This window comes from Trichosurus vulpecula, chromosome 9, assembly GCF_011100635.1.
Source record: "Trichosurus vulpecula isolate mTriVul1 chromosome 9, mTriVul1.pri, whole genome shotgun sequence".
NCBI lineage: Eukaryota > Metazoa > Chordata > Mammalia > Diprotodontia > Phalangeridae > Trichosurus > Trichosurus vulpecula.
The window spans coordinates 144,030,094-144,100,984 of record NC_050581.1 but is presented as its reverse complement, the minus strand read 5'-3'; the positions used below and the strand labels follow the sequence as shown (position 1 = coordinate 144,100,984).

Genomic DNA, 70,891 nt, shown 5'->3' with positions numbered 1-70,891 from the left:
GGAATTCCTGGGCTAAAGACAGCCTGTACCTCACCCGTTTTTCCAGGACCCTGCTGTGCTAGCCCTTCATTTTGGGGAGGGGATGCTGCTGCTGGGGACGTCGGTAAAACGGGCGGCCTTCTCTCTTTCCACCTCTCCAAGTGCTCATACGCTGGCCCGGTCCCGTTACAGCTCTCCAAACATGGGGCGGGGCACCAGGCTGACTGCTGCGTTCAGGCGAACTTGTCTTTAAATCTTTGAGACAAATAAAAGCGGTCAGAAATAACGTGTTGTTTAAAATGCATAAAATACACCCTTCCCACCTGCAGGGAATAAAGGAGAACGGTGAAGAAGGGCTGGATATTGCTTGGAGGACCGGGAGTTAAATCCTCGTTCTGGTCTCCCAACTCCAAACCTTTGATCTAAGAATCCCCTCAGGGTGGGTGATACTGGTTGATTTAGTCTAAGTCATGAGGTGCTCTGTCCGGCTAGTCCAACTCATAGTTGAAAAAATCCCCAGCACAACATTCCTGGCAGCGATCATCCGATCTAGACACGGACGGGAAAATTTCCAGCAAGGGGACTCATCTTAAAACAGCCCATTCTACTTCGGGAGGCGCTCTTTGCATTTTCCCTGGTGTTAAACCTAAATTTGCTACTCCCTGTGGCAAAAGAAGACAAGCTGAATCCATTTTCCATCTGAAAGGCTCAGAATACAAAGCCAGCTCTCGTGTTCCCGCTGAATCTTAGCATTCTCCAAGATAACCCCAGGTCCTTGTGAGCCTCGGCTGACATGGACTCCCATAAAAATGCTGCTGTATCATACGCTGACTGAGCTTTCTGGCCTCCAAAATCCCCAGATATTTTTCTGGCACTGCTGTCTTAACATGCTTCCCCTAAATTACCGTGTATTTATGAAGTCCATTTTTTAAAAAAACTTAAGTGTAGAGTTTTTACCATATCCCTACTGGGACTACACTTTCTTAGATTAAAGCTAATATCGGTTCTATCCTGTCAAGACTTTCAGTCCTATCGGTCCTGGTACATTATCTATTTCTGCTGCCCCTCCCCCCTCATCTGTGGATTCAATGAGTGAGGATGCCACACCTTTTATCACAGATAAAACCAAAAAACTGCTAACCAGCAGGGAGCCAAGCCCTTTAGAGGACTTGTTAAACCAGACTACGATGAATCTGGACATTGTCAAGTTCCAAACTTTTTTTCCTACAAGAATAGCATAGGAGATTTTAAAATTAAAAATGCTTAAATTATGTAACATTTCTTTGATAGAAATTTAGGAAGGTTGTCAAAAATAGATTAGTCTGGCATGATGTATTCTTAGAGTCGTGCTTAGCTCTTCTAGAATTCTGCCCACTGACCATCTCTTTGATAATATATTCTAGAATTGAAACAGTAGTTTGTAGACCTCTGTCTTCCCTTTTTTGGAAAGTCCAGATAATGTTCTTGTCCTCCAGGCTCTCCTATTATCCACAGTCTTTCAAATGTTGCTGACATTCTGAATGTCCCTGAACTTAGGACAAGTTTTTTGGAGACAGAGTGACCAAAGAGCAATTCTAAAGTTTTTGCTTTGCCCAAAGGGTGGGGCCCTGGGGTTCTGACCTTCCTGGTTGTCTGGAGAGAAGGCAAAGTGCAGCAATACCACCTAGGCTTTGGCTACTAACTACCCTAGAGGCCTTTTTCTTCTTACAAGTAGTTTTTCAGCTTGATTCCTAGAATCCTCAGCTTTCCTTCCAGTTCTTGAGTTGAGCAGCCCTCATCTCCACCTGGTGACCTATCAGCTTCTCAAACTCAACATGTCTAAAGCTGAATTTTTTTTTCCTTCAACCCATCTCTCCTCCTGACTTTGCTATTTCTGCTAAAGGTAACTTCTTTTTAAAAAAAATTTAAATACTTACCAATTACAGCTTTTAAAATGTTTAACATTCATTTTTTTAATTGTGAGTTCCAAACACTGCTTTCATCCTGTCCCTCCCCAACTCCCAAGATGCCAAGCACTATATTGATTATATGTGTGAAATCATGCAGAACATTTCCATGTTAGTAATGTTGCAAAAAAAAAAGTGAGCAAAGTATATTCTGTGTGCATTCAAGAGTTCCTAAGTTCTTTGGAGGTGGATAGCATTCTTTGGGATGGCCTCTGACCATTGCTGAGCAGCCTCTTAATTTTCAATTCTTTGCCACTACAAAAAGAGCTATTATAAATATTTTTGCATGAATAAGGCCTTTTCCTTTGATCTCTTTGGGATACAGACCTAGTGTTATTGGTATTGTTAGGAAGGTATGTGTACTTTTATAGCCTTTCAAGCATAGAGTAACTACTATTCTTCCATTCACTCAAGTTCAGCAACCCTAGGGTCCTCAGTTCTTCACTTCCACATCCATCCCCTTCTCCATTTACACCACAACCACATCAGACTTCTCTCGATGGACTATGGCAATAGCTTCGTAATTGGTCTTCCTGCATTTAAACCCCTCCAAAGTGATAGCAGAGATGTTACTCCCCTACTCAAGAAACTTCAGTGGCTCCCTATTGTCTTTAAGATCAACAAACGCATCCCTTTAATTCTTAAAGCCCCTTCCTAAAATGGTTCCTGCTTACTCTACCAGTTGTGTATTCTAATTACCTTTAACACACTTTATAATCTAGTTAACATGTCCTCTCTCAATGCAATAGTCCCCCTCCCCCTAGCGTCCCCGTAAGTTTGAAATGTACTCCTTCCTCACCTCTTCAAATGTCTAGAACCCCAAACCTCAATTCTAGGCCAAACTCCAGGGCTATTTCCTTACAGCGATCTTTCCTGATTTCCCCAGTTTTTAGGTGTTCCCCTCCCTATCACTTTTTATTTATCTTGTGTATACTCACATATCTATCTTGTATTTACTTATCTGTGAACATATTTTACCTCATGCTAGTCACAGCTATTCAATAAGCTTTAAGTTTATCGAGGGTAGGGACTATCTTGTTAATATGTCTTTGTATCTAGTGCTTAGCATAGTTCCTGACATAGTAGGTGCTTAATAAATGCTTGTTGATTGGTTGATAGTGTAAATACTCCCCTTTCACAGAGGAAGAAACAGTCTTGCAAAAACAAGCGCTGGGAGCTGAAATTCCCAACCCTTGAGCTGTTCTCCGTCCATTTACAGACACCTCCACGTAGCCTGATCATCAGTTGGGAAGAAAGAATAGATTGAAGTCAGTAATACCGAGGTTCAGATAAACTCCCTCTTAAAACTATTAGTTGTGTGTCATCTGGCAAATCACAGAGCCCCCCCTCCCCCACTATCAGTCTCCTTTCTTCGGCTCTTGCCATTTTGCCATTCCCTCTTCCTAAATACTCTCTCGTCCTGGCCTTCCCCATCTTTTATTGGATTATCATTCTATCTGCCAACAAAGTGTGGACATTTCTCTGGCTCTGACTCTTCTCAGTTTCTCTTTCCTTTTTCCTTCCCATGAATTCAGCTGTCTTCTTCATGGAGAGAACTCTTATGTGGCCCTAAAGTCTTTCTTCAATTCATCCCAAATGATGAAGGTCTGATGAATATCTCCACCTGGATGGTCAATGGGCATTTCAAACTCGGTATGCCCAAAATGGAATTGATGTTTCCCAAACAATGCGTCCGTCCTCCAAATGTACTTACGTTCCCAAGGATGGGCATAACTGTTCTTCCAGGCACTCAGGTTCTCCACCTTAGTGCCATCTCTGATTCTTCCCTCTCATTTACCTTCCATATCCGGTCAGTTGCCAAGGCTTGTTGATTACATTTCATATTTGCCTCCATCTCTCTATCCACCCTGGCTCCACCCTAGTTTAGGGCCTCACTGCCTCACCCTGGTCTAGCTACTTCCCCTTCCCCCCTCTCTAGTCATCCACACAGCTGCTGTGTTGATATTCCTAAAACAGCTCTAACTGTTCAGCTAAAAGAAACTTCAGTAGCCATCTCATTTGCCACTGTGATAAAACAAAGTTCACATTCAGCATTTAAAGCTCTCCACGATCTTGCCCCCATTTAATAATAATAGCTAACATTTGTATGGCACTTAATAATGTGCCAGGTGCTGTATATTAAGCGCTTTGCAATTGTCTCATCTGATCTTCACAACAACCCAAGGAGGTAGGTGCTATTATAGATGAGGCCAACGGGTTAAATGACTTGCCCAGGGCTGCACAGCTAGCTAGTAAGTGACTGTCTAGGGCTGGTGCTAGCTAACCCATGTACCTTCCCACAATCAGTTCAACATTATTTCCTATGCTGTTCCAATACAATTAGCTTTATTTGCTCCTTGGACATGAAATCTTCCCAATTCCCTGTGTTCGCACCCCCATATGTGGAATGTATTCCCTCCTCACCTCAGTCTCTCAGAATTCCTAGCTTCCTTCAAAACGCATCTAAGGGGACTATTTCTACGAGGCTTTTCTTGATCCTACCAGATGTTAGAGGTCTCTCACTTTTGAAATTATCCTGTGGAGGGACAGCTAGGCGATTCAAATCCTGAGTTCAAATCCAGCCTCAGATACTACCTATGTGACCCTGGGCAAGTCACTTAATTCCAGTTACCTCAAAAAAAATTATATTGTATTTGAAATTGTATTACTTTGTGCCTACTTTTTGTTTATTTAGTAGCTCCTTATGGGCAGAGATGGTCTTGTCTTCATATCCCCAGGGCCCACAGGAGGCTCTTAGTAAATAGTTGAGAAGGGGCTGAGAATGAATGTTAAGTACAGTGAACAGCAATCATTGGATTGGATCAAAGCAAAGGGGAGCAGCATGAAGTGAGCTTACAACAGGTGGCAATATGACAAAGAACAGTGTCAAGCATAATCAGAAGAAAGGTTTTAGGATTTTAGAACTGGAAGGGACTTGAGCATTCATTTAACCCAATGCCCTCATTCTCCCCCTTCCCCCCATTAATTTGTGATGAATTTTTTTGTTTTTACATCACAATTCTTTTCAGATGTACACCCTCTCCCCACCTGCTGCCCTGTGCCTCCGGGAGTCTTCCCTTGGAACAAAAGTGAAAAAGAAAAAGAAATTCAGCAAAGCCAACCAACACATTGACTCTGTTGGACAATATGTGCAATATTCCACATATCCCTTACCCTCGAAACCAATCAGTTGGCATTAAGTACCTACAGTGTGCCAACCACAATAGCTGGTGGGGCCACAAAGGCAACAGTGGAATAGTCCTTACCCTCAAGGATCTTATAGTCCTTTGGGGAAAGCACCATGGACACATAAATTCTGGGTAATTTGGGCAGGGGAAGGTACTGACCAAGGGAATTAAGGGCTGAGCTCTGAATGAAGTGAAGGATTCTAAGAAACAGAGGTGTGGAAAAATGTATGACGTACGGAAAGACAAACGTGTAAGGTCCAGCAAGAAGGCCCATTTGGCCATAGTGTGTGTGAAGAAGGGAGTGGGGTGGGAGTAATGCATAATATTCCTGGAGAGGAGGAGAAGGTAGGGACATGTGATTTCTCAACTCCAGGTCCTGAATTGGCCATTGTAATTTACACAGTGTTAAGTTTTAGTCTATCATTATTTATGTGTATGTTGTAGCCATCCTATATATTGCTTTCCTGCTTCTGCTTTTTCATATACATTTTCCCATGTTCCTATAAATTCTTTATTTTTATTGTTTCTTACAATGTAATTCTATTCCATTACAGTCATGTACTGCAATTTGTTTAGCCATTCCTGGATGGATGGATGGATGGATGGATGGATGAAAAATTATTCATTATACTTACTATGGGCAAATTGTTATGCTAAGCAAAGAGTATTCACCTCATATCCCAGAGTTCTACCTCATTTTATTTTTAATATTTTGGGGATATCCATATAACACTCAGAAACTCTTCCTTGGAGGGGTCAGACATGCAGCTGCAGGCCATACTGAAGCAGATGAAAATGTAATTGAGAAATATTCATCAAAATAAAAATACGAGAACATAAATAATGTTAATATGTAGTTTTCTAAGTCAATATGCTGCCCACAGGAATCCTTATGCAAGGCTTGGCAGCCCCTGTCTCTGTTTGAGTTGAACTCTACTGTTCTGTGTGACCAGGTAGTCTCCATTTCTAGGGAAAACTGCTTAATAAAGTTTTACTCCTTGGATATCTGGAATGCTGTGCTGGATGCTTTGAGAGGGATGAAGATGAAAGAGGCCTGTGCACACACTGCCTCTGCCCTCCAGATACTTTCGAGTTAGGGTGAGAAAGAAGACACAGAAATAGCTAAATAAGGCAGGACGGGCTGCATGTCGCCCTACGGATACAAGAGAGCTATTGGGGTTCAGAGGAGAGAGAGAGGACTTTGTGCTGGAGGGACTCGGTAAGGCTCTCTAGAGGAGATGGCATTTGGCTTTAAGGTGGGTAAAATTTTTGTAGTCAAAAACTATGGGATCATAAATGTGGTTTTAGATATATTGAGTTTGTTGTGATGGTAGGACCTCAAATGCCCAACAGGTAAATGTGGATGATATTCATTTTAGGAAAGCCCTTAAAAGTCGTAGACTGCCATGATGAATCATTTCTCAAGGCCTTTGTATGTGGTAGGTATTTAATAATTGCTCAAATTGAGATACTGTGTTAGGATTGTGGGAAAGAAGGAAAAATAAAACACTGTCCCTGCCTTGAAGAAGCTTAAGTTTTGACTAGATGACATAAACACAAGTAAATACAAAGTAGAATGGTGAGAAGGATGTAAGAGGTATGCAAGGCTCACCAAGTTTAGAAGAATAATGGCTATTCTGATTGGAGGTTTCATGACAGGTAACATTGGGCATTAAAAGATGATGAGGATTTCAACAGGCCTGTCCAAGTAGAACCCAGAAGAAGGTAAATAGGACCTCAACAGGCTTTATTATATGGTCAGGTAGGCAACAAAGGTCAAATATTGACCATTATAATGGTTAGTGGAAATGACTTTGAGATTTCATTGAGGCAAACAGGCACCTTGGTCAAAGAAAACATAGGAAGGTCTGCTACCACATACGGAATGCTGGTTTGTCATCTGGTGGGGAATTGGACACTTCTGATATGTCCAGGGTGGTGGAATTCAGCAACTAAGGAATGAGATGAATCAGCAACACCCTAGAAGAGGGATGGAATGGTGAGTCCTTTACTCCTCAGTGATCCTCCAAGTTCAGGTGGAAGCAAAAGTAGGCCCTAGATTGGTTAGGGCCCCACCAGACTGGACACTGGCTGTGTTGGAAACCAACTACTCCTTCTCAGTCTCTTTTGCTGGATCCTCCCCCAGATCACTCCCTGTAACCACAGCTGTCCCTCAGGGTTCTGTCCTGTGTTCTCCTCTCTTCTCCCTCTACACCACTTCACCTGGTGATCTCATCAGTTCCCACGTATCTAATTACCATTTCTAGGCCAACTAGTCTCAAATCTACCTATCCTGCCCCATCTCTCTAATGACTTCCAATATCACATCTCCAACTGCCTTTCAGACATCCCAAAAAGCCCAGTTGGCATCTAAACATGGAACTCATTATCTTCCCCCTAAATCCCTGCCCCCCCCCAAACATACACACATGCTGCTTCCCTTTTACACTGTCATCTCTCTAGTAGTGCAGGCCTTCATCGCCTCCTACCTGGACTATAGCAGTAGGCACTGGTGGGTCCACCTGCCTCCAGTCTCTCCTCCAATCCATCCTCCATTCAGCTACTAAAGGGATTTTCCTAAAGGGCGTTATCTGACCATGTCATCCCCCCTACTCAAGAAACTCCAGTGGCTCCCTCCAAAATCAAATTATAAAATGCTTTGTACCTTTCCTACCTTTCCAGCCTTCTTACACCTTACTCCTCCATATGTACTCTGCTCCAGTGACACCGGCCTCCAGGCTGTTCTACAAACAAGACTCTCCATCTCTCATCTCTGGGTATTTTCTCTGCACATCCCCCGTCCCTACAATGCTCTCCCTCCTCCACTCCCACTACTGACCTCCTTGGCTTCCTCTAAGTCTCAACTAAAATCTCTCTTTCTACAGGAAGCCTAACCCAGCCCCTCTTAATTCCAGTGTCTTCCCTCTGTTAATTATTTCCTATTTATCTTGTATATAGCTTGCTTTGTATATCCCCCACCATTGGCTTGTAGGCTCCTTGAGGGTAAGGACTGTCTTTTGCCTCTTTGTGTATCCCTACCACTTAGCACAGTGCCTGGCACATAATAGGTGCTTAATAAATGTTTACTGATCGATTTAAATTGCCAGATCCTTGAACAGCAGCAAGAAGTCCAAGGCAGGGGTGGGAGAGGGAAATAGCTAGTGTGGGGCTGGGAACACAACATTATCATCCCTCTTTAAGTAGTCTATCTCCCAAGGGGGAACGTTGTGGAACTAGATGAGAGGAGGGAGAAATCTCTTCTGTGTGAGTGGCCTGCCCAGTGGATAGGAGTTGGGATAGCCCAACTCTTGAGTAATAACTCTCCTATGGGAGGGCCTAGGTCTTCAGAGAAATAATAAAGCAAGACTATGCAATGCCAGTGTAGATTGAGTAAGCCAAGCAGAAGCCCCTTAGGATGGGGCAATGGGTACAAACTTCCTTCTGTTGTCATTTCTGCCTCTGTCAAAAGAGAAGGCTGGACTAAACAACGTCAGAGATTCTTAACCCTTTTCGTGCTCTGGAACCCTCAACAGGGGTGAAACCCCCATTGGACACCTATGGAACCATTCTTTGAATAATGTTTCTAAGTACATAAAATAAAATACGTAGGATTACAACAGAAACCAATTACATTGGAATATAATTATCAAAAATATTTTTAAAAGAAATTTACTGACCCCAGAGTAAGAACCCCTGAACTAAATAAGTCTCCAAGGTCTCTTCCAGCTCTAACATTCTATATTTGAACAATTGAGAAGAATCTCACCATAGAAGAGGATTCCCAGAAGAATTCTGGAATAAAACGGTGTCGCCTAGGAGACTAAGAAAAAATGTGTGAGGTAGGAATCCCCTCATAGGAGAAGGAAAAGGTACTGAGTCCTGGTATATATATTGTAGGAATGAAATTAGAAAGACATTGAGGGTGCTTCAGAACTCACAATAGCTCTTTCTTGCAGTGAAAACATGAGCAGCACACAACTATTGCCTTTTTCACCAGGATTGATACAGCATGACCTAAAGCTGGGGATGAGAAAGACTCTTTGGGGCCCAGCCTTCCAAAGGCAGAGAGGATTGGCTTCTCAGAGCCAAAGGAAACCCTATGTCCCCCTGCCTTGTTAGGCTGTGAGTTTTTCAAAGACAGAGGTACTGTGGGGCCATATCATCTTGATGTCCTTGGTGCTTAACACAGTGCCGCACACATGGAAATAAATGTCTCTGGAGCTGACAGGGCGGCAGACATCAGGAGATCCCAGGATCAAAGACCTAGAAGGGGAGGGGAGCTCAGAGGTCATTTAGTCCAACTCCTCAGAGAGATCTTGGGGACTTTTACTCCTACTAGACAAGGTCATATGGTTATTAAGTGGTAGAGCCGGGATTCAAATTTGGGTCTTATGACTTTAACACTAAGACATCTAGGAAGTAGGTTCTGGAAGGGCTTGAAGAAACCAGCAGTCCAGAAAGGGGTGCCAAAAAAGATCCAGAATCATGGAACGATAGCACCTTAGAGCTGAAAGGTCCAACCTCCCTGCCCAGGCACCCTTTCAAATAGCTCTGCTTGTTAGACGGAAGCAGTATAGCAATGCTGATAGTTGGTCCTGGCTTCACTGATTCCTGACTCCGACACTCACCTAGAACCTCTCTGCCTCCCAGGCAACTCTAAGCATCAGTAGAGAAATCCTCACCTGGGAGTTTCCATACTGAGGAAATCACAGGCCTGGTCCCTACCCCCTCTCCTACTTGTTGGTAAGTTTTTCTAGTATCAAGCCTAGATCTGCCTCTCTGCAACTTCTTCCTAGTTCTGACCTCTGAACAATGGCAAAACTGAACACCAGGCAGCTGGGCAGACACCTGAAGACTGTTCTTATGTCACCAGGCTAAGTAGATTTGGTTCTTGATCCTCACAGGCCACGGACCTGAGGTCTTTCACTAGTGACTCTAGCTTGTCAACATCCTTTTGAAAATGTCTTACCTATGATCCATTAAGAGCACAGCAGAGAATGAACACTTCCTCATTCCTGGAAGTTAGGCCTCTCAGTTTGGACCACCATAGGTTCCACTTACTGGCTATATTTTGGGCCCTCTGGGTTCAGAGTGAATATCAATAGTAACTATTTCTCTTTTGACTAGCAACCTTGAGGGTCTTCCCCTCCCAGTTTTGTTTTTTTTTTTTTTAATTAAAGGGGCCATCCCTTGACTCACTTTTAAAGGAGGCCTATTCACTGAATGGGCCTTACCTCACTGAAAGTGAGAACCTGAAAAGGCCTTAGCCTAAAAGGGCCAGGGTCTCCCATTGCATCCTGGGCTATTTCCAGTCCTCCTGAAGAATATCTGGCCACTAGGATGGCTCTGAAGGAGCAAGTCATGTCATCATTTCCGTCACGGTCCTCTTGGAAAACAAAGGACAAACACAACAAGCCTTTCAATAGAATCCAAGAGCTCCAATTAGTCTTTTCGATCGCCTGATCATGCTGTTCACTCATGTTGTATTTATAGTCAATTAAACCCCTACATCTTTTCCTTTTTTGGGTGACTGAGGGAGAGGCAATCAGGGTTAAGTGACTTGCTCACATCTCACAGCCAGTAAGTGTCTGAGGCCAAATTTGAACTCAGGTCCTCCTGACTCCAGGCCTGGGGCTCTATCCACTGCACCACCTAGCAACCCCTAGATTTTTTTCAAATAAACTACTGCTTAAGCCTTGATGTCATCTTGACCTTGTGAAGTTTCTTTTTTCAACCTGTAAAAAATTTTACATATGATGCTATTTGTCCCCCCACAAAATTTCTTTAAATTAGGCTCGGGGGATCTTCTAATTTATCAAAATTTTTTTGGATTCTGTCATCTGGAATGCTAACTATCCTCCCCCATCTCAGTGATTAGAGCGTACCCAGGCCTTTATCACATAAACTGTCATCAAACCAGATCTACTCGATCTTGTATTTGTATAAAGAGAAAGTTATCCTGCTCAGCTGAGAATGACACCATATAGAGACCTTATGAAGTCCCTTTCTACCAAGATGTTGTGACTTCACATTTACTCCTGACCCCCTTCAATTTCTTATTCTTTGTTCCAGCTAATTTTCCTGCTAATTCTGTCACCCAAGGTATCAGCTACTCCTCCCTGTGCTGTGACATTTACAAATCTGGTAAACCTTCCATCTGTGTTTTCATTCATCTAAGTCACTGATAAAACAATCCGAATAAAGCCAGAGACAGAAGCCTGTGAGTACCTCCAGATGGACATCATGATTACATGAATTCATACTCTCCGGGGAGTTATTCAACATCATACCATCCACATTTCTCCATCTCCAAGGATGTCACAAGAAACTGTGTTCAATGCCTGTAGGAAATTAAGACATAACATTTTCCTGATCTACCAGCCCCATAACATTTTCAAGAAAGGAAATGAGGTTAGTTTAGTACGAGTCATTCTTCATGGACCTAGGGTGGCTCGTAACAATCATAATTTGCTTTTTAAAGTACCAAAAAACAATGGCTTTAAAAAATTTCTTTTTAATATTGTGAACTTGACAAGCTTCAACAAACATGTACAACTCATTATACATACACACACAGACTAAAAAAAAGCCACCAGAAAAATAGGACCACATGTGAAACTGAATCTCCACTATTGTACAGTTCAGTCTTTTTTGAATATTCCAGACTTAACATAGTAGTTCTAACAATGCCCTGCTTGTCTCTGTCCCCTTCTGAACCTTCTGTGTATTTTTAAAGATTCATTTACGGTTTTCCTCCTTTTTTAGAATCACAGTCACCCCCTTGCATTATTCAGCTCCAAATCAAAGTTACATACAAGTACAAAAATCAAACCCACATATTGGCAATGTTTGATGATGCAGGTCTTAATCTGTACCTAGAGTTAGTTCACTCCCTGTCTTCCAGGAAGTTAGAAGGCTTTCTCCTCGGGGTTCTGGAATCAAGGTGGGTCATCGCATTCACCAGAGTTATTGGCTGTTTCACCACTGTTGTCCTTGAAGATGTTAAAGTCATTGTAAAAATTGTTCTCCTGGTTCTGAGAAATTATCTTTTCATCAGTTCACACAAGTCCTCCTAAGTTTCTCTGAATCTGTCCCACCTGTTACTTCTTATGGCACAACGATAACCCCATTACATGAATACACACCAATTTGTTCAGCCTTCCCCAGCTGATGGGCGCTCACTTTGTTTCCAGTTAGAACAAAAAGTTGCAGCTTCAAATATTTCCTTTCTCTCTTTCGTTGACCTTTTGGGACATAGAAGCCTAGTAGTGATTTCACTAGGTCAAAGGGTATATACACAGTTCAGTGGCTTTTGGAGTATGGTTCTAAACAGTGCATTAGTCTCAAATCCTTTCTAGGTTCCCCCTCTCTCCCAAGACTGATGTGAAATTAGTATATTTCTAGAATCCAATCCCAGGCTCCCCCTTAAGAAAATTAAATGCAGATATGCAAATCTCGAATTTTTAGCCTCTCTCTTATTCTCCAAGATTCCTGACAGTGATTCTTCAGTTAGGCTGACTTGACTGATCAGGGCTTAGACATCTGCAGCTAGGTGCTTACTTACATTAAAAGAAAAAAAATGTCAGGAGGAGGAGAGTCATAGGAGATTAATGAGCACTCATCCAGGAGTCAGAAGCTGGATCTGAGTTCCTATTTTGGACTTCATTAATTGTTAACCATGTGATCATGGGCAAAATCTCTCCAGTTCTTAGTTTCTTCACATTTATAAGAAAAGCACCTTGTAAATGTAAAGTACTATATCAATGTGAACTAGGATTATTTTCTCATCTCTTTGGGGGGGTCTCCATTCTCTCCCTCTTTAAGAACCCCTATATTTTAGGCACTAGGCTAGGTGCTTGGGGAAATAAACACAAAAATGAAGAGTCTCTGCCCTAAAAGAGGTTACAATTCTACCAGCACAAACCATGTTCTTTACCCTTTTCCGTTGGAAAATCATTCTCTTCTCTGGGGGAGTCAGAAGAAGAATAGAAGTTAAGTAGGTCTATTTTCTCTCTTCCTATGTTCACTTATTCAACAAACATTCTATTATACCATCTGTCCCAAGCAAACGGGCCTGTTCCTCTTCTTGCCTCAACACAGCAAGGACAGCCTAGCTGTTAACATTTTAAAATTTACTTAGTATATATTTTGCACGAATTTATCTGTGTATAGGCTGCCTCCTGTCCCATGCATCCTCTTGCCACATATCCTTGGACCCTCAGCTTTGTGAGGACAATGACTGTTTACTTTGGGTTTCTCCATCCTCGGTGCCTTCCACACAGTAGGCATTTAATGAATATTTGTTCAATCGAATTTTTGGCTTTAGCCTTCTAGATACAACTCTCATATGCCATTTTTAAAAATATCTATCCTTGTTTACATTCTTTTATGTCCTAAACTGAGCTCATTAGAGAGCTCTCTAAGCAGCCAACTGCTTTCTACAGCTGCCTTCCACTTCTCATGAAAATTTCAGATTTTATAGACTTTCATCTTTCCAGTGACATCCAACAAACACTTATTAACAATCTGCTAAGGTGCTCTACTGGGAATAGGGAGCACAAAAGGTGAAAAAACCCACCCACAAGGAACTGATAGTCTAATAAAGGGGTGAGATTTGCATACAAAGAGAACACTGTTAGAATGAAAAAAAAATTTGGCTGAGCACAGAGTTCAAGGAATGGATCAACACATTTATGAAGTGCCTACTATGTGGTCAAGAACAGTGCTAATCAATGAGGATTCAGATACAAAATGAGGAATGGTACCTGCCCTTTACGAGCTTACATTCTACTGGAAGGCTACCACACCTGTAGGTAGGATGTACTGGAGATAAATGTCAAGTGATATGGGGGAAGGGGAGAAATCAGGAAGATCCTCTTGAAGGTGATGCTAAGGATTCTAAGGTGCCAAGGAGAGACACCACCAGGACTATGCAAAGATATGGAAATAGGGTAGGACAAGTCTGGCTGTTGGTCTGGAAATCGAAGGAGTGTCTATACCTGAACTGTGTCCTCATTAGCTAGGTGGGAGGAGGGGTAACAGCTGTCACCCTTCTGGGCTGGTACATTTGGGAATATCCTTGACTGCTTTCAGCTAAGAGAATTCCTAACATCCCATCATACATTTCTTCAGGAGTCTGCATCTTTGAATAACCATTCCCCTTGGCCCCTCCAGTATCTGGTGACATTTCTCTGATAAATTTCTATGGCTGGTGAATATACAATCTGAGTTGGGACTCCAGAGGTCATCTATCCAAAGCTTGCATTGAATTCCAGGTTCTCCACAATCTGGTATCTCGTGTTATCACGCCCTCGACACTAAAGCTGCTCCCTAAACTTGTCACGTCCCCCCTATACTTCACCTGAGTACCTCGTTCTCACTTAACCCAGAGGTTCCTCACCTTTGTGTCATGGACCCCTTCTCAGAATAAAGCCCTTAAATGCATAAAATAAATAAGTAGGATTACAAAGGAAACAAATTATATTTGAGTACTTATTTTAAAAAAAAGACAACAAAAACCAAGTTCCTGGATGCCAAATTAAGAACCCCTGCTTGAAAAGCCCCATTCCAAAGCCATCTCCTCCAGGAAGCCAACCCTGAAGACCTTTCCCCACCTCTACCTCACATAGTCTAGTGTTGTCTTAGCCCCTTTTTCTAAACTTCGTATGGCTCTGGTCCCCAGATCTGCCATACTGCTCTGCATACAGAATGTGTTTAATAAATATTGGATTTCAGCTAAAACAGCATTATTCCCCAGAACCTTCCAGAAGGACCTTCGATAAGCTGTGTTTTGTTTGTTCTTTTTAAAGGGTGGTTAACCCGCCTTAGTTCTGGAGAGGGCTGGAACATGGGCAGGGCAAACCTTGGGGTCCAAGGAGCTAAAAGACAGGAGAGGCATAATCACAGCTAATATTTCTACAGTTTTGCAAAGCGCTTTACAAACCCAAAGAGGGGTCAGAGCTATTGTTACCTCGGAAACTGAGGCCAACAGAGATTAAGAGACTTGCCCAGGATCAAACAGCTGGCAACGTGGCAGGCCACATTTGAACTCGGGTCTTCCTGACTCCAGGTCCACTGCTCTAACCAGTATCCCACACCACTATCCTGACTTCTTGCCTAAATTTGCTTCGGACCACCACAACCTAAACCCTTCTTAACCTAGCTTGCCCCTCCTGGGGAATGATCTTTTTTCCTTTCTTCCTATCTCTGTGAAAACTGGACTGCCCATCCCAATGCCAAGTCCCTTCTTTTCTCTGGGCCTGTTTCTTCCTGCGTAAAATAAAGGGTATGGGCTAGACTAGGGCACAGGGTTCATTCAGGGCAGCAAGTGACAGATTATATCGTCTCTCATTCTTCGGAGGAGGAATTTTTGGTACAGGAGCGAAATGTCCCCGCAGCAGCAGAGCCGGATTCCAAACGCACTCATTAGCCAAGGCTCTTTGTCACGACTTCGCTGACCTAAAGTCCCCTTCCAGCTCTAGAACTCAAAGCTTGGAGCTCTATGGGAGGTACAGGAGCAAGGCTGCTACACAGACCAGCAAGTCATTGGTGCCGACCTGAAAGTATTTCCCAGCCCTTCCAAAGCACTCGGATGCCTGACCTCTCTTAATCTGCATGGTACCCATGACCTGGCCCTGTCTCTATGGCTCCTCACCCCAACCCTGGAGGGGAAACCTCAGTAACCAAATAGGAGGCAGGGAGAGAGAGAGGGAAAGAACAGCAAAGAATGAGACTTGTTTCCTGAGCCCTGGCCCGACCTGCCTCAGCTCTTCCCTCCCCAGTACCCCCAAAGCCCGGGGAGCTGTTCACCCCTCCCCTCCAGGACCTTCCCTGGCCTGACCCACAGCTTCTAGAAAGGAAACACCAAAGCAAACCACCGGGGAAGGCAGGGTAACGGTGACGCACAGTGGAGTTGTTTATTTTAGGAACCAAAAGGACAAAGTCAGAGCACACACCACCGCTACCACCCCCAGCAATTAAAGTGACCCCACCCGTACAAGTTAAATAAATAAACACAGATTTCACCTACTAACAGGAAATAAATATAGGGGGCTTCCAAAGAGCAGGGTTTTGGTTTGGGGGGGGGGGAATGTGTAAGGGAGGGGGCCAGCTCTCCCATCCCGTCCCGTCCCACGGTCCCCTCCCGTGCACATCGTGGGTCAGCTCCGGAACTAGCTCACCCACAGGGGAAGGGGGCATCCACACCCCAGAGGAGGAGAGGTAGACAACTTGGCACCGCAGCCCCTGGCGATGGGTCTGGGGGTGCTCCGGTGAACAGAGTCCGGCGGTTTAGACTAGGGGCCACAACCCCAGCCCACCCCCGCTCCCCCTACGGGAGAGGCGAGCCTCGCCCGCTCCTCCCACCCAGGCCCAAGCGCCAAAAGGACGCAGGCAGCTCTGAGAGCAGGTCCCTGGGGGGCCGGGCTCCCACCCCCCCCAGCTGCGTGTCCCCCCCGAGGGCCGCGCCTCACTTCTTGGAGCTCTGGGTCTTCTTGGGCAGCAGCACGGCCTGGATGTTGGGTAGGACGCCGCCCTGGGCGATCGTCACGCCGCCCAGCAGCTTGTTGAGCTCCTCGTCGTTGCGGATAGCCAGCTGCAGGTGCCTGGGGATGATGCGCGTCTTCTTGTTGTCGCGGGCCGCGTTGCCCGCCAGCTCCAGGATCTCGGCCGACAGGTACTCCAGCACTGCCGCTAGGTACACCGGCGCGCCGGCCCCCACGCGCTCCGCGTAGTTGCCCTTGCGCAGGAGCCGGTGGACGCGGCCCACGGGGAACTGCAGGCCCGCGCGGGACGAACGCGACTTGGCCTTGGCCCGGACTTTGCCTCCCGATTTCCCTCGGCCGGACATCGCGGGAGGAAGGAGAACCTGCGAGGAGGCAAGGCGCTGCGGGCAGCGGTGAGGCCCGGGGTCCGCTAGACAGAACCCCCCCACCCCTATCCTCCCCGGGCGGACTCGCTGCGCCGCCTACCTCGCTCCGCACCCGGGAGCCGCAGAGAGCTGCACGCCGGCGGCGGCGGCGGCGGCGGCGGCGGCAGCAGGAGCAGCAGTTCAGATGAGCTCGCCGAGCCTGGGCTGGGCTGGCAAATATAAATAAAGACCCAGCCGCTGCTCACTTCCCATTGGCCGCCGCGGGATCGGAGCTGTGCTCCGATTGGTGCGCTTTCCGATCCGCGATTTGCATAGGTCTGCAAGCGGAGGCTGGCTTCAGTTCGCGCACGGTGAGCGAATGGACCAGCGGCCAGAGGGGGGCAGGATCTAGAGCTACTGCACGACGAGGGAGTGTCCAGTGGGGCACACCATATTCTGTAAGCAAGCCTTTCCCCACGCTGCGGGGGAGTTTCAAATGGCTGCGGGGCGACGCTTCCCTGGCTGCTTAGAGTCCCCGGTAAACCCCCAAACAGCCTCCCCGCCCGCTCCGCAGGGGCCTCCCTGCTTGGCCCATCCCGCCCCCTCACCTCCGGAGCCCGGGAAGATGTTTCCTCTCCCGCCCCGAGAGGCCAGAGTCCCGCAGCTCAGCATCGCAGTCCCCCGGGGCGCAGCTCGACTCGGCTGCCTCCCGAGCCTGGTCGGGCCCTGGGAGAGCTCTGAGGCTCCACCTCCGCAGGGCACCAGCCTCAGGCCCTGCCCCCTCCCCGGGCTATCGCGGGTGAAAGTTCCAGGCCGTGCTCGGAAGGCCCCGTCCGCTCTCGTTCGCCTCGCCACCGATGTAACAGCGGGGTCGCACAACCGTCCCAGCCCGGGTAGTTTTGTCCCGTAAGAGAAGCGTGAGAAAGGCCAGACCTGGTGGCTTCAACTGGCAGCATCGCCCCCGGCCGGAGCCGCGGGCCCCGTTTTTCTCCGCGGGGGACCTTCTCTGGGGATCAGCGGTCGGCTGTGTGCGGCTGGGGTTTCCCAAAGACCCAGTGGGTTGTCCGCCCTTGAGGAGCCCAGGAGGCCCCCAGAGATGGCCACGCTGCCCGGTTAAACACCAGATAAGGCCCACTTTGCCTTTTCAGCCAAGCATTTACTGAGTACCTACTATATGCAAAGCACAGCGCTGGGGCCAGAAAGGCAAAAGGAATTTCTGCCTTTGAAGAGCTCACAGTCTGATGGAGACAACATGCAAACAAGCTATTTGCAGGATAAATGGGAAATAATCCACAATGGGAACGCACTAGGATTAAGATGGATTGGGAAAGCTTCCTAGAGAAGGCAGGGTTTTGGCTGGGGCTTGTAGGAAGCCGAGAGGCAGAGATGAGGGGTGGGGCGTTCCAGGCCGGAGATGCACGCCATCTAATCCACTAACCACTCACAACAGGTACCCATCAATCGAGTTCTGATGCCTGTGGTATTGCTGCTTTGCAGCTTAAAACACAAATCAAACGCCTCCTCCATCCCTAATTGAACAGTGGGGTTTGACGGTGTTGCTTGCCCCCCGATTTCTCTAACCGGTTGTTGTTCGTCCTTCCTTCTCGAACAGGACCATGACCTCGGGGAGGTGATGCCTTGACAGGCAAGCTAATTGTATTTAAGGGAGGAAGGGCTGTACAAAGTCACCAGCCTCGCTCTCTCCTCTGGAGCCAGCTGGGTTCAGTGGCCAGCTATATAGATCGGGATAAATGGAGAGGGCCACTTATACCCGTTGGCTCCATAATAATGCACTTACCTGGTGACGTCATGCATTCATTCAACAAATAATTAGGTACCTTCAGTGCTTTGCACTTGACATAAGCTTAACAGATGTTTGTTGAAGGACACTTGCTATAGGCTGCAGATACCAAGTCAAGACTACCCTCAAGAAACTTACAGGGGGAAAGGAAGGCAGAGGGGAATTAACAGCTAGGACAGATAAATGAATACAGGGTAATTTGACAGCAAGTGGAGGTGGGGAGGAAGAACAAGAATCAGAAGGATTCCACAGAGGACCTTACCTGAGACTTGGAGGATGGTATTTTGAGAAGACACTGCAAAGTGGAAGACTTGGTGCAAAAGCCCTGAGGAAATGAATTTAAGGGATGACAGCTTGTCAACCAGTTTGCTTGGGAAGCCCAGTCTGGAGACAGCTGGTGGAAAGCCTTAAATGCCAGGCTGAAAATACAGATTTTACGTAGATATATTATACTCTGGAGCTACCCCATCGGTTTTCCTTTCCTGCCCTGAGCAAGAGAGGCCAGAGCCCCTGTAGCTCTGCATCAGAGGCCTGAAGCTCAGCATCCCAACCCCACAGGGATTTTATCTTAGACACAGAAAGGAACTATCAAACGTTTCTGAACAGGGATTACCGGCCTTGGAGTAGATGCCACAGTGAGTGAAGTGTGGAGGTAGAAGAGAGGAAGAAGAATCCAGAATAGCTGAGGATTCAGACCTTGGTTACTGGAATGGAAGTGCCCTCAACAGAAACGGGAAAGTTCAGAGGGGCAGGTTTTCATCCAAGTAGAACATCTAAGTGGAGAGAGACAAGGGCAATTGGTAACTTGGGACAAATTTTGCAGAAAGATTGGGGCTGTAATACAGATTTGGGAAATTTGCACACTCAGATCCACATGGATATATGTGGTCTCACTGGTCTGAATGAGATGCAGAACAGAATCGGGGGCCTTTTTCGGTTTCTTTTAACACTGAAAAAATACTAGTAGACCACTCTTGCCTTCAGTGTGTGGCCTGCCCATCTTTCTTTTTCATGTATTTCCCTGATGACATAAATTCATAAACAGATGAGATCACCAAGAAAGTGTAGAGAAAAAGTTCTGGACGTTGGTATTGGGTAATACCAGCGTTTAGGGGGTAGAAAATGATACTGAACTGGAGAGTGGTCAGACGAGTGAGAGACCCAGGATAAAGCATTGTCATGGAAGACAAAGTGAGTATCCAGGAGCAGGTGGTCAAAAGTGTCAAAACTACAGAAAAGACAAGTAAGATGATGACAAAAGCCGAGAAGAGTGCCTGACACATAGAAAGGCCACTGGATTAGCCATTTACCTTCACTGGGAATTTCAGAGAAACATGGTAAGTCTTGTAGGAACTGAACAGTGAAGAAAGCAGAACCTAGAGAAAAATATACATTCAATGACTACAAAAGTCTAAATAAGAATAGACAGCTGAATTCACATTAAACACAATTACCAAGGTTCAGTCCTTCCTCTCCATAGGGGAAGAAGTACTATGGAGACCTAATGTTAACATACTGGCAGATAGGTGGATAGAGTTGAGGCACTGAACTATCCCAAGAGTCATCTTTCCTGAGTTCAAATCTGGCCTCAGACACTTCCTAGCTGTGTGACTCTGGGCAAGTCACTTAACCCTATTTGCTTCAGTTTCCTCATCTGTAAAACGAGAAGAAAATAGCAAACCACTCCATCTTTGCCAAGAAAACCCCAAATGAAATCACCAAGAGTCAGACACAACTGGACAAATGTCACATCATACACCGAGTAACAGATGTGAGCAACTTTGTCAACTGGATTGGCTTTTTCTTGGTAAAAGCAATGATTCTATTGGGAGCAGGGTTGAATGTTGAGAAAAGATTGTAGATCAAGTTACATGTAGTCAGGAGCTGCGTCTAGCACAATGCTTTGCCCACATTGAGTGTGTTTAATTAATCTTAGTGCTGATTAAATTTATATTAGAATGAAATCTGGTGTGAATACATTTATTTGTGTACTACATTTTAATTGTCTCACCTGCGTACGTATTGTCCCCTCAAAAATGCTGTAAGTCAGCCCTTTGAGCACAGAGACCTCTTTTGTTCTTGCATTCCCCAGGGTATCTAGCACGGGGCTGAGGCCCTACAGCCTGTAAAGTATTCAATGTCTATGATGCATTTCAGAAGATCATAGATGTGGGGCTGGAAGGGACCTCGCAAGCATTTAGGACAATCTCATTTTACAGATAAGGAAACTGAGTGAGGCCCAGACAGGTTAAGTGCCTTGCTCAAGTTCAAAGATGCCAGGAGATTAGTCCTAGTAGTGACTCGAGACAGTGTTCTTCCACCTGTACCATGCTGCCTTTTAATTTAACTGAGGAATGAGAGGGTGTTTTCCTGATAGTCTTTACACCCTTGGCTGACATCCTCTACTAGGATGAACTTGGGTGTCCCAAGTCCAGACTATTAAAGCATCATATAAATGTCAACTAATACTATCTGCTGAGCACACGAAGAAAAAAAAGGTTAAAAAAAAACTTGACAAGGAGCCACCAAGAGTTTCTTTTTATTTCCAAATTGATGATTTCCATACAGAAACTGAACAGTGCCACCCAGCCACAGCGAATCCTCAGCCCTTTCAACGTGTAATCGTTTGGAAGCTGAATGGGACACCACCAACATGAAAACAAGCGCCACCCCAACCCTCCTTCACAACTCCCCTTCCAACACCATACTCAAAACTGTAAAAATCCATCATCAAAAGACCAAACCACAACACTCCAAAGATCAAAGAAACATTTCACAAAAAGCTGGATAAACTCATTTTAAATGGTCAAATTACCTCCGTCAGAGTCCTAACCCTAGGTGACCCTAGTCTCAGGAGAGAAGATCATAAGCTATGCCCCTCTTCTGTGAACCCGGCTCTTTGGGAATTACCCTTCACCCTTGAACCCTGCCCCACTGAACCAGCAGACAGTTTTTCTGAGCCTGGTGGGCCCAGAGAAAGCATCTTAAAGCCTCAGAGACAAACACAAACGTTCTGGTCCTCTAATTCTACCAGTCCACACCTGGCAAAGCTTACTGCACGTTCCTGAGATACAGATTTTTATGTAAAACCCAAACTGGGCTCCTCTCATCACTGACTGCACAACTGTGATAGCCTACTATTCATGACCTCATTGTGCCAGTCATTTTGTCAAATTCACATAAACAACTTGAAGAAAAGAGCTGAACATGAAACCCAAAGAATGAAAAATAGGAGAAAATTTCAAGTACAGTGGCCTTATTAAAGAGACATTAGGCATTCACTATAACAAAATTTAAGACAATTCAAGAACTAAATTTGGGTTCAATAGTCTTTTTCCTACCCTGGCTTTGTAAATAAAAAAATAACATACACATAAATTGCAGTTGTGGGAGCAAGAATACCAATGAGAGAAAGAAAAGCTCCTCCTAGCCCAGTATGGCCGCTATTAGCACCTGGACTATAGAGGAAGAAGTGGTGGGCACGAAAGCTGAAAATTGGGACCCCCTGGAGGAGAAACCTTGATAGGGAAGAGTTAGGAATCAGGGGAGCTTAAAGAGGATATCTCATCCACCCTTACGTGCCAACAGAGACAGTCTCCCTACATTTATTTTACTAAATCTTGGGCCTCTTGTTATGGCGAGCCTCATGCTTTTTCAGCCACCGTTCCATTAACTCTGCACTGCCCCTCTTGGAAGAACTCTTCTGTACATGCTGTCTGGACCTCTTGGGAGGATCAGGGTCTTCCTTTGGGGGGGACTGTGGTGTCATCTTCCGGCGGCTAGGACTAACATAGGGCATCTATAAGGACATAAGCAAAACCATCATTTTTAGGTTAGTACTGAAATTCAGTGACATTCTACGCTCTATGTATCTAAGAACTTTGCCCAAATAATTTCACTCAATTGTTCATCAGGCTAAAGTGATTAGGGATTTCTGCACCAGGCAGTGATTTAATTAACTATACCTTCCACCTAACCTCAAATAATCTCTCCTCTGTCATCAATCCCTCCCACTTCACCTCCTAGCCATCTCCTCACAATGCTGACTCTACTCTTGCCATCATCCTTATCTTAACTGCACCAAAACCTGGGACTCTGCCCCTGGGTGGCTGTAATGGCCAGGAGCCCCCTGACTGCTCTCCCACAGCAACAAACCACATCCCTACCAGTTGGTGGACCTGACTCTCAGGTTCCAGCCAGAACTAGCCCCCTAAGGGTCAGGGAAAGAGGGAACTGTCCTGACCTCATTTTGGCTTCTACATGGTCAAATCCCTGGTGCCACCCTATTCCCAAGGATGATTCATCCTGGTCACCTTTCCCTGCCTAAGCTGTTCCTGGGCTGAACAAACTTGCCCATCTTACCCTGCCTCTACAGCAGGCTGTGGAAATTCTCCTAGCCTTAAGCCTATAGATCCTTAGCCAGACTAGGACTAATCTCCTGGCAGCTGGAATTGGAGAGAACAAGGACCAGAACTATAAATCCCATATCCCAAGAAAAGGACTCCTATTTCTCTAAGACTGGGACTAGGGTCTTGCCCCAAACCTCCCTGTGTCCTTCACTTCCCCTCCCCTTGACCTCTTAAGCTTAACCAGGAGGAAGACAGTGGCTTGGCTCTGATATTCTGAACTGCTTTGTCTTGTCTGGCATGACTCTCCCACTCCGCTCCTTTCCAGCTACCCTTTATGTAGTCTTCTCACTTTAGAATGTAAGCTCTTTAAGGTCAAGGGCTATATTACTTGCATGCACTTGTATCCCAAGAACTTAGCAAACTGCCCTGAATAGTAAGCCCTTAATAAATGAGTCTCTCAATTCTAACCCCAGATATTTCTCACTATGTTAAATTGTCAGCACCCTGTGCCCAAAGTAACAGCCCACTGGTATGCTGGTGGGTCCCTGCATTGTCCAGCAACTTCTGGCTGTGCCACTATTTCATATTCCTACAGGTCTTTTTCTAAGTCAGACGCTGGGGTAATTATTCTGGCTGCACTTCTCTCTTTTGTAAAATGAAAAGAATACCTCTAAGTACCTAACTTACAGGGCTTTTGTATCAAAATAGATGCATGTCACATCTTTGCAAAATTTAAAAAGCTAAAAAAAAAATGGATTTTGCTATTATTTTGGAGAAAGCGTATTAGGGCCATGCTAGCACACCATTTAGATTCTTCAAGTTCCATCCCTGCTTTAGGTTGAACCATCAGAATCAAAGTGTCTAGACTTTATTACAGTATGGTATAGTGGACTTGGGAGTCAGAAGACCTGGGTTTAAAATACAGCCCTGCCACACTTATTAGCTATGTGAAGAAGTCATCTTCCCCGAGCCTATCTCTTTCATTTGCAGCAAAGAAATATTTGTACTAATACTTCAGGGCTATTCTGTGGATTAAACTAAACCAGAGGAATCAAGGCTTTTAAGTCTTCAAATATAATATGGCTATAGATCAGCTATTATTACCATCTTCCCCATCACCTCTGAATACCGTCAATGCATTTCAATTTAATATCAGGTACTTTTCTTTTTCAGAGAACTGACATAAGAACCATATGAATAGTATGGCTTTTTACTCAAAAAGAAATATCTCTTAGCTCCAAAAGATTCATGATGGAAAAAGCTATCCACATCCAGAGAAAAAATTATGGAGTCTGAATGTAGACTGAGGCAAACTATTTGCTCTCTCCTTTTTCTTCCTTCTTTTTTGGTTTTGTTTCTTCTTTCTCATGATTCATTACATTGGTTATAATTCTTCTTTACAACTTGACTATTGTGTAAGTAAGTTTAATGCAAAGGTACATGTAGAACCTATATCGGATTACATGCTGTCTAGGGGGGTAGGGGGGAGGAGGAGGGGGAGAAAATTTGGAACTCAAAAACTTGTGGAACTGAGTGTTGTAAACTAAAAATTAAAAAAATAAATTCAAAAATGTCTCTTGAACAATAATATAGTATGTTCCTGCTTGAGTTTAGTTTCAGGGAAAAAAAGGTCATTTTAAGAAAAACTTAGATGCTTTATTTTATCAGCAAATGAAAACAGTGTTAGACATTTCACTTTTTTGCCCTTAGCTGCCAGGAAAAGAGCTAGATTCAGAGTCTTTCCAGTATCTAGTAGCATCTGCTCCTTCTATTTAAGATTATTTCTGTTCAATTTTTATCAATAATTGTTCTATTTTGTCTTTTCTGAAACCCTTTTTTAAAGGAAGGTACACCACAAATCTAACATCCATAAATCTTGCATATCCCCAGACTAAACTATGCTGTTCTATATTCACGTGGTACCCTGATAAGTTCTCTTTGACTACTTGGTCAGCTAAGTATGCTTCCATGTTTTGTGAAATATCTTAATGCATACTCTTTGGTATCAGAAGGCAGCACATAAATCTTTCAGAGCCTTAAAAGGCTTGGTTCAAAGATATTAAATAAATGTAATACAATGCCATCCTTTGTTAATGGTGATGTTCTTGAAATAAAGCCTAACAGAACGGGAGCTCTTTGAGGCTGAGCATTGTTCCCCTTTTGTCTTTGTCTCCTCAGCACCTAGTACCGTGACTGGTGGATAGCAGGTGTTTAATGAATGCACCTTGTTGACTGACTGCTGACCAATATGAATACTGCTGCTTGATATCCATGGGGGCGCTTAAAATAACACAAATAACTGCTGTTGTTTTTTAACTAATACTTTAGCCTTACATTTTGGTAGTGATCACTTTTTATTAAAAGTTTAAAAATATACAGGCATCTTGGGAATAAAGTCAAGTAAGAGGCCTGCAGATGTTTATACTCAAGAGAAGGAAATAAAAAGGAAAAAAGGGAGGATCACTGATTAATAGGTAGGCCAGGAGATGGACAAAAGGGTACACAGAAATTCCTCAGGTGGCAAAATTCAACTCATTTTAAACCCATAAACGGTCCCTATAATTGCCATGACAGATCATTCCACATTTAACACTGGTGAAAAGTCACCACTTTTCTCTTGCCTTTGTATCTAGAACCAATCTCTAACTCTTGGGACACTCTCCCTCGGCTCTCTGGGATACCTGCCTAATGTAACATTCCCACTCTGGGCCTCATTTGAATTTCATTAGCTCAGAGCTCATCTCATTAATCTTCAGGGATAAAGAGAGAATTATAAACTAGTCTTCTTATTCCTTGCCTCTACCCACAAGGGTACTATGCCACTCATAAGAACTATAATAATTTTAGGTGGTTCTAAGGTTAGGGCCCCTGATGGAGAAAAAGAAAATTTTTTAAATCAAAGTCACTCTGACATACAGTATTGACACAACTGCCTAATATTCTCCATCCCAATCACTCTTACCTCCTCGATCTCAACAGGTTCGAGACACTGGGGTGTATTGTTCAGGGAGTTGTTCACAACTGTAGAAACTGGATGGAACGTAATGTTCTCTACAGGACGAATCACCTTCAGAGCTTCCTGAATTGGGACCTCACCAAAATCCAGCCATTTAGCAATCGCTTCCTCACCATCCAGTAAAGCGGGCATCCTGGTCAGAACAGCAAATGGTAAAGAGAGAGGGAGACAGGACACTGGAATCTTTTAAAGAACCATTCAAACATTACAAGGGAAAGAAACAAATGATATGTCACATTCAAGCTCCCACTCCACCTTCCTTGGTCCCTGCTGTCATGGACCTAAGGAAGTATCTAGGAGTCTTCCTGTAACACTATCTTGTTACAACCCCAAATTCAGCATAAGGCACAAGTGTAGCCTAGGGGCTTTTATAAGAACCACATTTTAACACTCGCCTATAGCAAAGTCTAATTTCATGGACAATATGATTACAGTAATAGTCAACTCAAAGGGTAATGTAGAAAACGAATGCATTTGTAAAGAAGGATCAAGGAGACAATTCTAGCTTGTATTAAATAGAAGCCAGGGAAGTAACCTGCTTATTAATTATCAAGAAATGGTCTCCTTAACCACAGAAGACTTGTAGCAGGAAAGATTCAGGCTCCTTATTTTATATGAAAGGTAAGATGAGCCACAGAAAGGAAGAGATTGTCCGATGACACAAAATGCATCAGTGATGAACTCAGGACTACATCTCCAGCCCTACTTCCAGTTCAATGTCCCTTTTCTTATTTTACAACCCTTGAGAAGAGAGGACAGAAAAATGTTTAGATGATAAATACTGTGTCTAGAGGAAGAAAGAAAAACTCCCTGATACTTCTGGTCTCCACTGGAAGACTCTTTATTGGGTCTCTTCACTTGCCTGTGATGAATGTCACTTAAGGCCTTGCAGGAGTCCACTGTGATGACAGTGTAAGAGTATAGCGGCTCTCCTCCATTTGGGGGATCCCAGCGGTCAAAGATTCCAGCCATTGTTAGCAGCCTCCAGTCATCCCAGACTTCCTCTTCTACTGAACGGCTGAAGAATGACTGGAAACAAAAGACATAGACAGATCCCAGAAACATACTTTTCTTTCTGCCCATGGAGCACATTTTTCAAACTAAAACAATGGAAACATTCTAGAAGGAATTCAGCCTATGTCCTATTTCCCACTTATATTCTTTTATTCCTATGAATAATTAGTTATAATACAAAGAAGCGATCATATTTAGAATTAAGAGCCCTGACTATTTATTCCTACCAAGATTATAAATGTAGAAAACTCATTACAATTGTCACACTCACATGTACATTTAATAAATATGTACTGAAGACAACGGAATGTAGAAGCATTTGTTAAGCACTTACTATATGCCAAACACCTTGCTAATGCAAATAGAAATGTGAGACTACCCCTGTTCTCGAGGGCCACACAGATAAACTGGGGGAGACAACACGTAAAGGAGAGTTCAGTTCATGGCAAATGGTAAGGCCAGGTGGTACCTAGGTTTGAAAGTAGCAGAGCAGAGGGTAAGGTCCAGAGAATCCTGGGAAGCAATGGCAGGGCAGACAGTCTTTGAACAAGAAGTGAATGTGCTCAAAGGTCAGAGTGGAGTGGGGCTCTGAGACACCTCCTACAAGGGCAGTGGAATCTGGTGTTCAGCAGCCAGGTAGGGGTAGGTATCCAGTGTCTGGTAGACAATGGCGCAATTAGGACTGGGAAGGGGAAGGTCCACAGATCCCCAAATGGCGTCCAACAGTGCCAGTCCTGAAGGATAGGCAGCCTCCAGGCAACCTGGGTTGGGAGAGGAAGCAAACTAAAAATAATTTCTCCAGATAGGCATCCCCAAGTTTGTAGCTAAGGAAGAGGAAATTTAAAGGGATGGTCCCTTAAGGTCATAAAAGTAAACTGTGGCTGTGACAGGAATAAGGCCTGATGACTCCTGACTACTAATTATTTTTAATGGAATTATCATCTACAACAATTAAGCTAAAGAGAAGCAAGACTACATCTTGGGAAGAAAAGATATTGAGGGGATTGGGTGATACGTGGGCAATGTTTTGAACTATTTTTTCTTCCACTCTCTGAATATTCTTGAAGACATTAAGCCAAAGTCCTAATTAACACTTTTAACTACCATAGTAGTACTTCTGGATACAAGAAATAGTCTGAGAAAAATTAATTGGCAAGGATCTTAACGGTCAATCATACAATCTGCTCCTTTACAAGCTAACCATCCCTTGTCCCAAGAGGCAGTAAGACCAGAGCACCAGTGATTCTATTTGTGGCAAAAACAAAACAAAACATCCAAAACGCTGATAACAAATCTAGTGATAAAGCATTAAAGGAGGGAAGTAAAAAACCCAACATTTTAGTCCCACTGCTGGCAATGACTTCAAGGATATGAGCAAGTTGCAAACTCTCAAGCATGGTTGCTGATTATAAAATGACAATAAATAGCTTTTGTCTGAGAAAGTATCACATAGATGCAAGCACCCAAACAGTTGTTGAACAGAGGCCATAAAGTGAAATAGCACATTCAATTCAGCAAACATTTACCAAATGCCTGCTATATGCAGAGTGTTGTGCTAACCAAACAAAAATAAGTATAACAAGGGGACATGATACATGTACAAATAACTGGAGCGCACAGTAAATAAGTTCATAAAAGTACAAAGTGTTTTTTGAAGTCCAAGGTCAAAAAGACTAGCTGAGAGCCCAGGAGAGTTCTGGAGACGTTCATTACACCAGGGTATCCTTTGTGGTACACCATCTTTCTCTTGTTACATGACAGGGGCGGTACTGAGAGTGGGTAGCAGACTCCCCTAACAGTGGGAAATCCAAAACAGAGAATGAAACCACCTGAAGGAGAATAAATGCTCCCAAAAGATAGTGAAAGCAAACTAAATCATGAATCTGAAATTTAACACTTCAAAAAGGAAGTTAAGCATCGTCAGTCTTATGAGTATGTTAACACAGTATTGCTGAAATGTCTGGCTCAGTTTCTTTTCAATATTCTATTGTGTCAAAAGACGAATGATAAAGTATGCTTCCCACCTCTTGTCAGAGAGGTGATGGGCTAGAAGTGCAAAGCAAGATGTGCATTTTCAGACATGATCCACATGTTGATTCTTTTGCTTAACTATATATATCTATATCTATCTATCTATCTATCTATATATATATGTGTGTGTGTGTGTATATATATGTGTGTGTGTGTGTGTGTGTGTGTGTGTGTGTGTGTGTGTATGTGTATATATACACACATATCTGTTACAAGGGAGGGCTTCTATGGTGGAAGCGGAGGGTGACGGAAGTTGATGGGTAGTGATAATGATGTAAAAAAAATAAAAGAAAGGACATCAATGAACCATTTAAAAATACACAGAAGAGAGTGGACATTAATAAGGGAACATAGACTATAAGGCAATTTTGTTACTATCATGTAAATTTAATATACACTTAAACCCAAACTATGTAACAAAAACTCAATTTCGTATAAAACCCACTTTTCTGTCCCCCTTTGTACACTGAAATGTTCATGTCTGTTGAACTTGCTAAGTTCATAGTAAAAAAATAAAACAAATTAAATTACGTTACGTATGTCCTTACTAAAGCATTTGTCTTAGAAGGTAAGCTCCATAAAGGAAAAACGTCTTTTCTTATTATTAACTTGTTTCTGCTATTTAGAACCAATGTATTATTCCATATTAATTATAGTTACCTAATAAATGTTTTGTGTAATAAGTATACCTTTTCTGTCTTGATTTGGGGGAAGTAGATGAAATAAGGCTGCTTTTCCCCCCGAAACTGCTGCCACTCAAAAAACCCATCTGCCAACACCACACATCGCCTGCCCTTTTCCAGGGGCACCTGGGAGAAGACCAGAATAAAACATATCACCTACCAGAGTTATTGTTACGTCAGAGAAGAGAAAAAAAGGCCTACCCAACAAGGGAGGAATGATCATTGATCCAGAGTAGAAAGGATTGATATGCCAGCAAATTTCATTATACAAATTAATGCAATGAATCCTTGGTCCTTGAATCAAAACAATGCCAAGCCTTGTCATTTCACTGTGACATCCCACTAACCATTTTTGTGATTTATAGGGACAGGAGAATGGAACGACATCTTCATTACCCCAAGATCCTTCCTCTTCCATGGTACATGAAGAAGCACAGACATATACAATCAGCCCCCTACCTCTCTACAGAACAGGAGCAGCACAAGGCCAGTAGAACTGGTACTACACGGTTAAGAGGAAAACAATGTTGCTGTTGCATTAAATTCACTGAATTAGATCAGTTAGAAGAGAATATCCTTCTAATCAGATCATGGAAGGCGTTTAACCTTAAAGACATAACTTTGTCCCCACATTGTGTTTCCAAATACACAGAAGGACTATTGTCCTTGAACCCCAACTCTCATGGGTTTATTTACTGCTGCCACCTAACAGGTGGAGATCCCTTTTTTATTCACTTCTTCAGCTCCATAACTTTAAAAAAAATACACGTTTATGGATGTCACTGTTATATCACTTACATTTTTCACTGTATCCTTCACCCTATACCCTCCCTTCTCAGATAGCCATTCTTTTTAATAAGAAATTTGAAAAAGAAAAAAGTACCACAATACTAAACAATACATCACAAAAATCTGATGTTCTATGCAATATCTCATATCCATGGTCCCTCACCTCTGCAATGAAGCAGGGAGAGGTGTCTTCTCATGGCTCCCCTTTGAGGACAAGCCTGATCATTGCAGTTTCAATTATTTTGCTATTGTTTTAACCAATTACAGTGTTGCAGTCACTGTATATATAGTTTCCCTGGTTTTGCTTAGTGTGCATCAGTTCATGTGTCTTTTCATGCTTTTCCAAATTGATCATTTCTTATAGCACAGTAATATTCCAGTATGCTTGTATACTACAATTTGTTTAGCCATTCCCCAAATGATGGGCATCTACTTTGTTTATGGTTCTTTGCTTCCATAAAAAGTGCTGCTACAAATATTTTGTTGTATATAGGGTCTTTCTTTCTGTTACTGACATCTCTGGGGTATGTGCCTGGCAGTAGAATCTTCTTGGTCAAGTTATATAGACATTTTAGTTTCTTTATTTTTGCATTAATTCCAAATCTATAACTTTTCTAAGTCAACGATCTCCTTTTATTATCCTAATTAGATTTCAGAAAGTTCCCTTTAATTTTAAGTACCTTTGTTAAATAATATCTTTGGATATCCTTCTTTCTTCCCATTACAAAGACTGGTAACCACAAAACTCATCCTCTAACTCCAAAATACACCACTTTACAATTCCTGATTTCTGCCCACTACAATTGCTACAAAGTATTTCATACATCACTAGCACCTTAAGAAACTTGTTAGAATACACACTAATTTTACTTCAAAGGTTTTTAAAAGCTCAAAAATGTTATCATGTTTTTTTCTGTTATAATCATATACATCGGCTCCTACTTTCCAAAAGGATCCTAGGATGGTGCTTCACAACATTTCTCAATCTATCACACACATGGAGATGTATAAAACTGGTATAGCACATCCAGTGGAGTAAAAGGGAGAAGGGAAGGGAATAAGCTTCTGAAAGAAATTTAATAATGAGGTCTTTTAGACAATATAGTGGATGCAAACGCAAACAAACGGTGTACGAAGTGATTCAAGCAGTTGGATTTTAATACTAGAACAGTAGGGAGATAGGATCAGAGAAGGTAAGAGGAAATAAGGATGAAGTCCATGGGAGGTAGTCTCTGCAACAGACGAGGCAGAAAAGGACCTAGTTTATGATAACATGTGAAGAAGATTTTGTTAATGAAATGATTGGAAAACACTGGTTTACAGTCAGAAAAGGATGATGACTGTAGCTCTTTAAAGGTGAATCCTGTTTTCTTGGGCATACAGGGGTCGCAGATGTCTTCTGAAGGAACAAAAATGAGAAGGATTTTCCTCTACCCTAAGCAAGCCATACCTACCTTATATGACCGTCTCTCCATCATGGTTTCACTTCGACAGTTGCTAGTATTGAACTGGATCTTTGAAGCATCAGCCTCTCTGAACCAAGACGGGATCAAGCCCCAGCGCATTGCAGCAATTACCCGATCACAAGGGTCAGCATCCTGTCATTGGAAATAAACATGTAGCTAAGCAATGGGGTCTTAACTTGACTAAGAGGAAAAGAAGAGGTTCATGTCCAATTTATCCCTTTACTTGACTTTCACTATCTGTAACAAAAACAAACTGGACAAATGACTGGGACTCTGGAAAATTAAGTTGGCTGTGGATACTTTTTGTATCATATTTCTTTAATAAACTTGAACACAAAGGGATACAGGCAAGTTTTTAGGACTAAAAGATTCACCTTGCAAGAAAAAAAATGACTTACCAAAATTGGGATAAGCAATCCCTTTCCATTAGTCATGATACTTTTCTCACTTTAACATCAACAAACATTTGAGTGCCTGGAATGTTTTAGACCAAGTAATAGATGATCTAAAACACAAAAGGATAGTTTTTGCCCTCAAAAAATAAATAATAAAGCAGAGCAGTATATGCTAATGCTAAATGATGGGACAGAATATAGGAATGGTGGGGTAATCAATGAGGGCTGACATTGGTCCATGTAAGAGGTCCTTCCTTTCACTGATTTGGCTAGACTCAAGCTGCAAAAAACTTAAGAGTAGAGAGGGAGTTACAAGTAGAGAAAATAGCACATACAAAAGACCTGTTTGTGAAAAACAGCATCAGTGCGGTAACAGCAGAAGCGTCACGTGGGGAAATAGTAGGAAATTAAGCTGGAAAGGCAGATAGAAAACCATTTATCTTGTGGTAACTGGAAGGGAATAAAAATATTTTAGGAAAACCAATCTGACAGTGGTATGCAGGCTGGATTGGACTAGAACCAAGTAGAAGCGGGGAAACTACTCAGAAGACTGCTATAGTAGCTTGAATTCAAGGTGACGGGGACCTGGACAAGGGTTTTGTCTACTCTGTTCCATTAGGAAGAAGTTTGTATCCAGGAGAAATGGAAAAGAAGGAAAATATTTAGTGACAGGTAAGATTTAAAGGAAAAGAAAATTATTCATTCAACAAACTTTTATTAAGTGCTGACTATGAATCAAGGATTACATTAGTCATCCTTAAGAAAAATGATAAAGGATTTCTAAGCCTTAAGACACGAACATGATGGTCAATTTCAATTACATACAAACATCCTGCTCTAAGTTTTAGCTTCTCTTTCGAGAAATTCCTTTCTTTTTTTTTTTAATTGGATCTGTGATTCTATCAGTATAAGGAACTCCCAGGAAGGTGTTTCCTCTAACTCTTCCACCTAATGGGCTTCCAGTGGCTTCAGGAACTTGAGAGGTTCCGTGTCTCTTACGTGCCTTGCCCAGGATCACGAAAGCAGCAGGCATCAGAGGCAGCACTTCAGTTTAGCTCTTCAGGATGCCTCTCACTTCTTACTTTTCATATTTCACACCCAGAATTATTTTTCCAATGAACTAATTGCCCCTGTTATACAATGCCAAATTACAATAACTTCTAATCACCATTTGCAAGACTAAAACATCTCTCTAATACAACTAAAATATTTCAGGGATCTGTGTGTTAATTCACTGTAAATCTATGCACAGAACACATTATGAACTTTTGCTTCTATCTATAAGTGATTATACTGGGCTAATCTAAGTGTTGATTATTAATGCTGTCATCTCATACCAAATAGGAAACAGCTGCATAAAGTTGACTCTCTGAAACTACAAGGTACAAATACCAAAAATACCTTTTGTACTAGTCATATTTTCTCACTTCCCTTTTGAGCATATGACAAGAACCGAGAGCTGTGTGGGGAGTGAGGCAGGTAACTGAGAGAGGGACTGATTTCAAATACAGGGGTTTCAAATGCAAATACTGCAATCTGTGCCTACCCCTACTGACTGAACCATTGAACCATTGAAATTTCTTAAATTTGCTCTAAGCTTTGCAAACCAGTTTCTTAACAGTGAAAATTAAAAGCTCAAATACTAATCAAAATGAGTCAATTCCTTATGACATTTCTGTCATGACCTGGAATAGACAGGGGTCATGGTAGAATTGCAGCGTCCTTTGGTTGGAAGCTAAGAACAGCACAATATGTTCAATCAAACACAATAATTCCTCTGGGTTCCACCCTTTGTCTGCAATTTGCCTACTCTGCCCATGGCATCAATTAGACTGGGAAACATTTGAAAGGAAGCTCAGACAGTTGCCTTGAAAAGGAAAAGACCTGAAAGCACTCCCACAAAGCAGGCTGACTTGTCCTTATGGCCTCCAACATGCCCCACCCATGTCCCCCCAATGCCTCAGGTCTCCCTCAAGCAGCATGCTTTATGACACTTCTCTTCAAGGTTGCCCCTGGTACTTCTATTAAAATAGCAAGGGGAGGAGGAAATATGTAAGCCTAGGAACCACGAAGCATGTAAGTAGTTCATGCAACCAAGGATAATCTGCCCAGGTAGGAAGAATCATATTGGGATTTTACCTTGTAGAATTAATGTAATCCTGGAATGTAATTTTGATATACACTGCCTTCTTTGGAGTACCATAAAACAATGCTCTTAAGATTTTATCCTAAAAGGGCTTGATGTCTTCAAAAAAGTTATTGGAAAATTACTCATGTCAAGATAAAATGTTTCAACTTTTTAAATGGCCTTAATAAAATTATTTCTGAATTAGCTGGATCAAGTTAAACTATTTTGCACTACTGTTCAAATAAGAGAATAGTACTCTTTAAAAACAGACAACAATCGGGATTTTTCTTTTTCTTTTTTAATACACAGGTGTTCATTCATTATAAGGCACAGAATAATAATCTGTCATTTCTCTTATAGAATGTTACTATATTACAGTATACACACAAATCCTTAAGGTGCTAAGACAAATCAAATAATTCTTAACTAGTCCAGGAAATAATGTAGGGAGATAATTGCTAGAACCACAGATAAAACAACCACACTTTGGAATGCTGAACTAAATTTGCTTATTTTAATCTAGTATATATAGCAAAGAAATGCAAAAGATGTGTTAAAAACAAATATGCTTACAAAACATTCAAGTGTAAGGATAACTAAACACTAGAGCAAGGAAATTGTGTGCAAAATGAAGTATGAACTATCTAAATGAGAATACATCTTATTGCTATTGTCTGGAGCTTAGCACAGTGCCTGGCAGGTGGTAGGCACTTAATAAATGGTTGTTGATTTGTCTTCTAAATTATAGAAACTGGTGAGACATCTGCTTTTGACTAAGGCTTTTGTAACATCAGTGGAGACGGGGAAAGCCTGTCCTCTGAGATGAGATCTCTAAACCAAAATAACTACTTAACATGACAAAGTCTAACATGACAGAATGTCTCCTGGGGGAGTAGTTACCTTTTCAAAATGTAATCGAGATAAGAGCACTGGGCTGTTGGACTGGGGACTCTTGTTGTAGGAGGGGAAGTACTTATGTTCATCCTTCCAATCTGGCAGCTGTTCCTGCCCATCGCTGTCAATGTACCTACACGCCCTCCTCACAGTCTCTCCAGGTAAGTGGCAGGATGTTCGGCCACACATTTCTCTAGCAATGCTTCTCAAGCCCTTTAAGACAAACATCAGGTGAAATTACAAAAATCATCAGACATCTGTGTAAATTGTCTTACTGCCCTTGGAGATAGGTAGCATACTTCAACGGGTTAATGATTTCCCTGAGGGGTGATTCCCTCCAAAAGTGCTGACTGCGACCCATCCATACATCTTCCTGGGTCACCCTTCACCAGATCCCTCTACAGAACCTGTATGGGTCTTTTAATAATGGCACAGGCGCCACAGCAGCACTCTGCCTACTTGACGGCCCGCCTCTTTTTCGGGTAATGTAATTTCTGGAGGTAAGTTTCTGCACAGATCTCACTCAGTGATGCGCCACTTCTACCCTCTATACTGCTTTCCACTGCTTTTCTGGGTCACCAGAACTTCTGCTTCTTCCGTAACTGTGACAATGAGTGATTTGCAGCCAAATAGCATTACTGGAATACTGCTTTTAAAAAAGATATTGTCCCTGGTTTGAAGGATCAGGAAACCAGCTGAGGGTCCCCCAGATCTCTCCAGCCTCCAAGTCCCGCACTCTTTCCGGGTCAGGTTTTCCTAATGACAGGCCATGCCAACCTGGCCCGATCCTCCCAGCTGGGCATCTCCCAAGGCGGCCCCCACACACCGAGCTGCGTGCCCCTGGGCCCTTAACCTCTCAGGGCCTTCGTCTGTAAATTGGGGTGGAGGGGGCTGCCCCCTCAAGTCTGCGCTCGCTCGCCCTTCCCTCAGCTCCCATTGGGGGAACCCGCGTGTTTCCTCTTTGAAATGCTACTTTGTATCAGCGCTTGCGCCCACCTTCCCCTCTGGGAGGGCAGGTTTCACCTTGGGGCCCCCCACAACGTCTTTCGGGGGCGGGGGGGTCTTCTCCATTCGGGGCACGCCGATGATACTGGAGGAATAAATGCTGTTTCTGAGGATGCTCCGGGCCCAGAGGCGGGAACGTGACAAGGTCCTCTCTGCCCCACCCGGGACCTCTCTTTTTATTCCCCACTGCTCTTTCCTTCTAGAGGAGGCGGGGGATGGAGGGCTGAGCCTGGAGTCAGGAGGACCTGAGTTCGAATCCAACCTCAGACACTTGTTAGCTATGTGACCCAGGGCAAATGCCTTATTCTCTGCCTGCCTCAGTTTTCTCCTCTGTAAAATGGAGCTGAGCGCTGTACCTACCTCCCGGGGACGTAGTGAGGGTAGGAGGAAATCCTGTCTGTAAAGCGCCAGCACACTGCGGGCGCTTAGTAAGTGTACACGCTCTCCCCGCCCCCGCCTCCCGCCGCAGCTCGGCCGGTCTTTGCCCGCTCCCGTCCCCCCTTCTATCACACTGGGTGTCTCCCCGCCCTGCCCACTCTCCGGTGGGGGCCCCGGCTCCCCTCCCGCTCTCCAAGCCGAGCGCGCCGCCGCCTCGCACAGCCAGGCCCGGGAGCCAGGGCCGAGCCCCTCACCTCGAGCTCGCGCCCGCGCCCGCCCTCACGCTCTCGCAGCTCCCTCGCTCTGGGAGCACGCCCAGACGCGCTTGGCTCCACTCCCCTCCCACGCACAACCCCGCCCTCACCCGCGGTCACGTGCCGCATCCTCCCCTTTCCCCTCTGCCGCCCGCCCCGGGTCACGTTTCTCCCCGCCTCGCTGCGCACGTCACGCTTTGCGGCCTAGCTCTCTGAGGAGGAGGGGAAGAGCACGGGAAGGGAGGAAGAGGAGGGAGGGGGGAAGCAAAGGAGGAAGGAGGAGCGGGGGAAGGGGGAAACAGAGGAAGGAGGAGGAGGGAGGGGAGGAAGAAGGAGAAAAAGAAAGGGGGGAGGGTCCGCGGGCCCCCGGGCGGGCTCCCCGCTCTCCCCCAGCCTGCGCCCTCCTTCCTGCAGCTTTCCCCCCTTTACCAGGCCACAATCAGCGACGAACAAGACGGTCCCCTGGCTCGGGCCGCAGAGGGGCCGTGGAAGCGGGAGCCGGGGCCGATCCCTTCGACGTTCTGGCCCCCGGGTTTCTCTGACCAGCGGAGGGTTGGACCAAGGTCCCTGATTGCTCCAAATGGATGATCCTGCTCTCTCGCTCGAAGATGAAAAGCATGCTGGGAAACTCCAGAGCTCAGTAACCATAGTAACACCAGCCCCCCCCCCCATTGGCTAGGTTTGTCGTGTGCGTTGCAGCATCAATTCAGCTAGTACTTGATTTTTATTTTTTTTTAACCTCCCAGCAGCACTTAATATCGGATGAGCCCCACTAGCTTCCCGAAGTTAGTAAAATGGTACCTAGCTTTGCTGTCCATCACGGGCTTTTTCCGTATTGACCTGCACTTTATGTAGATATTTCTACCCAAGAACTGGACAGAGAAGTCTGGTATCACGGAAGGGCTCAGGGTGTAGGCAGTAAGAACAGGCTAACCTAATTTACTTTCTTATGGTTATGAAACTGTTCAGATCAGGGTAAAGCATACATAATTTAACAAAGCCTCTCCAATGATACTCTTGGAGACGATGTGCACTACACAGTAGTTAGGTGGACACCAAATAGTTATTAATGATTAGAATTCAAATAGGAAGGTCGTTAGTGAAGTGCCCTACGGACAGGTGTTTGACTCTGTTCTGTTTGATATTTATTAATTACCTGAATACAGGCAGAAATGATATCCTTATCGTATTTTCAGATGACTCAAAGCTAAAAGGTGGAGCTAGCCCGTGGGATGACTATCACAATCCAAATAGATGTTGACAATAGAAAGCGGAACGAAATTGAAGATGAAATTTAAAATCTTACAAATAACCAACCTCACAAGTACCTAGATAGCAGCTCCTCTGAAAAATGTCTTGGGGTTTTAGTGGACTGCAAGATCAGCAACAGTCACTAATAGGGTTATCTGACAGCCAAACAATCTAGTGTAAAATTAGTCAACTGCAAGATAGGAGCAGGTGGATATACAGAGCCAGCCTTATACCAGAAAGACCTGTTTTAAGTCTGGCTTGCTACATTCTGTGCCCTGGGCAAGTTACTAAACCTCTCAGTAAACAAGATGACTCTCTAAGAATGAAAATTGTCCATCACTAAAACTGAATAATTAACCATCTGCTTTGGAAAAAGGGAATTTCCTCATTAGGAGAACAACACACCAGTGAAATCTGAGGTCTGGACTGAAAAAAAAGTGAGTGTACAGAACTAGAGAGGGGAGGGTCCTATTTTATTCTGCCCTGGCCAGACCACACCTGGATTATTGTGTTCAGGTGTCACGTTTTAGGAAGGACACTGACAAACTAAAGAATGTCCAGAGGAAGATGATCATGATGAAGGGCTTCCGAGATCATGCCACATGAGGATCAGTTGACAGAAATACTTGGCCTGGAGAATAGCAGTCTTCAGGTGGGAGAAGAGGGATTAGACAATTCTGCTTGTCTCCAAAAGTGAGAAGTAGGAGCAATTAGTAAAAGGTACAGAAAGGTAAATTTAGTTTTGAAATAAGGAAAAACTGGGGGGCAGAGCGAAGAGGGCGGCTGGAAAGCGGGGACTTGTTTAAGCTCCCCACCAGGTCCCTCCAAACACCTATAAAAATGGCTCTGAACAAATTCTAGAGCTGCAGAATCCACAAAATAGCAAAGGGAAGCAGGGCTCCAGCCCAGGGCAGCCTGGATGGTCACCGAGAAGGCTCTATTGCATGAAGGTAGCAGGGCGGAGCAGAGCCCAGCATGGGCCCTGCCAGGACCAACCAGACCAGGAGCCAGGAGGAACAGGCCATAGTACCCTGAATTAGTGAGCTGTGGCAGTTACCAGACTTCTCAACCCACAACCACCAAAGACAATGGAGAACGTTAGTGGGAAAAACTGCAGGGACAGAGTGAAAGGAGTTGGTGGTGGGCCACTGCCCCGGGGAGGCAGAGGTGGTGCAGCTCTGAGGCTGCTTCCAAAGCTACAGCTGCAGTTGCTTCCAGCCCCAGGCCCACCTGGTGGGAGGAATTAAGTGGTGGATTAGAGCCAGGGTGCAAAGCCTGCTTTGCCCTGCCTGGATCTGGGCCGCAATCCTGGTTGGCGGTTCTTGGGGGAGAAGGAGCACTGGTATGGCAGAGCTTCCTATGTAGAAGTAGCTCTAAAAATAGCAGCACAGCCCCTCAAGCTTGGGACAAAGTACTCTCTACAAGCAGCCATACCCTGACAAAAAGCTCAAGGATCAAGTAGTTGGTTGGGAACATGAACAGGCAGCGAAAACAGACTCAGATTCAGACTTTGGAATCTTTTTTTGGTGACAAAGAAGACCAAAACATACAGCCAGAAGAAGTCAACAAAGTCAAAGAGTCTACATCAAAAACCTCCAAGAAAAATATGAATTGGTCTCAGGCCATGGAAGAGCTCAAAAAGGATTTGGAAAAGCAAGTAAGAGAAAGTAGAGGAAAACTTGGGAAAACAAATGAGTGATGCAAGAAAACCATGAAAAACAAGTCAATGACTTGCTAAAAGAGACCCAAAAAAATACTGAAAAAAATAACACCTTAAAAAATAGACTAACTCAAATGGCAAAAGAGCTCCAAAAAGTCAATGAGGAGAAGAATGCCTTGAAAGGCAGAATCAGCCAAATGGAAAAGGAGGTCCAAAAGACCACTGAAGAAAATACTACCTTAAAAATCAGACTGAAGCAAGTGGAAGCTAGTGAGTTTATGAGAAATCAAGATGATATAAAACAGAACCAAAGGAATGAAAAAATGGAAGACAATGTGAAATACCACTGACCTGGAAAATAGATCCAGGAGAGATAATTTAAAAATTATTGGACTACCTGAAAACCATGATCAAAAAAAGAACCTAGATATCATCTTTCAAGAAATTACCAAGGAAAACTGCCCTGATATTCTAGAGCCAGAGGGTAAAATAGAAATTGAAAGAATTCACTTATCGCCTCTTGAAAAAGATCCCAAAAACAAAACTCCTAGGAATATTGTTGCCAAATTCCAGAGTTCCCAGATCAAGGAGAAAATACTGCAAGCAGCCAGAAAGAAACAATTTGAGTATTGTGGAAATACAATCACGATAACACAAGATCTAGCAGCTTCCACATTAAGGGATCCAAGGGCTTGGAATACGGTATCCCGGAGGTCAATGGAGCTACAATTAAAACCAAGAATCACCTACCCAGCAAAACTGAGTATCATGCTCCAAGGGAAAACATGGACTTTCAATAAAAGAGGGGACTTTCAAGCTTTCTCAGTGAAAAGACCAGAGTTGAATAGAAAATCTGATTTTCAAACACAAGAATCAAGAGAAGCATGAAAAGGTAAATAAGAAAGAGAAATCATAAGGGACTTAAGTTGAACTGTTTTGTTTGCATTCCTACATGGAAAGATGATGTGTGTAATTCATGAGACCTCAGTATTAGGGTAGCTGAATGGAATATACATATACGTATACATATACATATACATATATATATAGACACAGGACACAGGGTGAGTTGAATATGAAGGGATGATATCTAAAAAAGTAAAATCAAATTAAGGGATAAGAGAGGAATATATTGAGAGAGGAAGAAAGGGAGAGATAGGATGGGGTAAATTATTTCACATAAGAGTGGCAAGAAAAAGCAGTTTGTTGGAAGGGAAGAGGGGGCAGGTGAGGGGGAATGAGTGAATCTTGCTCTCATCAGATTTGACTTGAGGGAATAACATACACACTCAATTGGGTATCTTACCCCACAGGAAAGGAGGAAGGAGATAAAAAAGGGGGGACAATAGAAGGGAGGACAGATAGAGGGAGGAAGTAATCAAGAGCAAACACTTTTGAAAAGGGACAGGGTCAAGGGAGAAAATTAAATAAAGGGGGACAACATAGGAGGGAGCAAAATATAGTTGGTCTTTCACAACGTGAGTATTATGGAAGGGTTTTACATAATAATACATGTGTGGCCTATGTTGAATTGCTTGCCTTCTTATGGGGCAGGGAAGGAAGAGGGGAGAGAATTTGGAACTCTAAAGTTTTAAAAGCAGATGTTCAAAAAAAAAATTGTTTTTGCATGCAACTGGGAATACAGGCAATAGGGCATAGAAATCTATCTTGCCCTACAATTAAGTAAGGGAAATAGGGATGGGGGTAGTGGGGGTGACAGAAGGGAGGGAACAGGGCACTCAGAATATATACCATCTTGGAGTAGGGGGGAGGGTAGAAATGGGGAGAAAATTTGTAATTCAAAATCTTGTGGAAATCAATGCTGAAAACTAAAAATATTAAATAAATAATAATAAAAATAAATAAGTAAATCACAAAAAAAAAGAAATAAGGAAAAACTTCTTAATCACTGGAGCAATCCAAAAAGGGGATGAGCTGCCTTGGAAGGGAGTGAAGTCCTGCTCCAACTGGAAAGCATCAAAGGCTGGATAACCACTGGTCAGAAGGGATTCTTGTCCAGGGATGGATGGAATCATGGTTCATGAGGTCCCTTCTAACTCCAGATTGAGTGACCTAGGACAAAATTAGGGGTTCTTGTACATCATCAGTACTTAAAATAACAGCATGGAATGGGGTTGTATCATGACTGTTGCTTGCTAAATACTCTCATTATCTAATGAGAATCCTATGAAACCATATCAAGTGATGATTTTAGAGTCTAGAGAAGAGTTGGTTTTTAGGGTCTCCTTAGGATTATTTTTTCTTCAGTGATAACTTTTAAGTTTATCAGGAAATAGACTGGAAGCTCCCTTCAAGGAAGCACCGTGATATAAGCAAGGTAGATATTAATTACTTGATGATTTATGTGGTCAGGAAAGACTCCTTCGAAGACAGAATTCAGAGATTGCGTGTGGTAACTTTATTCATCCGAAGGCCAGCCAACAGGCAGGGTAGCAAGCTTCAGCACAAGCTGAAACAACTACCATTTAGGTCTTAAAAACAAAATGATCTAATTAAAAAAAATCAGAAATGTATAATTTTAATAAAGAAGTTATTGCCAAGGGAAGGTTTTCACTGTGTCCATATGAAGGAGTGGGTCTCCTGGGTCAATAGGCCCATTTAAGTTGTAGTGTCAGAGGGTGCTGAGCCCAAGAGGGACAATTCCTTAGCCTACAGATGCCAAGATGATGTCCACAGGCAGCTCCTCGGTGCTTCTGGCTGTAACCTGCATTGTCACCGTGTCTGTCAAAACCAGCCTTGAGCGCACAAGGATGTCATGACCACCCCGAAATACTCCTGCAAACAGAAGGGATAATGTTTGTTATGAGTCTAGGGAAAGAGGCCCAGGGAAAGGGGCATTTTAGAAAGGCAACGTTGCTTTTCCATGTCATTAGGGCACAAAAGATGACAGAACATGGTAAACTGGTGCTGATGAGGCCAACTGAAGGGCTCAGACTGAGCACAAGAGACAGTTATTTGAGTACTGTGCCAAAAATAGCAATCCACAATGACTTTCATATAACACAGAGAAGCTTCAGTTGGTGGGGACGGTCCCCAAACCCTAGAGCCGCACAGCAGCTGTCTGAGCATCCCAGGGGACTGGTGTTGACGCTGAAAGTGGAGATCAGCTGGTAAGCAAGGCCCTGAAGCAGACTCTGTTTACAGATAAATCTGTAAATGCAATACTGTGTTCCCAAATGAGGGGCGGGAAGTCTCTGTGAAAGACCATAAAGGGGGAGCTCTGTCCACATGGAAACAGGGTCCTGACCAGATTCTTGGTTTAGCCTCCCTCCTGTCCTGGGCACAGCCACTTACCAGCGAGGAACAACGTGTGAGCGTTCTTGTTCTCAGGTACTTTGTCTGATCTCTCACAGGGCTGCATCCCCAGGAACTTCACAATGTTACCAACAGCCTCTATAAGAAAAACCCATATGTGTGAGCCCACACATAACTGCCAACTGCCACCTCTCTGCTCACCCCACCCAACTCCAAAATTTCTTGCTGAAATTACAAAACAGAGGGAATATGCAACTGTGTCCAGGATGTGCTCTGCAGAAGACCTTGCTCCCAACAGGAGGGGGAGGACACTTCATGCTCCATGCTCCAGTTGTGGTATGGGGTCAACACGGAAATCTAGGAAGCAGCTGCTCCTAGGTCTGGAACTTACCTTCAAGTGTTTTGATGGTGGATAAAGTGAAGGTTTCTTCCTTCTCAAATTCTTCTCCCACCTCATCCCAGGCTGCCCCAAAGTTTGGCTTCAAAACCCTGAGTATGTGATCTGCCAATGTTACCTCGAGGTCTTCTAGCTATGAGAAGGGGGAATCACAATCTGAAAGTCTGAAAACCCAAGGCTCCAAAGGAGAGAACTCTGATGTCCCTATATCAAACCAGAAGTGTTGGCAAAGACTAGTCATTGTGTCAGAGCAAACTGTCTGGCAACTCATACAAACATGGGATGGGGATGGGGAGCAGAACCTCAATCCTTACTGTCTTTTTAAACAATTTCTGACTCAGAGCCTCGTAGTCATACTCTTAACAAATATTAGTGGTGTAACAAATGCTTCAGGTGAAATCAGAATTATAGTCTTAGTATGGTTATATACTTATAGTTTTCCCTTCCTCAAAATCATGAGAAGTTTATCCCTAATGAGTGTCATGATTAAAAGCAGAATTGAATCACTGAATGATGCAAGAAATATATGTCTTCAAAGCCAAAATATTCAGATCTTCATTAACTTATAATACAATGAACTTCTGCAAATCTGAGGATTCCAATCAGAAAACCTACAGCTGAGAACATAGTCCAACCAGGGGTTCTTAGCCTTTTTTATGTCATGGACCCTTTTGACAGTCTAGGGTAGCCTATACACCTCTTAGAATGTTTTTTTTTATTGAAGGAAACTCTAAATTTCAGATAGGGGTTAGTGAAAACAAAGATGTCATTTTTTCCCCTTTAAGTTCAAGGACACCTTGGAATCCCTGACTAAAAACTGGTCTAGACATTCTCAAGAATAGGGTGCTTGGCCATAGACTGACGTTTCCTGGTACCCGACACTTACCACATACTCATCTTCATAGCCTTCATCATCAGTCTCTCCAGTGGTGGGATCACAGTCCTTGACTGTGAACTTCATCATGCAGCTGAAAGTACAAGCCACTGTTGGGAGAAGCTGATGGTCAGTATAACTCCAGACATGATCAGAGGCATTACTGCCAAGTAGTCATGAGGCGGACTGATTCTTTAAATTTTAGGGTTCTCCTATATTATCAGAAAAGACAACAGGGCCAAGAGCAATTCCAAGGTGTGGACTAAGGGCCAAGCTATGCACTGATGGTGAGGGGGAGGTTTTCCCTGTGCCTATTATAACGTTCACAGATGTAGAATAGACTATAAAACATAAGGAAAATGAGAGGAGACTTCATGCGGTGGTGATAGCCACATAATGCTCAAGAAACTAGTGACTTCACAACTGGGAAGAGAAAGTCATGCTTGGGAGGGGGTATCTGTGCATGCCCATACATGCTATCCTTAAAATCCTAAAACCAAATTTCCCAGTCATAACGAACACACTTGTGGTAAACAGTGTTATCCAAGCCCCTAAAGTCCCTCCCTCTGAGGATGTGGGCAGTGTTCGGAGTGAGCTTACCAGCTGTGGGGTCTCCTTCAGGCAATGCCACGAGGGTATAGCAAGTCCCTGGCTGGTTATAGGCCAGGCTTTTGGCAGGGATGTAGCAGAGGATGTCATAGGATTCTGTGGGCTCCATCTGTACTGTGACATTCTCCAAGATTTGGTCATTGAGGGTATTTGTGCAATCAAACTGACAAGGGGAGAGAACCATTAAAGTATTCTAGGCACCTAACCAGATCTCACAGGAACAGCCTCCACTGCTCCCTGCTCATGCCACTGGTGAGGTGGTGGGACCCAGACCCCAAAAAGCCCTAAGACTGTCTCTGAAAACAACCCAGCCTTGCCCCACCTTGTGAGAAAATGTTCCCTCGTTGCAGGCTTGACTCTGTAATTCCTTTATCAGAACAGAGGGGTGCCTGGCCCAAGCAACTTGTCTCAGGTGCTTGCCCAAGATCCATGCCTCTGGCAGCTAAACAAAAGACTTGTCTTTTCTCCCTCTATGTCTGGTATACCCCCTACACTTTCCCATCCATAGCTCCCAAAGACACCTGGACCCTTGGATTACCTAATTAGTATCCCCAGCATTCCATTCCCATGTCCCTTTTCTATATAAGTTCTAGATTCACCCCCATTAGGGTGCAAATTTCCCCAAAAAGGACCTTCTCCCACTTCTATTGGCATTATAATAAACTATCTCTTGACTGAAAGATGGCTTGAATGTATGAATTCATTCTCTGTGACTCTCACTTGGCATTCCTGGGGTCCCAGTACCCCAAACCTCTTCATTTTGGGAGGTCCAAGTCCCAGCACCCCATCACAATTCTAGCACTCTGTTCTCAGATTCCAGGAAAACTCTGCCCCAGACTCTATTTCCTCATGCTCATTCTCAAGGAGTCCTGAGATCCTTTTCCCTACATGGAAGAAAAACACCACCTAATGAGGGACAACCCTCTTTTCACTGCTGCTGAGTCACCAAAGCTAATGTGGTCCCTTTGGCAATCCTGGGCCATCTCAAACATTCATCAGGGGAGGTAAGAAAGGAGAGCTTGACGTCCACATCCCCACCCTGGCCCAAACCCTAAAGGCCTCACTCAGAGCCCACCTCCCCTACCAACCTGGAACACCATGTGGTTGAGAAATGTGTGCTTGGTACAGCGAACAACATATTCTGTCTCAGATTCGGTAAGAGCCACAGACTCCGGGGAAGATTTGAAGAGGGGACCCAGCCCACGGAACTCTGGCACAGCTGCCAATTGTTCTGAAAGCCAAAAAGCAACATTTACTTGACTCCCTATTTCATGTCAGCTACTAGTGTTTAGATTTCCAAATAAATCTTTAAAGGTTTCCATCCAATTCTCATTATGTAAATCTATTTTTTTAACGTAGTAGATGTTCAATACACCTACTATGTGCCAGTCAGTCTGTGAGGCTCTATGGATGCAAAAACAGAAAAGAAATAGTCCTTGTCCTCAAGAAGCTTACATTCTATTAAAGGAGACAAAACATATGTATGGAAATACGCAAAGAATAAATACAAAATAAATGCAAGGTTGTTTAGGGAGGGTCCTGGCAGCTGGGAGTGATCAGGAAAGGCTCCCTATAGGAGTTGGTGGTTGAGCTGAGTCCTGAGGGAAACAGGAGATTCTATAAGAGGTAGACAAGGCTAGGACACATTATAGGCATGGAGGTAGTACAAAGTCAAAATAAGAGATGGAAGCACCATATGTTAGGGAAGCAAAAAGGCTAGTTCGGCTGGAGCTTAGAAGGTGGAATGGATAGCAACATAAAATGAAACTGGTAAGGAAGGAGGGGGTGGTCCACAGAGATGTCAGGAAGGACAAGGACTATAAAAAAAGGCCACTGGACTTGGCAATTAAGAGACCAATGGCAGCTTCAGAGAGGGAAATTTCAGCTGCGTGGTGAGATCGAAGTCAAATTGCAAAGAGTTAAAAAGTCAATGAGAAAAGAGGAAGTGGAACTAACTAAACAACTTTTTTTTTATGAGTTTGGCTGAAAAGGGAGAAGAGATATAGGACATCCTGAAGGGACATGGAGGTCCAGTGAAGGTTTTTAAGGATCAGGGAGACTTGGATGTATTTAAAGGCAGTAGGGAAGGAGAGGGAGAGATGGACAACCAGAGGAGCAATCTGCTGCAGAAGATGGAAGGGGCTGGTTTTATCAAAGAGAAGGTCTTCCTCATCATCAGAGACTGGGATAAATAAGGAGAGAGAGTGGGGTACCTCAGGGGTTTTGAGACAAACAGAAGAGGATAAGAAGGAGCTCATAGCGACAGTCTTTATGAAATGTGAGATGGGGTCCTCAGCTGAAAGGAAGGAAGAGGAGATCTGGATGGCCTAAGTAAACAACAAGGCCGGAACAGGAGGGCCTATCAACTAGGACAGAGAAAAGGCATTATCCTGCGGCAGGTTGGGTGACAAGCATGCAGTGGAGCCTTCTTAGATGGCTGATGCCCACATGGAAGAATGGATGTGTGTATGTGCGGCCACACAAATGTACATATAAAAACACACGCACATCTACACAGGTGCGTATGTGCAGGCATGTACATGTGTGTGCACACAGATACACGACTAGACGCTCGCTGTTGGTCCAACTCTCCTGCACACTTGTCATCATGCTTTTACTCTACCTAGATCACTTTCTTCTTCTTCCCTTCTACCTATTCCAATTCTACCAGTCCTTCAATGACCAACACAGACCCTACTTCCTTCACAAAGCCCACCTGACCACTCCAGCCTCCAACCTCTGAATAGTTTGTGCAGGTGCTACTCACTCAGTTGTTAACTGCTAACAGTCTTAAATAAGCAAATAATGTTTCTATTTTTGTTTTTTACAGCTGCATTAGACCAGCCACTACTGATGGTAAATGGCAGCACACCTTGCTGGAGGCCTGCATTTAACATGGATGCAGCATTAGGCAGAAGTTCAGGTATGGGTAGGTGTAGAGGTGTGGGACAGAACAAAAAATTCTGCAGGATTATATTTAGAGAAACTTAGTTTAGATCTTTCTTACATATATGTATATCATAAAAAAGGACTTCGATGAGTATAAAAATGGGATTGGTATTCTAGTCCAGGGGTGGGGAACCCGCAGCCTTGAGGCCTCATGTGGCCCTCTAGGTCCTCAAGTGTGGCCTTTGGACTGACTCCAAGCTGTAATTGAGGACCGAGAGGGCCCCATGCCTGCCTTGAGAGCTAATGGCTATCACTGCATTGATTGGGCACTATGGACATTTGACTTTCAACTAGAAGCAAAGAGGCAACACTTTGAGGGAAAACTTGACTTTCCAAAACTGACAAATCTAGAAGATTTGTCCCTGGCTCTAAGAGCCTTGTCCTGCTCCACCGCCCATGACTTACCCTGGAAGATCTCTTGTCGTGTGGCTGCCACCTTCTCAGGCTGTTTGACTGCTGTGATGGGAGTGCTCTCTACAGGGAAGAAATAAACACATAACTAATAAAGTGGTAATAGTCTAGTTACTATGACTGGAGTGCCATAGACTCTTGGGATCAGAAAGAGCCTCAGACAGATCATCTGGCACAAACCATGCTTCTTCAGATGAGGAAAATGACTGACCACAGTTACACTACTAGTAGTAAAAGTGCCCTAACTACTATGATCCAGGAGTTTTCCAGACATCCCAGCTGTCCATGGCTTTAAAAGAAGGAAGACCTTGAAGTGTCTGGGGGTATGCATCCCAGTTCTACCAACAGTCCACAAAGCAATGACACATAGGAGTATTTCTTCCTAGCACAAAGTTTCTGAGTAAGGGCAGGCATCAAAAGCCTCTGGTCTCTAAGAACAGCCTCTTTGACCTACAATGAACGAGGATACCGATAGCAGGAGTTAAGACCTATTTACAAATGACAAAATCATTCCTGCTAGCTCCAAGTCTGCGGTTCCTCAGTCAACACAGGCTGCTGAGGCTCTCCTCACAACTCATACCTGCCCAGAGTTGAAGGGAAGACATTACCTGGTCTCTGTTCTGCAATGGTAGTGGTGGCCAAGGGAACTGACTTCAGGTCAAAAGGTTTTTCTGAGGGCTCTAGAGTGTATTGTTGCAGTGCCCTCTCCAGGCCAGGGATGGACACTGTCAAACCTAGAAGTGAGGGAGAAAACAGTCAGGTTAGGTCAGGGCTGTACATTGGCTTTTATTCTAATGGAAGCTAGGCAGAACATCCACTAAGAAAGAACTCCCCAGAGAAGGCCTGTGGGCACCCTATGCTGCCCCCTCTTTCTGGTGTGAAGAACACACCCACAGCACTGGCACCATGATGATGCTCAGGTTTATCTCCAAAGAGCCTCAGCTTTCCAGTCATGCATTCTATTGTCCCAAGAGATAATCCAGTAGAGGGCACCCTGTCATAGAATAACAAGACGGAAACCCCAGCAGAAGCCTGCCTGTGCTAAGTGAGAGACTGTAACCCTGGGGATGTTCAAGTTTCCAGAGGCTTGGCTCCCCTAAGGTTTCTCAATCAGTTACCGTTTAGAATGTAGCCAGCATTGAGTGCCTTTTGCTTCTGTTCCAGAACATTGAGATAGAAGGTGGCTCGATCCCTCACTTCATTATCATCATCCATCACACACCTAGAGACAAAACACAAAAGCAATGAGGATGTCCAAATCCAAGCAAGATCCATTTTCATGCACTATAAGGATTCTCTAATTGCTTGCTGATTTTTATTAACTCTAGAGAAAGCAAGGACCATGGCTCACTACTCATCACTTAGGAAATACCAAAACTAGGACCCTAGAGATTGATTCCTAATGACACTAATGTGGACTGGAGATGGGCACTATACTTTGTCCATGACTTTATCTGTTAGGAAACAATGCTCCCTACCAAGCCCCAATCCTTTAGTCCACAGTCACACATGGAACAGAAACTATTTGTTGCCTCTGGGACAGAGTGGGAGTGTCAAACAACACAGAGAACTTGAGTCTGGCCCTAATGAGATACAGGTGCAGAAAGACCTCTGACCCATCCCAGACATGGGGCTCACCTCTTCAGCAACACCAAAATGCTGGGTAACATTTCCTCATTCTGGGCTCCAAATTTGGCCAAAGCACTAACAGCACCTATAGTCATAGCACAAAACACTAATGAGTCATTTACACTTACCATTTGACCTGCCTGCTATCCCCATGCTCAAGAAGACACAAGCCCCAAAGCCAAATAGTCAGAAAGACTGTAGCAAAAGCTCAATTCCTATTGTTATAATTCTAATACTGCTCGATTTCACCTTAAAGCACTTCCCCCCAATAATTGGTAGGTGGTCACCACACGTTCCTCTTTTTTAGCCTCAGGCATATGAGCCCCATCCATGCTGGATGAACTTTTCACTCCATAATTCCTGTGACCCACCTGCTCGGACCTCCTCATGCTCTAAGACCACACGGTTGTAGATGAAGCGAATGTACTTGGAGGGATTGTTGGTCTTTGGTCCTTCTTGGCCCAGGAGATGCAGGATTCGAGTAGCCAGCACAGTGAACTCACAGTCCTCGATGAACTCACACAGGTGGGAGAGCCCTGTTTCTTTGCTCTCTGAGTTCTCCTCAATGATGCTAATAATGCAGTCCACAATGGCCCGTTTATACTCAAAGCCACCCTGCAACGAAGTAGAAAGTCGGGCATGCAGACCACTTTCTCCTGAACTAGCAGTAACACTCAAGGCAAGAAAGCTGATACATGGACCCGGGTCCCACTTTACTAACTGTTCTAAATTTTCTCAGTTCATGTATCATTTTGGAAGGACAAAGACTGGTGGATCACATCTAACCCACCTGCTCCTGCTTGCCACTAGTTAGAAGTAAAGAGATACCAATTAAGAATAAATCAATTACTATTTTGTGGCTGAAACAAAAATATAGTTGTAAATATTTCAAGAAACCATCACACAAATACCTATGAAAGCCCTTTACGAGACCCACTGTCCTAGAGACTCATAGGCAGACAACCAAACCACAGAAGAGTGCCTCCCTACTTCCTCAGTAGTGCAGCTCCTAGGCAGTTTGCTATTTCTCTGAAACCAGGGATAGTAATTATCCTATTAATGTTATTAACAACACTTAGTGTTTCCATTCCATCTGTCCGTAAGAGTCGAAAGTGACACAGATACCACCTCATTATAACATCACTATGGACTTTTTTTTGAGGGCCAGAGGGAGAGGAGAATAAGTAGGGATTTTTCTCTTTAGCCTGAAGGAGGAATCAGTGAGGAACTAAGATAAAAAGAAAAGTAATTTGGCTCAAAGTGAGTGTCAGACACTTAACTGGGTGATCCGCCTCCAACCCCAGCTTCTCAGTCTCACCTCTTCCCGAAGCATGGTGAACAGGAAGTTCATAAGGACTGCATGTTTTCGAGGATACTTTTGACACAGGGCACTGATGGCCTGGACAACCACAACCTAAATTAGAGGGAGAAGTGTGAGCCAGTGGCATTCCAGAACTGAGGCATTTAGGATGGAAGGCAAGCTAGATTTACTAGCCCCAAATCTAAGCAAGGAGTCTCTTCCCACACAACTCTGCCTCTACTCAAAGCTACAATGTGAGACTCAAGTGGATTCTTTTCCTCTCCTTCCCCTCCTTAGTGACGTACCTAGGAAGGATGGGCTGGCCTGGCCAGCAATGCAATGAATGTCTCAGAATGCTATGGCCATAGAAAAGGTTACATAGATCCAACACACCAGAGACTGAAGCCCACAAAGATGAAGTTCTGCAGACTGACTCTCATGTGTGGGACCAATCCTAATATCAAAGTTCAGAGACAGAGAGAAAACTAGGTGCACATCCATCCCTCCCAGCAGGCTAGAGATATTTGGGTAATCATTAACTTAGGAATACATAGTTTTCTAAAAGTTTGTAAGCTGATTGTCTGGAACTGAAAACAAATTGCCCCATAAACACAAGACTATATGCTTTCATCTTAATTAGAATTTTCCACTCACAATGCAGTCTAGACCCCATCAAACCATTCGAAAATCACATTCTTACATGCGGAGCCCATTCTGCATTAAGTACCTTGAATTCATCAGAGATCTCTGACATGAAAGAGGAGATCTGCTTCATGAGGCGGTCAATGCTGCTCTCACTGCCCGTCTTGAGCAGGGTAGTGATGGCCAGGGTGGCAATGCTTCGGTTTGAGTCTGTTACTAGGTTCTCCAAGTCCAGGTTGCAGGCGGTCACAGCTGATGGATGTTTCATTGCAACCTGTTTGAAAAAAGAATGAGAAGTTAGGCCTCTTGTACCTGTCTCCTTTATGATTCTCAAATCCAAAGGCATCAAGGGAAGTTTTCCAAGATTTTCTTCCTGGGAATCTAACCATTTCACCATTTACTTTTAGGTTCAGAGTAAGGTCCACTTAAAAAAAGAGTTGATTCCTTCTCCAAAAAAATAGAAAGCTCAAGAGAGTCCCCTAGTTGTCCTAGGCTTGAATCCCTTATTCCCCCATGCAGAAACCTCTCTCCTTCACATCCCAGGATCCTACCTTGTTGAGGGTGCGAACAGCGGCATATCGCAGTGCGGCCTTTGGGGAGCTGCAGAAGAGCTGGAGCACTGTATGAAGATACATGTTATTTTGGTCTCTTTGCCAAGTGACAAGGAGAACCAAGAGGAAAGAGACCATGTGTGGAGGCAGTGTGTAGTAAGGTGTTTAAGAGAGCTATGCATTCAGAGTTATCTGTTTCATACTCAAATTCTCATACCGCCCCCACCACCTTACAGCATCCTCACCCCCAAGCTGCTTCCATTTCCTTACTGAACTTAATAAGAGGAAAAGGTTTCCTGGCCACTTAAGCCCTATACAAAAAGGCCATTAATAAATACTACTCTGAATTTAATACTATTCTAAGGAGGCAAAGGAAAGCTCTTTCTAGCCTTGTCATATCATCTACACAAATTATGCTATGCTAAGACTTCACTGGAGAAAAAGGAGCATCCCACATAAAGACTTTCAACTTCACTTGCTCCATCCCTACACTTGGGCTTTCACACCGCCCCTCAGCCTTGAACGTCCTCCTCCTCCTCTCTCTTCCACCTTTCTTACCTGATCGCTGCTATCCCTCAGGACCTGACTTCCTCTGTGAAGCACTGTTTTGCTACCTCGGGTGCAGTGATTTTTCCTTTTCTGAATTCCCAGGCACTTATTTTCTGTGCCACCTGATTCAGTATTTCATTCTGTCTGTCTTACTCTAATCATTTGTGTGTAAGTCTTCTCTACCAAACAAGGTTGTAGGACCCAAGAGAAGGCCTAGAATGCTGCTCCAGAGTCCAGGGACCTGCATCTGAATACCACTTTTGAAACTGCCTACCTGAGTTACATTGGGCCAGGGACGTCACCTTTCTGGTTAAGTTTCCCCATATGTAAAACAAGGAGACTGGGTTAGATGGCCTCCGAGATTCCTTCTAGCTCTGGAAGGATCAGCCTACGATTTGACTCTAAGTTCTTTGAGGCTGAATAGAGCTTTTACTTCTATTCCCCACAGTGGCAGACACATAGTGTAGATTTAATGTCAGTTTATGCAGTCTCCCAAGTACTCCTCCTGGATGACCAAGGGAAGGTCCTCCAGAGGAGCCTCTTCCCTTGTCATGCTTCCACCATGCCCAATGAACTTCCCACCCTGAGCCATGATTACCTGACACAGCTGGTGCCAGCTCCTTGGCACTGCAGCCAGGCAGGTTGACGATGGCAGAGGCAGCTTCATACACGACCATCTCATGCTTATTGCGCAAGCAGCTTTCAATGAAGTCAAACAGAGGGCTGTCTCGGCTGTAAAAGAGAATGGCACAGACTTGGCCAATGAAATACAACATTGGTGAGGGAAGTATATATTCAAGGAGAAATAAACTTCTTTACCTGCCATCCTCCTCCTCCAGCTGCTTGCTGGCAACACGGATCATCATGCAATAAGCAAAGGGTGACTTGAGGCCATGCCGGGTGAATTTACTGATCATCTTGTTGACGGCCAGGCGGTCATTCTTACGCACGTGGTAAAGGAGACCCAGGGCGTGGTACTGGACCAGAGACAGAAATACAGCTTAGATCAGACCAGAGGTTCATAGAGCTAGACCTAGGAGGGACTTCAGAGACTGTTCAGGCCAAGCCCTCTATTTTACAGATGAGAAAACTGAGGCTCAGGCATGGTAAGTCCTTTGCCTAAGATGGCACAGGTCAGAAGCTCTGTTTACATGACTCTTCCTACAAGAGCTCTGAGCTTTTACTAGGTAAGATTTCACCCTTATTTATAGTAACTCCATGAAGCAGAATGGTATTCAGCTCATTTACTGATACGGAAGAGACACAGAGAAGGAAGGTAGTGATCACAATGCAAATCAATGGCTAAGCAGGAATGAGAACTCTCAAGCCAGGGCTCAGATGACGTGGTGGTATGGCGTGGAGCACTTAATCAGTCAATCAACCAACATTTATTAAGTGCCTACTGAGAGCCAGGCCCTGTGCTAAACGAGTTAATAAAATTGTATGTGCCTGAATACCGAAAGAATCCCTCCCTTCCGCAGGCCTGGAGCTGCTCTAAGGCCCTCACCTGGACCATGATGTTATCACTAGAGGCTGCTTCCTGAGCCTCATTCACCCATCGCTTCACCACATCAAAGCTGCTTTTCAGCAGATGCTGGGAAGAAAAGAAGATCAGGCCATCAAGGAAGAGGATTAACTGTGGCTATCAGAGGACTGTGATGCCTTTCTGAATTTCCTGCTATCCTTCAGCTAGACCTCACACGTTTTGTCAGGCACCCACCAGACTTCCCACCCCGCACCCTGACTATGTAGTACTTACTACTACATGGATAGATATCAGGTCCCCCAGTATCAACACACAATACACATCTATTTTTCCTGATGGCATAAGTTTGTAGTTATGTAAGTAACAAGTGGTTTGTGCAAACCTACAGCTGCCCCAATGCTGTTACCCCCAGAAAGAATGAAACCTAACTCACTCAACCCTTCCCTTCTTGCTGAAACCAGACTTTCTTAGGTGGAAGAGATGAGGGAAAAAAACATTTTCTGGCTTTTACACAGATTTGGGATAAATTAGAAAGGTGATGGCTTTGGTTTTTCTTTAAATATCTCTAATCCTAAGCTATTCACTACTTCCTCAGACTCCCCCATTAAGACGTTCATACCAAGGAGGACACCAGGGCAGAGCTGGAGACACTGGGCACCTTGTCCACAATGGCCTGCTTCATGTAGCGTTCAATGGCCTGCAGCATAGTGCTCTGTGAAGAAAGGCAGGGCGAGTGTGCTTCATTAACACCAGGAAAGGAGAGAAGGGGGAGAAACAAGGACAGAGAGGTCACAGACAGACCTAAGAAATCTAGGTTGAGAATCAGGGAAGTGGAAACAAAGAGGAGAAAGATAAGCTTGGTGGTGTGGAAAGAGGACTCACGTCAGTGATCTGGCAGAGGGCACGCACGGCTGGGCCTCGGTAGTTATCATCCTTTCCAGTCATATCTTTGGTCAAACTGTAAAAGTGAGAAGCAATCTCTCACGGTGTCACAGTACAGAGACACCCCCCCCCCCCCCCCCCCCCCCGTGTATAAGTCATATCAACCCTGAGGCAACAGAAACAAAATGAAACTAGGATTGTTAAACAAGAGCCAAGCCCCAGTGGCGACTAGAACACATGGCGAGAGAGAAGCCCCAGAAGCCTACTCCTGTGGCATCAGTAGCAGTCTACGGAGGAGAGAGGGTCTGAAGAGCAAAGGTGGCACGACTCTGTCCTCTGGATGGACTACTTCTTTCTAATCCCCAAAACTAACCTGCTGGTGACTATGATAACATCCTCAGCAATGATGGACATCTCCTTGATTGTCAAATAACACATCCTTCGGAGAGTGGGCTATGAACAAATTTAGAAAAAGTCTCATTACTTATATCACAACTTAAAAAGAGATTCTGCACACAGAATAATCTTTGCCACGTGGGGGAAGGCAGCTTCCCTTACTACTCTCCAAATCCCCACCATCAGTTTGTTCTCAAAGATGCCAATCCCCTAGTCAGTCACAGGTGCCTCAGGAAGAAACCTGTGCTTTTGCAGATGTCAAATAACATGACTTTCTGTGACTTCATCCTTTTCCTGTAATTCTCTACTGACTCTTCAGAGATCTGGGAAAGCCAAAGCTTAGAAGGCCTGCCCCTCTCCAATGGGTCATTCTGTACTGCATTACAACTGCCCAGGGCCATTTCCAGGGACACACAACCGCCCAGGGCCATTTCCAGGGTCAGCTGGGAGAGAGGAAAACTTCTCCAAGCTCAGGCTGCACTGCATGGACAACAGACCCTGCTGCCAACAGGAGAGCTTCAGACAATCCAATGAAGTTCTGTCTTGAGAACCATAGCACAGACAAGTAGAATGAGGGAAAGAGGATGCTGTGAAACAGACTAACAGCCCATGCCATCATCAAGGTAACACCATAAATTCCAAGGAGAGCTGGCGGGGCAGGACTCAGTGTCACCTGCAGAGAGCTTGCTGAAATCCCTCCTGTTCTCTCCTCTCTCATTCTATTTGCTTAGGACACAAGCCAGGACAATTCATTTTGTAGACAGACTTATCTATGAAATCTAAGAAAGTGTCACCGGAAACACTTACATCATTGGACTGAAAAAGCTTGGTCATGGCAAAGAAGGCCTCTGTTGCTTCAGTTGTCCCCAGATGTTCCCCCTGAAAGAACCAAGAGACAATAAAATTAAGTTTCCTGAGCTCTGTGGTGGGGAGGAGGGTCAGGCCAGTCTTCCTAGCAAATCACAGCCCTGATTAAGGAACTCTGCAGAAATCTCCTCCCAAGAAAACAGGTCAGAAGCAGGAGCAGTAGGAGCACTAGAACAGAACTATGCCCTCATTACACAGAGCCCACCAAAGAGCCAGCAGGTGACACTGACTCTGGCAGCACTGACAGTCATGCCTGCCTGCCTCATCACCATCCTCCAGCCTCCACCTCACCCCATTACCTGGTTTATGAGATAGAGGATCTTGGTGAGGATGTGGGCACATTTCCGAGGGTTGATAGGAGTCTCGTTAAATACTCGGGCCTAAAAAGAAGAAGCAACCAAGACAATTAGATGATACATAAGGAAAGGGCCAGCCTTGCAAACCTTTTCTTCGGGCTTTAAGCCCTCCAATCTGGCTAGTTAATGTACTGATTAAACATCATTAGTCTATTATAAACATGGTCTTATGGGTGGAAAAACCTGGTAATTAATAAGTTAATAAAGGTGCCAACCAGAACAGTCCAGAAAGGGCTGGCCTAAGAACTTCCCACTTTCTATGCAGCCTTTTACAAGATTTGTAACTAAGCCTCCTACAACTCTCAGTTCCATTCCAAAAACAGCTGTAGTCACCATATTGTAGTTTTCATAACCAGGAGCATGTCAGGTTATAAGGTGGAAAGAAAACAGCTAAGCAAATTCAGTCATTACTAGTCAAGATGCAGACCTGAAATCACAAGGAACATAAGGGGAGGAAAGGATCCTTCCACTGGGAGAGAACCTGGGGCCAAAGAGAATGACAAGCCAAGGATGACTCCACGCTTGAGGATATACAGAGGTGGGCAGATCGTGGGGCCTGCAGCAGAACTAAGGACATCTGGAGGAGAGGCAGTTTTAAAGGAGAAGACAGTGTATTACATTTTGGACACGCTGACAAAACATTCAGGAGAGATGTCAGGCAATTAACAAAAGCTAAATTCAACGGCCTTTTCTCATCCTTGTCCACTCGGCAACTTCAGACATGCTTTGACATCCATTCTTCTGAGACTCTCTGTTCCTGGCTCCTAAGACACTGTTCTCTCCTGGTTCTCCTAGGACCTGCTGTTCCTTGCCAGTCTCCCTTGCCAGATCATGATCTACCTTCTGCCCCTGGAGTACAGATGTCTCCCAGAGTGGGAAAAGCCCCCAGGACAGTTCCCTTATAGAAACACCAGGGTCTTGGTGGAGTCAGAAACTTGGTGGGGGGAGGGGGAGGAAGTAGAGACAAGGAGAGGAGAGAACTTTTTCCGGGAGTCTTGCTATGAAGATGAGAAGGGATGTAGTGCCATAACTTAAGGGCATGGAGAATAAATGAAGAAATCTAAACATGGCTGTAGGCAATAGGGAAGGGGCAGAGGGGCAGTAAATAAGGATACTTAAGGTGAGTGAGGGAATCAAGCAATGGGTATGCCCTGGGAATCAAGGGTGCGAGCAGAAGGACTGGCCTTCATGTGGAGAAGGGTCACCTCTTTCCCAGAGACTTAAAAAAAGGAAGAGAGAACAAAGGACAATATAAAAGTTGTAACAAACAACTTCAATTTTATCAATGAAGCAGAAATGAAGAACTCAGCTGAGGAGGAGGAGAAAGAAACAGTGATGCGTGCCTGAGGAGGGGAAGCCAGAGTAAGCACAAAGGAGCTTGTCCTGTGCACATTTCTCGAGAGGGCAGGGCCAGCCTCATCCTCACCACTCCCACACAGCCAGCAGCGCTTGGACAGGACAAAGCAGACCCTTAGCAGGAGCAGTTTTCTGCTTCCCCTCTCGGCTGTAAGAGGGTGGACATCTGTGTGAGCAGCAGCAGCATGTGGAAGGAGCCCTGACTCAGAAGGCCTGGCTTTGGTCTCAGTTCTGCTACTCCCTCCCTGGAAGACCCTGGGAAAGTCACTTAACTTCTCATGTTCTTTTGTAAAAATGTGAATAGAAACACTACCTGCCTGCCCTACAAGCTTGGGAGCATCAAACAAGGTGATGTATCTGAAACACTGTTAGCCATGAAGTACTTTATAAATGTCAGCACTAGTAATTAATCTTAGCTCAGACCTGTATAGTGATTCTGAATCATGACGAAAGGGGAGGAAATGGGAGTCTGCGAGTCACAGGGTGAGAGAAGTACAAAACACCAACTTTATTACACTGTTGCTCTAAGCAAGCAGTTGAAAGCTAACTTTGTGATCTTTCTTGGCAAGAGAAGAAACCAGGGTCACGTTAGCTATGCTAACTGTCCTGGGGTTGGGCCTGTAGAGCTTTCATCTTCTCCTACAAAATATCAGAGCCGAAGTGAGGCCGAGGAGGGCCCAAGGTGAATCTCACCCATATGCCCTGCAGCTTCCTTGCTCAATTTTTATGTTTTCTGTGGTTGTTTGTATAAATTCTATTCCTAGGAGAAGCAGAGGGTATTAAACCTCCAGTGAAAACAAAACATGGGTTTGATATTCTGAGCGAGAGCTACAAGATCTAAAAAGCTTCTAGTAAACATAAAATAGAAATCTATTCAGACATTTGTTTCAAACCAGATATTTCCATCCACCATCCCAGAAAATTCTCACCCTATGGTTCAAATAATTTCGCCCTAAACCACAACAGACTTAGCCAGCCACAGAAATCAGATATGTGGAATTTAGGAGCATAACCCCTGCAAAAATCCAGCTCTGGACTCTCTACTGCCTTCTTAACTAAAGCCCAAAGAAAGTTACATGCACACAGAGAAATCAACATTGGCAAAGGAAACTTGGCATGATTGGGACTCTCTCGGAGCATGAGATGCTGCCAAGTTACTCAGGGATTAATGTCCCAAATTAAGAGGATTTTTCTCTAGCTCACTTTCCACCAATACTTGGCATATTTTATTTCCATCTGAGTTAGGTTTACTTCTCAAAGCTGAAGGAACAAAGAATAAAGAAAAGAATGGAACTTACCTCCTGCAACACTGCACTTTTCTCCAGGTGCTGAAATGGATTTGAGCCTCCACCTGAAAGTTGACAGTGAACACAGAATGGTGAATACTAGATTCTGTCACTGAACCTCACCAACCTCCCAGATATAGAGAAGACACTACAAGTGAGGACAACTTCACCACAGCCTACAGAAAAAAAACTGCAACTCCTGACCCTGGCACTCAAGGCTCTTCACAATTTGGCCCCAATTTCCCTTTTCAGTCCTACCTCCTACTACTCTATGGCTATCACTGTCACCTCCATACTACAGGAACTTTAAGCTCAGACCCTATCATGGTTATCTGGCCTAGAATGGAGACTCCATGAAACTTTCTGGCCAGTCTCCACAGCATACTCCCACTCCCACCAATCCTCATCCTTTCCCTCTTTGCAGCTGTCCTTGATGGGTGGAATTCCCCTCCACCCCCCAGCTGCCCACAGGGAAGCTCTTGCTTATGTGTATTTGTCTCCCCAGCTCTTAGTACCACTCCTGGCACACAATAAACCCTTAAGGAATGTTCTTCTCCCCAGCCCTTGACTCTGGCTTTGAATCCCTTCCTATCTGCACTTCAAGGCCAAATTTTAACCATGACGTTCTCCATAAAGGTTTCCCCAGAAGATAGTCTCTTTCCTAAACTCTCATAGCATGCCCTCCCTCTCCTTCCTTTTCAACCATTCTTGACCCTTGAGAATAGACCTCCCTATTCTTACTGGCATGCTAATGGGGTCCCTGGATTAGAAAGGTCAATTTTAGGGAAGAAGGATGTTTTTGGAAGGTTTTTGGAAAACTAGGAATCACAGAGGAAATGAATTCAGGGAAATGACAGGGCACAACTAAGACAGAGGATAATTACTAGTGCTGACATTTGTACGGTGCTTTAGGGATAACGAAGTGTTTCATATATATCACCTTGTTTGATTCACACAAGCCCGTACAGTGGGTAGGTAATGTTACTATTCACATTTTACAAATGAGGAAAATGAGAAGTTAAGTGACTTGTCTGGGGTCCCCCAAGGAGGAAGTAGAAGAGCTGAGACCAAAGCCAGGCCTTCTGAGTCCCCAGCCAAGGCTCCTTTCACACGCTGCTGCTGTTCATACAGACATCCAACCTCTTACAGCAGAGAGGGAAATCAGTAAACTGCTTCTACTCAGTTTCTACTCAGCACTACTGGCCATAAGGGAAACAGCAAGGATGAGTCCAAGGTTGCCCCCTCAAGAACGCAGGAGGATGTGGGAAAATTGGGGCACTAATGCATTGTTGGTAGAGTTTTGAACTGATCCAACCATTCTGGAAAGCAGATTGGAACTTTGCCCAAAGGGCTATAAAACTGCATACCCTTTGATTCAACAACACTGTAATAGGTCTGAGGAAGGAAGAAAGGAGGGAAGGAAGGAAGAAAGGAAGGAAGGAAGGAAGGAAAGAAGGAAGGAAGGAAGGAGGGAAGATGGACCCATATGTACCAAAATATTTATACCAGCTCTTTTTGTGGCGCTAAGAATTGGAAATTGAGGAGATGCCCATCACTTGGGAAATGGCTAAACAAACTGTGGTATACAATTGTAATGAAATACTATTGTGCTATAAGAAGCGAAGAATGGGATCATTTCAGATAAAAATAGAAAGACTTAAATGGACGGATGCAAAGTGAAGTGAGCAGAACTCAGAGAACACTGTACACAGTAACAGCAACACTGTGCTATGATCAACTACGAATGACTCAACCCTTCTCAGCAAGACAACGATCCAAGACAATTCCAAAGGACTCATGATGAAAAATGTTATCCATCTCCACAGAAAGAACTGATGAAGTCTGAATACAGACTGAAGCATACTGTTTTTCATCTTCTTTATTTTTTTCATGGTTTTTTTTTCTCTTGATCTGTGTTTTCTTTCATAACATGACTAGTATGGAAATACGTTTTGCATGATTACACATGTATAACCTATATCAAATTGCTTACTGTCTCAGGGTAGGATAAGGGAGAGAGGGAAAGAATCTGGAACTCAAAATTTTAAAAACAAATGTTAAAAATTATTTTTTCACGTTATTGGGAAAAAAATAAGATATTAAAAAAGAAAAGAAACATGCACAAGGCTCCTCTAGGTTTACTCTATCATCCCCCTCTAGTTAAGTAAGAAAATTTCAATAATGGTCTCCTGAGGATGTTAGCTCTGGAAGAAGAGATGATCCTATGCAAAAAACTTTAGCTTTACTCAATGCCAATGAACATGCAAAGAAAACAACTTCAGGGCACAAAAAGATGAAATGATCTAGTCAAATTTTACCAGGTAGGCAGAGAATGCTGGAAACATTGCAGGAGAGTATAGAATTGAGCCTGTTGAAATACAAACAGTTCAGAAAAAAAGTGACAGAAGACAAGAAAACCTGTAAGTCAAGGGCTTTATAACGAACACAGTATTAGCTTAACGTAGTAGAGAAAAGTGACTCTTATCCTCCTAAGTGTCACCTTTATCCATGTCCTGAGTGGGATGAGTCTTTGAATCCTAATTCAATAGCTAGAGAAACATTTGCAAAGGCTTGAGCAGGACTGTGGCAGGAATGCCCTACACAGATGAGTGTAGTCCACGTAGTCCATCCATGAGTCCATCCATGATAGACCTGAGCACTAAGGGAACCAGGAAGACCTTTTAAGATCATCTGTGAATTATGCAACCCTATCCACGGGTAAGCATAGAAAACCCCTCCTATGGTTTTCTGTGCCCTCTCTACATTCATGTGCATAAGCCAACATTACTGTTAAGGAGTATACTCTGGATTCCAGGCTTCAGTTCCAATTTCTGTCTCAGATTCTTGGTATGTCATGAAAAGCATCTCAAATCCACAGTTGAACAGTTTATGACGTACTTCTGCCCTTCCTCCGCCTCCCTCTAACTATAGTGCTGCCAAAGTTTATACTCGACAGAAGGGGTCCCAAAAGGGCAGAAACTCTCCCAGGTCCTGGTATTCTGGATTTATGTCCTTCCTGCTAATTAACTTCCAGGGAGCAGTAAGTATCCTATCTAATATAGGACAGGAACAAGGATGGCACAGTGCAACAGGGAGAGAACTGGATTTGCAGAAGACCTGAGTTCAAGTGCCGAATACTTACTACCTGAGTAAGTATTAAGCAAGTAAAAGCATGTTTCTGGTTTTCAATTCCCTCATCAATAAAAAGGGCTGGACTAGATGACCCTTCAGTCTTTTCTAGCTCTACACCTGTAATCCTATGAATACTTCAACTTAGACAGCATCATTGTCTCTGAATTTCTCAGGCTGGCATTCAAGGCTTGCTACTATCTGGGACCTTCTTGCTTTTCCAGTTTTATTTCACTCTACTCCCCCCCCAAGTACTCCACACTTCAGTGAAATTAGAGTAGTTCACTGTTTCCTAAGTTGACATGAATTTTTCTACTTTTGAACTTTTACTTATGTTATTTTCTAAATTTGGAAATCTTCCTCCACCCATCTCTATCTTCTGACATCCTACCTATTCTGCTTAGAATCCTGTTTAAATGCCACTTCCTCCAGGAAGCCTATCCTGAATTCCCATTCATCTCCTCCTTGCCCCAAGCTAGATAGCTCGAAGTGATGTGTCTCATCTGATCTCAGACTACTTTTGACATTCCCTTTACACACTTACAATTATTTAACATGTATTATATCTGAATACTTTTTGGTTACTATTAGTTATAAGTTGTTTGAAGGCATCTACTCCATTTATCTTTGTGCCTAGCACACAGGTGGCACATAATAAATGCTAGCTGACTGACTGACATCTCTTTGCATAGTAAACATTTTGTTAAGTTACTAATATGAAAGACAGAATGATGTAATGAATGGATAAATGAACAAATAAATAAATGAAGAGATTTGGAATCAGTTAATTTGGGTTCAAGTCCTGACTCTGGTACTTACTGTGCCACCTAGGGGTAAACTCATCCTTTCTGGGCTTCAAGTTTCCCCACCTATCAAACGAGGGGTTCAGACTAAACACTCTCTAAGATTTCTGCCACCTCTCAGTTCTATGATCCTGTGAAAGCCTCTGTACCTCACACTGGCTGAAGCCATGCCTGGAGTGCTCTCTCTTCCTCCTTTCAACTTTTATAACTGCTATAAAGGATGCCACCATTGTACTAGCCCAGGTTCGAAACTTTGGAGGTAACCTCAACTCAGTCTCTTTCATCCCCGCCCCCATCCAACGTGGCCAAGTGTTGTCAATTTTACCTCTGCCACATTTCTTGCATTCATCCCCTTCTCTCCACTCACACATCTACCATTACTTCAGATGCTCGTGACCTCTTGCCTGGATTATCAGATGGTCTTCTTCCCTCAAGTGCTTCCCTTCCCCAATCCATCCCTCACAGAGCTACCAAAGTGATATTACTAAAGCAAAGCCTGACCAGGTCACTCCACTGCTCAAAAAGTTCCAATCCTATCACCTCTAGGATAAAACAAAATCTCCTTCAATTCGTATCACAAGCTCTTCACATCCACTCCAAACTTATCTTTCCTGACTTATTACACATCACCTTTCATTCCAGCCAAACTACCCTGAGTACTCTCTCTCTCTCTCTCTCTCTCTCTCTCACACACACACACTCACACACACACACACACAGGCTCCATCTCCCATATTGATGTCATTGCACAATCTGTCTCCTGTATCTGCAAAAAGTGTACCCTCCTCACTTCTGACTCTTAGAATAATCAGCGATCTTGAAAGCTTGGTTCAAATAACACTATCTACACATCCCTGCAGCTGCTACTGTATCTCCTTACCTCATCTCCTAAACTATTTATTTACTTTGGATGTATTTTGCATTTGCTTGTATGTACACATGCTGTTAACTCCAACAGAATATAAACCCTTAAGAACGCACAGTTTTGTTTTTTGCTCAGTGCCTAGCACCGTGCTTGTTGGATGAATGACGGAACTTCTCTATTCTATCAGACTTTGTCAATGAGGGCTGTTAATATCCCTTGTTGCATCCCCTTCAGAGTGTTATTAATGTCCCCTCCACCTTATCCAGTGAATTTAATTATCTGGGAATACACTGCTCCCTCTAGAGTTGTTAATGTCCCGTCCCCCCATGTCCTGTAATTATCTGTGACATGCTGCTCCCCCCAGTGTTGTCAATGTCCCCCACATGTCCTGTATTTAACTATCTGTGACATATTGCTCCCTCCAGTGTTGTCAATGACCCCCCCACCCATATCCTGTATTTAATTATGTGACATGCTGCAAAGTAGAAGATAAGCTCTTTGCAGACAGGGTCTGTCCAGCTTTTTCACCTGGGCTTGGCACCTGGAAGGGGCTTGCTGAAGGGGGCTCGTCCCCGCTGTGCCTTCCCTTTAGATAAGAGATGAAGTGCTCCCCAAACAACTCGGGTTCCTGACCTGTCAGACATCAGGCAGTGAGGACGCCCCCCACCCAGCCAGCCCCGGCAGATCTCCCGCCCGGGCCTGGCTGCCCCGCCCGGCCGGCCCGGCCCGTTACCCGGAACCGGCGGGTAGCCCCCCTCCGCCCTGCATCAGGCCCGGGGTCCCAGAGCCGCCCCCGTGCCTCACCGGACTCCTCGTCCTTCTTGTCGAACTTCTTCAGCATCCTGGGGGCCGGCTGCACGGACAGACAACACGGACGGACGGGGCGGACGCCTGCAAAACCCGGCCAGCTCCGGCTACAGCTCCGCACGGGCCACTTCCGGCCACCCAGTCCTGGGGACACGTCTCCCACCGTCGTGCGCCTGCGCGCTCCTCCCGTTACCCACCCCCCCGCTCTCAGAGCGCCTGCGCACGCCTATGCCCGTCGACTCCTTGGTTTAACCCCGTCGTGCCACACGCAGTTCTGTAAGGCTGAGCTCCTGCGGAGCCTAGCCGGCTTGCTCTGCAAACGCCTGCGCACAGTCTGACCTGAAAGCTGGAGAAGCTTCGATCGACCACTAGAGGGCGCCCTCGCTTAACCCCGTCCTGCGAGGGAGGGGTGTGGGGCGGGCTCAGCCCTGCTCACTCTGCTAGCTCCTGCGCACACTCCGGCCTGAAGGCCTCCAAACTGGAAGCTGTAACTAACCAGGTTCAGGGCTCATTCGGTTAACCCCGTCCTGCCCGGGGCGGAGCGTGGCTTCCCTGCTTCCGCGGGCCCGCCTGCCAAGGTAGGACGCTTGGCTTGCACTTAGGGGTATTTTGACATACATCTCCTCTGTCGTAGGGTCTTGGCCTTTGGAGTTTGAAGGGAGAGTAACAATCATCTAGCCCACCGCTCCCTCCCACTGTTTTTTTTTTTAAAAGAAGAGGAAACAGAAGGTCACACAGCTAGAAGGAGCAAAGTCTGAATTTGAACCCAGGCTCTCCGTGGAATATTTATATTCCATGACCTTTCTTTTCTGTGACCATGGGCCTAGCAAGTGTGAAATTAATTCTGTAAACAGCCTAATTCAATTCCACAAGCACTTATTAAGCATCCGCTATATGCTGGGCACAGTTCTAGGTGCTGATGAAACAAGTAAAAAAATGAAACAATCCATCCTCCCGATGAGCTTATGTTCTATTTGAGGAGATGTTATATCCATGCCTACGTATATACAGGATAAATACAAAATTAAAGGTAGCTGAATAAACGGTAATTATTCAAGGCAGTAGCAGTTAGGGGGAATCAGTTAAGACTACATGCAGAGAAGCAGGTTGTTTGAACTATGTCTTGAAGGAAAGTGAAATTCTGTAGGATGAAATAGGGAAGGAGTACCTTCCAGGAATGGACATAGGTTAGAACAAAGCCACAGAGTTAGGGGATCAAGGGCATCAGAAAGGATCTGAAGGAAAGCCAGTGTGGCTAGACCAAGACGCTTAGGAAGGAGGGTAATATATAATGCATCTGGAAATATAGGATGGGGCCAGCTTGTGAAGGACTTTAAAAGCCACATGGAGGAGTTTATGTTTGATCATTAGATTTTAGAGGCCATAGGGAGCCACTGGAGTTTTTTGAGTAGATGTGATGTGGTCAGATCTGTACTTAAGGACAATGACTTTGGCAGCTGTGTGGTCTGGAATGGGGAAAAGGGAGTCCAGGAGACCAGTTAGAAAGCCTTTGCAATAATCTTAAGTGATGAGGACCTGAAGTAGGGTGGAGAGAAAGAGTGGATGAGAGAGAAGTTTTGAAAGTAGAGACATCAAGATTTGACAACTGATTGGATGTGTGGGGTGAGGGAGATTAAAGAGTTAATGATAGTGCTGAGATGAGGAACCTGGGAGACTGGAAAGATAGTGGTACCCTGAACAGGAATAGGAAATTTTCAAAGAGCAGTGGGTTGGGGGTTGTTGCAACAACTTGGCCTGCAGCTGCTGGGGGGGCGCGGTGTGAAAAACCAACACAAGCTCAACAACAAGAACACTGCAAGCCCAGATTCTTTTGATCTGCTTTACTAAGGAAAGCAGCATTAAGGGGTTAACAATCTTACTTTAATCCAACATACAAATATCATTCACTCAGCTCAGGGGGAAAAGCCATCACCCTGAACTTCAGAGCAAATACAAACAGAGTAAATAAACACGAATTAACAGACAGACTTCTGTCTGACAAAATCACAATATACAGTTACCAGGGTTTTACAAGCTGGAGGGCTCTTAACTACAACTGCCCAGAGTCTCCATAACAACACACCTTCAAGAGTGAGAGCCCTAAGCAAACAGCTCTGTTCTCTCTTTTTATGCACCCTTTAGCTGTCATCAAACATCATCTGAGCGACCAGAACTTAAGCTCTTACTATTGGCTCTGGTCTTAGCAACTCCCCTTCACGCCCACATAGGCTTAGCACCTAATAGATATGGGTTTGGGCCTGGGGCTTAACACCTAATAAGACTCAATCAAAGACACCCAACTTAATTGATATTACAGGGGTAAAGGAAGAGAATACCACAGCTCTGTTTTTTGAATGTTGAGTTTAGCTATCTCCGACACTTCTAGTTCCAGAAGTCCAAGAGGCTATTGGTGATGGATGCAGGACTGAAGTTCAGAAGAGAGGAAGGTGCTGGATATTTAGCTCCATGAGTTACTAGTAGATTCATGGCAGCTGAGATTCCTCTTTAATTCACCTAGTATTTTTTTCACTACCTCCTCCATACGGTAGTAAGAAAAATGCTTTGTACACTGCACCATGCTATACAAATATTGATTATTGTAATATTATTATTGAATGTAAACTATATGCCAAGCATAGATTCCATGACTAATTCAAAGTATGTGATCTGTATCTTTGTCCTCAAGGAACTTGCAGTCTCTTTGGGGTGACAAGACTTAGATGTATTATGAAACAATTAAAAGAACAATATAAAGACATAAAATGTTCAATTGAACTTCTACTTTAAAAGATTCATGTTTCCTTCAGTGCCGTGGTGGGCCCTCCCTTCCTAAGCGAGATGATATTCATGACCTGGTAAGGTCAAAAATAGTTACCTTTATGTGGCCAACATTCTTATGATGAGCCAGCATAGACAGCAGATGCATCGTCTGTCACTAGAGCCCTGCTCTCTTCTGAGAGAGCTCTTGGGACAGAATCAGAGGAAGCCACAGACCAGCCATACTCCCATGCCACATAGGAGCCCCTCCATCCAGGGATCTATCACACCTAGGACCTGAAAGCCAAAAATCGCAATGGTAAGATCATAAATGGAGAACAGGCAGGGACTTGAGAGATACAGCCCCCTTGTATTTTATAGATAGGAAATTGAGGCCAGGAAGAATTAAGCATATGTATTGTATGTATGTATACATATATGTAGGTATGTATATATATATATATTATATATATATACATATATATAGAGAGAGAGATAGAGAGAGAGAGAGAGCCTACTATATGCTAGGCTAGGCACTATAATAAGCACTTTACAGATATTATCTCATTTGTTAAGTGATTTGTCCAAGATCATACAATAAATAACAGGATTCAAACCCCAATCTTCTGAATCAAAGACCAGTACTATTTCTTTTATACCAAGGAGTAAATAAATGTGCTCCGTCCTAGGGGGGCAGCAGGATTAGAATGGAAACAGCCCTGGCCACAGCTCAGGAGATCTGGATTCTATTCCCACCTCACCCACTTACTCTGTGACCTTAAACAAGTCACTTACCTTCGATATCCTCTACTTCCTTTTCAGTAAAACAAGGAAATTAGATTCGATTATTTCACAGAATCCCAGACTCTTGGTGTAGAAATGATGATAGACATCCCACATAGAGCAAGAGGGATGGAAGTTTCCTCATAAAGTGAGACCTTTAATCTCCGTCATTAAAGGCAACTCTCTAAGAGTGTTACAGAAGAACGCTGATAAGGAGCTCCCTATAATGAGAATATCACAGGTCTATTTAGGTGGCAAAGTTGTTAGACCACTGGGCCTGAACTCGGAAAGACCTGAGTTTAAATTTAGCCTAAGACACTAGCTCTGTGATCCTGGACAAGTCATTTAATCTGTGTGCCTCAGTTTCCTCTTCTGTAAAATAGGGATAATAGTAGCACCTACCTCCTAGGGTCATCGTGAGGATCAAATGAGGTAATATTTGTAAAATTCTCAGGACATCGCCCAGCACATAGTAGTCATTTAATAAATGCCTGTTTCCTTCCACCCTTTCCCTATTCAAGGGAGATACTGGTAGTATAGTTTTCAACAGTTGATCAGAGCTGTTGAGATTGTTATCTATAGCAAGCTTCTGTCCCCCTAACCTTGATCCAGGTTCTTCTAGGGTTTTGAAAATGTAAAAGGATCATTCACGTAAAATATTTACTGAATTGATAACAATTTTGGCTTGTTATGCCCCTACCTGAAATTACATTTCATGAAAATCTCTGAAATGGACCATATATGTATGGTTCTTATTTCCCATGAAGATGATCGCCTCAATCCCTAATCCACATGACCTAAAAGAAGAGCAGATTGGATCTGATGCTGAGTGAGAGGAACAGAACCAGAAGAACATGGTACACAACCACAGACATATTGCTTCTGTAATGACTGACTTTGATAGACTTGGCTCTTCTCAACAATACAAGATTCAAAGACAGCTCCAAAGGACTCATGATGAAGAGAGCTATCTACATCCAGAGAAAGAACTACAGTCTGAATGCAGATTGAGACAAACTATTTGCTCCCTCTTTTTTTCTTTTTTCTCTTTTTTTGGTTTTGTTCCTTCTTTCTCATGATTCATTCCATTGGTCATAATTCTTCTTCACAACTCGACTATTATGTAAATAAGTTTAATGAGAAGGTATATGTAGAACATGTATCGGATTCCATACCGTCTTGGGGGGGAGGGAAGGGAGGGGAAGAAAATTTGAAACTCAAAAACTTGTGGAACTGAGTGCTGTAAACTAAAAATAAAAAATCTAATTAAAAAAAAAACAAAAAAAGAAAAGCAGATTCAAATAATAGTTCAGGTACATTTACTACAAGACATAGAAAGATAATAAACACAGTATTTGTGGTTGATTTTTTTGACTCTTGGGGTTTTCTTGGCAAAGATACTAGAACAGTTTGCCATTTCCTTCTCCAACTCATTTTATAGATGAGGAAAACTGAGGCAAACAGCGTTTAGTGACTTGCCCAGGGTCACACAGTAAGTATTTGAAGTGGGATTTGAACTCGGGAAGATGCATCTTCCTGACTCCAGGCTATCCACTGTGCCACCTAGCTGTCCCTAAAAACCCCAAAGAACCAACATTCCTAGAAGCCACTGGCAAAGGAGCACTATTAGTTATTCCTCCTCTCAATGTTACAGTCATAGAAAAGAGACAGGTGGGAGGTTACTGTCAGGCTTTTAAATTCAGCCAATCCCTGATCAGGTGAACTCTTGAGCTCTCTTTCAAAATCCCCAGGCAGGCTCATTGACTTTACTTCTCTCAGTATACTTAGGGAAATCTCACTTGACTTCCCAGAAACCCAGGTGGCTACAGTCTCTCCAGTCCCAAAAGCCCAAGGGA

The 70,891-nt window shown here is 44.0% G+C and overlaps 3 protein-coding genes across 6 annotated transcripts; all 3 read right to left on the bottom strand.

The window, feature by feature from the left end:
* Positions 1-16,004: 16,004 nt before the first annotated feature.
* Positions 16,005-17,128, bottom strand: LOC118832003 (histone H2A type 2-B-like). The gene is made up of 2 exons (XM_036739483.1): positions 17,083-17,128; positions 16,005-16,997 (listed from the first exon to the last, which is right to left on the bottom strand). The coding sequence occupies exon 2, from the start codon at positions 16,959-16,961 to the stop codon at positions 16,581-16,583; it is 381 nt and encodes a 126-aa protein (XP_036595378.1). The 5' UTR covers positions 16,962-16,997; positions 17,083-17,128; the 3' UTR covers positions 16,005-16,580.
* A 4,149-nt stretch (positions 17,129-21,277) lies between these two features.
* On the bottom strand, positions 21,278-37,780 carry HMCES (5-hydroxymethylcytosine binding, ES cell specific). Of its 4 annotated transcripts, none has more exons than XM_036739250.1 (7): positions 37,594-37,780; positions 35,534-35,740; positions 32,099-32,242; positions 29,862-29,981; positions 26,990-27,156; positions 26,074-26,260; positions 21,278-22,561 (listed from the first exon to the last, which is right to left on the bottom strand). In XM_036739250.1, the coding sequence occupies exons 2-7, from the start codon at positions 35,714-35,716 to the stop codon at positions 22,376-22,378; spliced, it is 987 nt and encodes a 328-aa protein (XP_036595145.1). In that variant the 5' UTR covers positions 35,717-35,740; positions 37,594-37,780; the 3' UTR covers positions 21,278-22,375. The 4 variants fall into 4 exon arrangements, with proteins under 4 accessions (XP_036595145.1, XP_036595146.1, XP_036595147.1 ...); XM_036739251.1 differs by lacking the exon at positions 37,594-37,780 and adding an exon at positions 37,165-37,264; XM_036739252.1 differs by lacking the exon at positions 37,594-37,780 and adding an exon at positions 36,893-36,914.
* Positions 37,781-42,471: 4,691 nt separating this feature from the next.
* On the bottom strand, positions 42,472-65,692 carry COPG1 (COPI coat complex subunit gamma 1). Its single transcript, XM_036738263.1, has 24 exons — positions 65,493-65,692; positions 59,904-59,956; positions 57,193-57,273; positions 56,834-56,905; positions 56,004-56,083; positions 55,631-55,706; positions 55,368-55,460; positions 54,770-54,856; positions 54,082-54,239; positions 53,861-53,994; positions 52,714-52,781; positions 52,248-52,436; positions 51,539-51,634; positions 50,592-50,835; positions 50,230-50,305; positions 49,710-49,813; positions 49,200-49,325; positions 48,586-48,654; positions 46,320-46,462; positions 45,223-45,394; positions 44,635-44,732; positions 43,743-43,881; positions 43,391-43,489; positions 42,472-42,871 (listed from the first exon to the last, which is right to left on the bottom strand). Exons 1-24 carry the CDS (start codon positions 65,527-65,529, stop codon positions 42,741-42,743), a joined length of 2,625 nt encoding a protein of 874 aa, XP_036594158.1. The 5' UTR covers positions 65,530-65,692; the 3' UTR covers positions 42,472-42,740.
* Positions 65,693-70,891: the final 5,199 nt, after the last annotated feature.

Excerpts from the sequence above, each read along its gene's own strand:
- LOC118832003 (XM_036739483.1), bottom strand. The coding sequence starts at position 16,961 with ATGTCCGGCCGAGGGAAATCGGGAGGCAAAGTCCGGGCCAAGGCCAAG.
- HMCES (XM_036739250.1), bottom strand. The coding sequence starts at position 35,716 with ATGTGTGGCCGAACATCCTGCCACTTACCTGGAGAGACTGTGAGGAGG. Across the intron at positions 32,243-35,533 it reads CTCGATTACATTTTGAAAAG|GATGCTGACCCTTGTGATCG; the intron begins GTAACTACTCCC and ends TTCCAATGACAG. Across the intron at positions 22,562-26,073 it reads AACCTGTTGAGATCGAGGAG|ATGCCCTATGTTAGTCCTAG; the intron begins GTAAGAGTGATT and ends ATGTCCTTATAG.
- COPG1 (XM_036738263.1), bottom strand. The coding sequence starts at position 65,529 with ATGCTGAAGAAGTTCGACAAGAAGGACGAGGAGTCCG. Across the intron at positions 54,240-54,769 it reads GTGATAACATCATGGTCCAG|TACCACGCCCTGGGTCTCCT; the intron begins GTGAGGGCCTTA and ends TCTCTGGTCCAG. Across the intron at positions 43,882-44,634 it reads GCTATGAAGATGAGTATGTG|CTAGAAGACCTCGAGGTAAC; the intron begins GTAAGTGTCGGG and ends CCCTTCTCATAG.